Consider the following 72,089-nt stretch of genomic DNA (forward strand, 5'->3'; position numbering starts at 1 on the left):
GTTCCCTATAACAATCTCAATTTGAATAATTGTATTTCCTCTCCTTTGCTCAGCTTAGTTACATTCCATTATTCTTCCAGGTCATAAATTTGTTTATCTGCTTCATCTGGCTGGTATTTATTCCTTCAAGTGTATTTTTCATTTTATTTATTGTGTTCTTGATCTCTGATTGGTTTTTCATCTATGTTAAGAGTCTCACTGATGTCCTCTACTCTTTTCTCAGGTCTACTGAATATCTTTATGATCATTACTTTAAATTACCTTTCAGGCATATTAATTATATTCATTTCACTTTGGTATCCTGTTATGATTTGGTCCTGTTATTTCACTTGGGAGATATTTCTCTGTCTTCTCATTTTATCTGACTTTCTGTGTCTGTTTCTCTGTGTGTTAGGAAAGTCAGCTCCTTCTCTTGCTTTTATAAATAGCTTTTTGAAGAAGTGGTCCAATAGTGCTCTGCAGTGAAGTGTCCCCTGTTCCCCAGGGCCTAGTGCTTTAGGGAGTGTTTCCTGTGTATGTTATGTGTGCTTTGCTGTTGCATATTGGCTTATTTCTCCTTTAGTCCAGTCATCTGCAGAAGCTCTTTTTGCCTAATGTAGGCAGCTTTTGGTCCCCAGCAGGGGTAGGGCTTGTTGTGACAAGGTGTGTAGTTGTCTGCTTAGGAAATGAGAGCTGCCCCACTCTTGCCAGACTAAGGTCCCAAAAAACATGAAGATCAGGAAATGTGGTATAAGCATGGTTTGTGCTGGTATTTTTAGGCAGGCGCCTGCAGTGCAGGGCCTACAAAGGGCATGACTCCCCTGATGCATGGGTGGAGGCTTTTTTTAAGGAAGTTAGATAAGCAGTACTGGTTCCCACAGGTGGCCATTGTTTATGCTGGGGTTGGGAGAGGCGGATGGCACCTACCACCTCCTTTGTTACTGGAGTGTGATCCTTGTCTCTCTGGGCCATGGTATGAGGTGGACAAATCACTCTTCTTTCTGTTTGCCCCCTCCCTGTCATTTTTCAAACTACTTGTTGTATGCTATATCTGTAGTGGCTGTTTGTGGTGCTTTTTCTTTAAGCAAGGGAATCCTGCTTCCTAATGCCTTTTGAGATGTCCCAGAACCTAACCCACTGATTTTTTTTTAATGTTTATTTATTTATTTATTTATTTATTTTTTCAATATATGAAGTTTATTGTCAAATTAGTTTCCATACAACACCCAGTGCTCATCCCAAAAGGTGCCCTCCTCAATACCCATCAACCACCCTCCCCTCCCTCCCACCCCCCATCAACCCTCAGTTTGTTCTCAGTTTTTAATAGTCTCTTAGGCTTTGGCTCTCTCCCACTCTAACCTCTTTTTTTTCTTTTCCTTCCCCTCCCACATGGGTTTCTGTTACGTTTCTCAGGATCCACATAAGAGTGAAACCGTATGGTATCTGTCTTTCTCTGTATGGCTTATTTCACTTAGCATCACACTCTCCAGTTCCATCCACGTTGCTACAAAAGGCCATATTTCATTTTTTCTCATTGCCACATAGTATTCCATTGTGTACATAAACCACAATTTCTTTATCCACTCATCAGTTGATGGACATTTAGGCTCTTTCCATAATTTGACTATTGTTGAGAGTGCTGCTGTAAACATTGGGGAACAAGTGCCCCTATGCATCAGTACTCCTGTATCCCTTGGATATATTCCTAGCAGTGCTATTGCTGGGTCATAGGGTAGGTCAATTTTTAATTTTCTGAGGAAACTCCACACTGCTTTCCAGAGCGGCTGCACCAATTTGCATTCCCACTAACAGTGCAAGAGGGTTCCCGTTTCACCACATCCTCTCCAGCATCTACAGTCTCCTGATTTGTTCATTTTGGCCACTCTGACTGGCGTGAGGTGATATCTGAGTGTGGTTTTGATTTGTATTTCCCTGATAAGGAGCGACGTTGAACATCTTTTCATGTGCCTGTTGGCCATCCGGATGTCTTTTTTAGAGAAGTGTCTATTCATGTTTTCTGCCCATTTCTTCACTGGGTTATTTGTTGTTTGGGTGTGGAGTTTGGTGAGCTCTTTATAGATTTTGGATACTAGCCCTTTGTCCGATATGTCATTTGCAAATATCTTTTCCCATTCCGTTGGTTGCCTTTTAGTTTTGTTGGTTGTTTCCTTTGCTGTGCAGAAGCTTTTTATCTTCATAAGGTCCCAGTAATTCACTTTTGCTTTTAATTCCCTTGCCTTTGGGGATGTGTCGAGTAAGAGATTGTTACGGCTGAGGTCAGAGAGGTCTTTTCCTGCTTTCTCCTCCAAGGTTTTGATGGTTTCCTGTCTCACATTCAGGTCCTTTATCCATTTTGAGTTTATTTTTGTGAATGGTGTGAGAAAGTGGTCTAGTTTCAACCTTCTGAATGTTGCTGTCCAGTTCTCCCAGCACCATTTGTTAAAGAGACTGTCTTTTTTCCATTGGATGTTCTTTCCTGCTTTGTCAAAGATGAGTGGCCATACGTTTGTGGGTCTAGTTCTGGGGTTTCTATTCTATTCCATTGGTCTATGTGTCTGTTTTTGTGCCAATACCATGCTGTCTTGATGATGACAGCTTTGTAGTAGAGGCTAAAGTCTGGGATTGTGATGCCTCCTGCTTTGGTCTTCTTCTTCAAAATTACTTTGGCTATTCGGGGCCTTTTGTGGTTCCATATGAATTTTAGGATTGCTTGTTCTAGTTTCGAGAAGAATGCTGGTGCAATTTTGATTGGGATTGCATTGAATGTGTAGATAGCTTTGGGTAGTATTGACATTTTGACAATATTTATTCTTCGAATCCATGAGCACGGAATGTCTTTCCATTTCTTTATATCTTCTTCAATTACCTTCATAAGCTTTCTATAGTTTTCAGCATACAGATCTTTTACATGTTTGGTTAGGTTTATTCCTAGGTATTTTATGATTCTTGGTGTCATTGTGAATGGGATCAGCTTTTTATTTGTCCTTCTGTTGCTTCATTATTAGTGTATAAGAATGCAACTGATTTCTGTACATTGATTTTGTATCCTGCAACTTTGCTGAATTCATGTATCAGTTCTAGCAGACTTTTGGTGGAGTGTATCGGATTTTCCATGTATAATATCATGTCATCTGCAAAAAGCGAAAGCTTGACTTTATCTTTGCCAATTTTGATGCCTTTGATTTCCTTTTGTTGTCTGATTGCTGATGCTAGAACTTCCAACACTATGTTAAACAACAGCAGTCAGAGTGGACATCCCTGTCACGTTCCTGATCTCAGGGAAAAAGCTCTCAGTTTTTCCCCGTTGAGGATGATGTTAGCTGTGGGCTTTTCATAAATGGCTTTTATGATCTTTAAGTATGTTCCTTCTATCCTGACTTTCTCAAGGGTATTTATTAAGAAAGGGTGCTAGATTTTGTCAAAGGCCTTTTCTGCATCGATTGACAGGATCATATGGTTCTTCTCTTTTTATTTGTTAATGTGATGTATCACGTTGATTGATTTGCGAATGTTGAACCAGCCCTGCATCCCAGGAATGAATCCCACTTGATCATGGTGAATAATTCTTTTTATATGCCATTGAATTCGATTTGCTAGTATCTTATTGAGAATTTTTGCATCCATATTCATCAGGGATATTGGCCTGTAGTTCTCTTTTTACTGGGTCTCTGTCTGGTTTAGGAATCAAAGTAATACTGGCTTCATAGAATGAGTCTGGAAGTTTTCCTTCCCTTTCTATTTCTTGGAATAGCTTGAGAAGGATAGGTATTATCTCTGCTTTAAATGTCTGGTAGAACTCCCCTGGGAAGCCGTCTGGTCCTGGACTCTTATTTGTTGGGAGATTTGTGATAACCGATTCAATTTCTTCGCTGGTTATGGGTCTGTTCAAGCTTTCTATTTCCTCCTGATTGAGTTTTGGAAGAGTGTGGGTGTTTAGGAATTTGTCCATTTCTTCCAGGTTGTCCAATTTGTTGGCATATAATTTTTCATAGTATTCCCTGATAATTGTTTGTATCTCTGAGGGATTGGTTGTAATAATTCCATTTTCATTCATGATTTTATCTATTTGGGTCATCTCCCTTTTCTTTTTGAGAAGCCTGGCTAGAGGTTTGTCAATTTTGTTTATTTTTTCAAAAAACCAACTCTTGGTTTCATTGATCTGCTCTACAGTTTTTTTTAGATTCTATATTGTTTATTTCTGCTCTGATCTTTATGATTTCTCTTCTTCTGCTGGGTTTAGGCTGCATTTGCTGTTCTGCTTCTATTTCCTTTAGGTGTGCTGTTAGATTTTGTATTTGGGATTTTTCTTGTTTCTTGAGATAGGCCTGGATTGCAATGTATTTTCCTCTCAGGACTGCCTTCGCTGTGTCCCAAAGCATTTGGATTGTTGTATTTTCATTTTCGTTTGTTTCCATATATTTTTAAATTTCTTCTCTAATTGCCTGGTTGACCCACTCATTCGTTAGTAGGGTGTTCTTTAACCTCCATGCTTTTGGAGGTTTTCCAGACTTTTTCCTGTGGTTGATTTCAAGCTTCATAGCATTGTGGTCTGAAAGTATGCATGGTATAATTTCCATTCTTGTAAACTTATGAAGGGCTGTTTTGTGACCCAGTATATGATCTATCTTGGAGAAAGTTCCATGTGCACTCGAGAAGAAAGTATATTCTGTTGCTTTGGGATGCAGAGTTCTAAATATATCTGTCAAGTCCATCTGATCCAATGTATCATTCAGGGCCCTTGTTTCTTTATTGACCATGTGTCTAGATGATCTATCCATTTCTGTAAGTGGGGTGTTAAAGTCCCCTGCAATGACCACATTCTTATCAATAAGGTTGCTTCTGTTTATGAGTAATTGTTTTATATATTTGGGGGCTCCAGCATTCGGCACATAGACATTTATAATTGTTAGCTCTTCCTGATGGATAGACCCTGTAATTATTATATGATGCCCTTCTTCATGTCTTGTTACAGCCTTTAATTTAAAGTCTAGTTTGTCTGATATAAGTATGGCTACTCCAGCTTTCTTTTGGCTTCCAGTAGCATGATAGATAGTTCTCCATCCCCTCACTCTCAATCTAAAGGTGTCCTCAGATCTCAAATGAGTCTCTTGTAGACAGCAAGTAGATGGGTCTTGTTTTTTTTATCCATTCTGATACCCTATGTCTTTTGGTTGGCACATTTAATCCATTTACATTCAGTGTTATTATAGAAAGATACGGGCTTAGAGTCATTTTGATGTCTGTATGTTTTATGTTTGTAGTGATGTCTCTGGTACTTTGTCTCCCAGGGTCCCCCTTAGGATCTCTTGTAGGGCTGGTTTAGTGGTGACAAATTCCTTCAGTTTTTGTTTGTTTGGGAAGACCTTTATCTCTCCTTCTATTCTAAATGACAGACTTGCTGGATAAAGGATTCTCGGCTGCATATTTTTTCTCTTTAGCACACTGAAGATATCGTGCCAAGCCTTTCTGGCCTGCCATGTTTCAAAAGAGAGATCAGTCACGAGTCTTATAGGTCTCCCTTTATATGTGAGGGCACGTTTATCCCTTGCTGCTTTCAGAATTTTCTCTTTATGCTTGTATTTTGCCAGTTTCACTATGATATGTCATGCAGAAGATCGATTCAAGTTATGTCTGAAGGGAGTTCTCTGTGCCTCTTGGATTTCAATGCCTTTTTCCTTCCCCAGTTCAGGGAAGTTCTCAGCTATAATTTGTTCAAGTACCCCTTCAGCACCTTTCCCTCTCTCTTCCTCCTCTGGGATACCAATTATGCGTATATTATTTCTTTTTAGTGTATCACTTAGTTCTCTAATTTTCCCCTCATACTCTTGGATTTTTTTATCTCTCTTTGTCTCAGCTTCCTCTTTTTCCATAACTTTATCTTCTAGTTCACCTATTCTCTCCTCTGCCTCTTCACTCCGAGCCATCGTCGTTTCCATTTTGTTTTGCATTTCGTTTAAAGCGCTTTTCAGCTCCTCGTGACTGTTCCTTAGTCCCTTGATCTCTGTGGCAAGAGATTCTCTGCTGTCCTGTATACTGTTTTCAAGCCCAGCGATTAATTTTATGACTATTATTCTAAATTCACTTTCTGTTATATTTTTTAAATCCTTTTTGATCAGTTCATTAGCTGTTGTTATTTCCTGGAGATTCTTCTGAGGGGAATTCTTCCGTTTGGTCATTTTGGATAGTCCCTGGAGTGGTGAGGACCTGCAGGGCACTTCCCCTGTGCTGTGGTGTATAACTGGAGTTGGGGGGGGGTGCCACAGTCAGACCTGATTTCTGCCCCCAGCCCACTGCTGGGGCCACAGCCAGACTGGTGTGTGCCTTCTCTTCCCCTCTCCTAGGGGCGGGATTCACTGTGGGGTGGCGTGGCCCGTCTGGGCTACTTGCACACTGCCAGGCTTGTGGTGCTGGGGATCTGGTGTATTAGCTGGGGTGGGTAGGCAAGGTGCATGGGAGCAGGAGGGGCAGGCTTAGCTCGCTTCTCCTTAGGTGATCCACTTCAGGAGGGGCCCTGTGGCAGCGGGAGGGAGTCAGATCCACTGCCAGAAGTTTGGCTCCTCAGAAGCACAGAGTTGGGTGTTTGCACGGAGCGAGCAAGTTCCCTGCAGGAACTGGTTCTCTTTGGGATTTTGGCTGGGGGATGGGCGGGAGACTTGGCGCTGGCGAGCGCCTTTGTTCCCCACCAAACTGAGCTCTGTCCTCCGGGGGCTCAGCAGCTCTCCCTCCCTTTGTCCTCCAGCCTTCCCACTTTCTGAGCAGAGCTGTTAACTTATGACCTCCCAGACGCTAAGTCGCGCTTGCTGTTGGAACACAGTCCGTCAGGCCCCTCCGCTTTTGCCTGCCAGACTCGGGGGCTCTGCTTGGCCGGCGAGCGGCCCCTCCGCCCCCGGCTCCCTCCCGCCAGTCCGTGGAGCACGCACCGCCTCGCAGCCCTTCCTATGCTCTTCCGTGGGCCTCTCGTCTGGTGCTTGGCTCCGGAGACTCCGTTCTGCTAATCCTCTGACAGTTTTCTGGGTTATTTAGGCAGGTGTAGGTGGAATCTAAGTGATCAGCAGGACGCACGGTGAGCCCAGTGTCCTCCTACGCAGCCATCTTCCCTCCCTCCCTGTTTTCACCCACTGATTTTTAAAATTCCAAGATTTAACTCCCACTGATTGTAAGAACTCACTGAATTCAGTCCCTCTAGCTTTCAAAGAAAATATAATAGGGATTCATCCTCCCCTTTGTGGGCTTCCCAGTGTGAATGTCTGTTTTCCACCTTTCTTTGTACCACAAACTCCCTCCCCACTGTGAACAGCCACAGTCAATTTTCTTCCAAGAAGTCTCACCCTTCCCACCATCTTTGATTTTTTCTTCCCTACCTTTAGTTATGGAGTTTTTTCTGCCACTCTTCGGCAGATTCTGGGTGATTTATGCTACTGTGAGTGTCAGCTAGTTGTATCTGTGGTACAAACCAACTTTAGGGTCCTCCTACCCTGCCATCTTTCCAGTGAAGCCAAAATTTTGAAATACTTTACTCTAAAATCAAGAACAGAACAAATTAGGGATGCACTTACTATTGTCACTTTTACTCCACATAGTATTGGAAATACTATTCAGAGAATTTAAACAAATAACAGGTATCCAAAGTGGAGAGAAAGATCTATACTCACAGTTAATACAATATTATATATAGAAAACCCCAAATAATATATTAAATAACTACTTGACCTAATCGATTCATACTGTGTATGGTACAGAATGAACACCTAAAAAACAATGAGCTACTATATACAAGAAATGAACAAACTAAATAAAGAATTGTATGGTTAATTTTATATGTCAACTTGGCTGGGCCATGGTTGCCCAGATATATGATATATGGTCAAATATTATTCTAGATGTTTTTGTAAGAGTGTTTTGGATGAGATTAACATTTAAATCAGTGGATTTTGAAAAGAGCAGATTTTCCTTCCATGATGTGGGTGGGCTTTATTCAATCATTTGAAGGCCTAAATAGAGCAAAATATTAAAGTCTCCTGACCAGGAGGGTATTCAGCAGGTAGAAGACCTTTAGATATCAACTATAGCATTAGCTCTTTCTGAGTTTCCAGCATGTTGGCCCATCTGCATGTTTTGGGTTGAACTTTGACTTTCAAGCCTCCATAATCACTTGAGATAATTCCTTAAAATAAGTTATAGATATAGATATAGATATAGATATAGATAAATATATATATACACACATATATAGTTATATATAATATATAATATAATTATAATATAATTATATATAAATTATATATTATATATATAAATAAAATATAGTAATTATACTATAGTATATAAATATATGTGTATATATATGTATGTATATATATGTGTGTATATATATATATACATATATAATTCTTTTTACTATACATATATGTTGTATAGATAATATATACATATATAATACAGACAGTATTAGGACCCTTATTTTCCTCTGAAGTGGTATATTCTTGTTAATTAATATATCGAAATTTCCCCAGATAAGAAGTGACACACTAAGAACATAAAAATGATTTATCACTGTGGAAAATTGTTAAGAAACAGTTTGGCACATGTCATATCCATCCTCAGTAGAGATACCTAAAATGTGCTGCCAATTGGGTGCATATACCTTTTAGAGGGATCACAAGTTAAGTGGATATTGAGGTTTTTTGTTAGATTTTATTTATACTCTGTAACATTTGATAAGAGAAACAACTTCAGCAAGGGGAATATTATTTAAGAGGTTGGATGTCCCAGTATAGGTTGAGTAACAGAGTGCTAGCAATGTCATTTTTTTTGAGAGAGAGGAAAGAAAGAAAGAAAGAAAGAAAGAAAGAAAGAAAGAAAGAAAGTGCAAGCATGCACAAGTGGGAGGCACAGAGGGAGAAGGTGGGAGAGAACATCAAGCAGGCTCCATGCTCAGCAAGGAGCCACACACCAGGCTTGATCTCACAACCATGAGATGACCTGAGCCAAGATCAAGAGTCAGACGCTTAAGTGAGCCACCCAGGTGCCCCAAGCAATGTCATTTTCAAATGAAATGGAAAGAAATTTAGAATGGAATAAGACAAAAAGAGAGGGATATCTTGGTGACTCGGTTAAGCATCTGACTTCGGCTCAGGTCATGATCTCACAGCTAGTGAGTTCAAGCCCCGTGTAGGGCTCTGTGCTGCTCTTTCTCCCTCTCTCTCTGCCCCTCCCCTGCTCACATTCTGTCTCTCTCTGTCTCTCAAAAATAAATAAACATTAAAAAATTTTAAAACAAAGAAAAAAGAGAAAATAAATATAATAAATATATTTTCTGAGTAAACATCATTAATTCCTGATACTGAGAACATTACTTTAAAGACACTAAAATTTGGGGCGCCTGGGTGGCTCAGTCGGTTGAGCGTACGACTTTGGCTCAGGTCACGATCTCACGGTTCGTGAGTTCGAGCCCCGCGTCGGGCTCTGGGCTGATGGCTCAGAGCCTGGAGCCTGCTTCCGATTCTGTGTCTCCCTCTCTCTCTGCCCCTCCCCCGTTCATGCTCTGTCTCTCTCTGTCTCAAAAATAAATAAACATTAAAAAAAAATTTAAAAAAAAAAAAATAAAAAAAAAAAAAATAAATAAAGACACTAAAATTTATGTTGCCTTCAAGTATTCACAATGTATTAAAATTTTACTTGGTTAGATCCTACATCACAGTTAATTATCAAGTCCATATATTTTACGCACACACACACACACACACACACACACTCCTTGCAAGTCTGCCCTCTTTGTAAGCTAAAAAGAAAGAACTTAGTGGGCATATAATTTACTTACCTATGTAACTAGTCATTTCTTCTCAAATAATCAAAGTAATGTGTTTAAATTTCAAAAAAAGATGTCTTCATTGGTGTTTGAGATGGTGTGTTGAGGCAAAACGAAGAAATACCTTTCCCTACCATGATCTCATTAAGATGTGTGGAAAGCCTATGCTAGTTACTTGAGCAAGAAGTATCTCATAATTAATTCTTAGAGAAACTGATTTCCCTCCACATCGTTTTCCCATAATTGCTCTTTCTTGTCCATTTGTATTCTAGCTTATGGTTTCCAGTAACAGACCCATTGTTTGCAAAATTGATTAAATTACCTATGTCAACATATTGTCAAAATTAATCATGTCAAAAGCGAGTTCAAAATTAATTTTTGCTGTGGGAGCAAAATTTGGTTTAACCAAAGATAAGAGTGAGTTAATCAAATATTTACTGGATTAACAGTGATAATAATTTAATAAACTAAATTGATATATTTTGTGTTTTTTATATAATCCACGAGGTGAACAACAGAAATCTCTAGAAAGCAGACAAAATTTATATTCTCAGGAAATTTTCATTGAGAGATAGCTAAATATTCAACATGAAATTCAAACACAGGGGTTTGGGGAGGCTATAAACTTTCCCTGAAAAATACTTTTAATCAAAGTCTTGATCTATGATTATTATTTCACACTTAATTTATATTTTGTTATTTAAAAGTCATTTTACTAACTATGTTGTTAATTTTAAGCAATAACAGAAAAATAACTGGTCTTACTCTATATATGTTGGTTCTAGAGTCACTTGATTACTACCACAGTCTCACATAATATTCTTGCATTGCTGACAGTGAGTCATGAAAGATTCATTGGAACTACTTTTTAGTTAATTTTTTTTAATGTTTATTTACTTTTGAGAGAGACAGAGACAGAATGTGAGTGGGTTAGGGGCAGAGAGAGAGAGGGAGACACAGGATCCAAAGCAGGCTCCAGGCTCTGGGCTGTGAGCACAGAGCCCAAAGCAGGGCTCAAACTCACGAGAGCTGTGAGATCATGACCTGAACCGAAGTCAGTGGCTCGGTAGGTTGGGCGACAGTTCTGGTACCCCAGAACTATTTTCTAGTTAAAAGGAAGGATCATTTTTCAGTGAACTAAGGATAGTTTTGTCATTGATTTCAAGGTATATATTGAGTTAAATTCAGTTTTTATTCAGGTCTTCTCACTCCTTCCCTTTCAAACGATTTCCCCAGTATGTTCTGCTTGCTGGATAAATGGTTATAAGAGCAAGATACAATGTTACTATGTTTTGGTTTTGACGACAACATTTGGGATCACTACAAATATTGTATTATTTTCAAGAAAATTCACTAATATAGAGCCACTGTTAAATGAACTTGGAATAAAGAAAACCATCCACATGCGTAGTTTGTACAATGTTGCCATGGAATCCTAAGTATTGCAAAAAAATATTACAAATCAGACACCTATTGCTTCATTCCACATTAAGATTTGTTTCCTTTTTTTTCCTTATGAATTATACATCGGGATTTAATAAAATTTGATGACAGAGGAACAAATCCTGGTTCTTCCATATATTAGAATTAAATTTCTTTGAAGAAGTCAGAAGGCTGCTACACAGGCATATGTTTTAGCCATCCCCTGGTACACAGGTATGAAATATGTTAATTGGAAACATTAAGTTCTTTGGGCCTCATACTTAGACACATGAATACATCCTCTAGATTATTCCAAGTGTACAAACCTAACCTTGAAAAGAGGAATTTCCACTTTCATGGGAACATCAATTTCCAACAGATATTAGAAAAGATAATCTGAAAAATTTTTTATTTAGTGTAATTACTGTACATTTATTTTCTTTCTAAAATATTGTAGAATCTAGCACAAAGTTTTTCTTTTTTTCAATAGCAGATGGAGAATGATCTTGTCTTGTGTGTTTTAAGCCTCTCCCATAGTTTAGTTGTATTATATGTGTTCATTTTTACACTCCTATACATTGCATTTCCTGATTTTTCAAGTGGGATATTAAAGCACAGGGAAGATTTTGATAAAGGACATGCACCAACTAAGTGATTGAACCTAGGATTAACTCTTAAGTTTGCCTCCAAATCTAGCAGTATTAAACTAATTAGCATATGGCTCCTCAAAATACTATAGTTGCAAATCTATTGTAGCCAATGTGTTTAAATAGCTAAAAAGTTAATAAATTAAATGACGGTTAGTATTTACTCCTGCAAGCTATTTTCCATATGGAGATAACTAAAGTTTAAGTAATTGAGAAGTTTTTTTCTCAGTTTTCAATTTCAAAAAATCATACCCTTTTCCTAAAATTAGAGACCAAAAAGTAAAAGTTTAGATAAATAAAAAGTAAAAGCAGTAAAATGGGGACAGAGTTTTATATTTCTTTAAAAAATTCTCATTAGTAATTTCAGATATATTTTCTTTTTGTAAGAGTTAATGACATGTATTTCAGAATTTAGCCTGCCTTTTTTACCCCTGTAAAGATCTGAGACTTGTATCTTCAGATTTATATCCCTCAAAGGATGGAGCATATGAGTAGAGTAGGATTGGTCACCTTGTCATAATTTTAAACTTTGCAAAATAAATGGAAAATAGAGAATAAAATACTGTAAATTGAGTGGCTACAGAGGATAAGAATGTGTTGACCTGGAATTCATCGTGCAGGTCACAAACTATTTGATTGAGTTGATATAACAATGTTCTAACACTTAAAGAACAACTATACATAAATATTAACTCATGGGAGAAATCTGAACTGGAAACACTTGAGGAGATTTGTAAAAATGTAATGACTACTTTCATCTGGAAGTCTGCCAAATCCAAATTACTTGGGGTGGAGCTTAGTCTCATAGTATTTGGATATGAACACAGGTTAAAAAAATAAGCATTGCCTTAAACGCTTATAAGAACACTTATAAGAATGCTTATAGATTCATAAAGATTCTAGTCTGTGATTTGTTGTTTTGTTTTAATTTTGTATTTGCCCATAACTTTTTTCATACCCTCCTTCATTTCCTTGTTCCTTAGGCTGTAAATGAAAGGATTCAGCATAGGGTTGATGACTGCGTAGAACACAGAAATGAGTTTGTCTCCCTCTGCTGAATAGAGGGACTTGGGTCTTAAGTACCGGATCATTCCTGTTCCATAATACATGATCACAGCAATCAGGTGGGAAGTACATGTGGAAAAGGCTTTTTTTCTGCCCTTAATAGAGTCTATTGTCATCACAGCCACCAGGATGCGAAGGTAAGAGAGTATAATGAAGAGGAAGGGGAATAACACTGTTCCAGCCCCTCCTGTGGCCATTATGGTCTCCAGCAGGGATGTATCAGCACAGAACATATGAAGAAGAATGGGCAATTCACAGAAAATATAGTCAACAACATATGGACCACAGAGTGGAAGAATTGTGAGGTAGAGAGGCACCACTGAGGCAAAAAAGCCAACGGTCCAGGCCCCCAGAGCTAATGCCGCACACACAGACCAGTTCATGATGAGCAGATATCTCAGTGGGTAACAAATGGCCACATAGCGATCCAAAGCCATTACTGCAAGAAGAAAGCACTCAGTTGACTCCAGGAATAAGGTGATGTAGGTCTGAGCAATACAGAAGTTGTAAGATATAACTTTCTTGCTTGCGAGAAAATTAAAAAGCATCTTGGGGACCACAAATGTGCTAAAAAATATGTTGAGAAAGGCCAGATGACAGAGGAAGATGTACATGGGTGTCTGGAGAGAGAAATCTAGAATGACTAAAGTGATGACAGTTGTGTTTCCAAAGAGACTTGCCAAGTAGACCAGAGAGAATAGAAAAAAGAGTGGAATTTCAGTCTGGGGGTAATTGGAAAATCCTACAAGGATCAGCTCACTGATGACACTGAAATTCCCATGACCCATTTTGACTATTGAAAGTTTCCTGCTGAAATGAAAGGAAGGTAAAAACCAAAAATGGTCTTATTTTAAAATTGCGACATTAAATCTATTCCCATATTACATCAACTACAATGCTAGAGATAAATGTATCTTAAGTTGGATAAACAATTATTTGTGAAATTTTGTTGGACAAATATTCTATTCAAAGGAATAATAACATTTCCAAATCACTGTCTGCATCATGCAACTGCTTGTTTTTGATGAATTACAGGGTTTTGGTTTCACACTGAGAATTTCTCCCACCTCTACTCATTGTATCATATGTACTACACAGCACACTTCTACATTTTACTAATCAAATATTAATATCCATTTTCTAAAAAGGAACTAGAGATTCTGCAAAATAAAATGATTTTTACCAAATTCCTAGTATAAAATATAATAGTTAAAAATAATTCCATTCTCTTTCTACTATAAGAAAAAAATCATCAATAATAATAAAGTTTACATTTAGCAAGACAAAGGATTGATTGTTTTGTTTTAATTCTTAGTTCTTACGGAACATAAATTCCAATGTCATAAAAGTACAATAATACACAAAATCTACTTATTTTAACTACTTTCATTACTTCAATATTAGAAGGAATAATATAATTAATCCTCTAAACAATTGAACTTCCAAATTTATAGTAATGACCTTAGAAAAGTAATTGTTTCAAAGCTAAGCTTTTTTTACCATTTTGAAGTCAGTGTGAAATTGCTTATGGGCCTATGTCTCCTTTGTGGATATATATTTTTAGTGATACACTTGTGTTCTTTATCAAAATCTTTGAATTAAATTTGCTAGCCTGTGCTTAAATGGAAGATATAGACTGGTTATATAATGTGTTGACTACCTTCCATACCACACACACACACACCAATGCTAGATGCTATTAACAAAGCACCACAACACTAACCAAATAAAAAGAAAGTAAAATGATTATGAGAATCTTTAATCTTATGAGAATATTTAAACACAAAGGAACATAAATGTAAAAGATATAGCCTGAAGTTTGCATAAAGTCCTTTAAACCCTCTGTACTCTAACACCTCTCTTTTCTCCACTAATTCATATTTCCAGTGTGTCTTTTTGTCCTGCCTTTATTTCTTCTTTTCTGTTATTTCCTTGTAGACTTTTATGTGAAAGACTTTCCTAGTCCTTTTTCTAATTCTCTATTGAATATTTTTTGCTGTTTGCACAACTTAAGTTACTAGGCGATCAGATCACAGGACTCACACAGCAACAAGACAGGGGGAGGGAAGGGTAGAGAGAGAGAAAGGAAAAGAGAGACAGAAACAGAAAGAGAGACAGAGAGAGGGAGAGAAAAACAAAGAGACAGAGAAAGAGAGTCCATAGGCAGAAACCAAGAGAGTGAAACACAGAGAAAAGGACAGAGAAACAAGAGACAGAGAGACAGGGAGAGGGAGAGAGATAGTGAAAGACAGAGACAGAGTGTCTACAGGCAGAATTTCAACTGCATACTTGTGGAAGAGAGTGCACCTAGGAGAAAAAAGCAGTTGACATACCTGCCCTATTTTTGTTGTTGTTGTTGTTGTTATGAAAGCTTTTCTTCTATAGTCTCCTCCGTACTGGAAACTGATAAATGAAGAGAGGGTCTTGGACAGGGTCCAACTATCAAATCTCCACCTGTAAAGGAGACAGCATGAAAACTATAGCCACTTGTCAACCACTAGAATTCATCATATTTAACCCTACCCAGAAATTGTCTTTTGAAAACATGCTCTTCAGTTATGTTGAATAGAAAGAGGCAGCTATGGCTGGTGATATGCAAAAACTGTTCCCCTGATTTTATATTATTAATTTTAGCACACAAATTATTCATATTTCATTCGTTTTCTTAATTATCCCAAATTTATACGAAATATAGTGGAAGAAGAGGGTAGGGTAAATAAAGATTATTTGCCAGGAATTATAAATCCAGAATATATGCTTGAGTGAGTAAGTGAAGTCTATTTATTAACAGAGGAAAAGTTTTAAGTTGGACCCCAAGGGGAGCTAGTTAACTTCATGTAAGAAAGAAAAACAAAATAATTTATACTCCTTTTACTGCTAATGACAGCCAGCTCATTAAATGTAATCCTTAGCTTTCTATTTATAGTGACACCTGTAAATTCCATTATTTCTCCAAGAGAAACATCTCAATTTATCAGGTCTAAAAGTTAATGTTAATGGTGTATTTTTTAAGTAAACATGAATTTTTCTGGGTACCTGGTGACTCAGTGGGTTTAGTGTCTGATTTGATTTCAACTCAGGTTATGACTTCATGGTCATGAGATCGAGCCCTGCATTGGGCTCTGCACTGAGCATGGAGCCTGCCTTGGGTTCTCTCTCCCTCTCTTTTTGCCCCTCCCTAAGTGCATTCATGTTCTCTCTCTCCCCCCAAAATAAATAAACATTAAAAAATAAAATAAACATGAATTTTCTTAAATGAAATTTTGTAAAAACTCTAGAGAATTCAACTTTGTCAAAGTTGTCTGCTTACACTTTACCCATTGGAAAATATCATTTTCATTTTGTTAACATAAAAGCAAGTTATAGCAACATGTCTATGTGTGAATAACATATGAGTAATTTACAAAGAAAATTCAAACTGCTTAAACAAATTTCAGTATATATTTTTTTCATAATTATCATTGTGGGAAGAGTTATAGTGTAATAGAGCATAATAGGTCTACACATCAAGGGTTCAAGGGGTGATGTCCATGAATGTGTGAATCAAATCACAGAGCAGATTCTTGCTTGACTTGGAATTGTTGTGTTTTGTTTTCAAGTTTATATTTCAATTCCAGTTAGTTAACATAGAGTGTAATACTAGTTACAGGTGTAGAATTATGATTCATCACTTACATACAACACCCAGTGTTTATAACAGCAAGTGCCCTCCTTAATCCCCATTACCCATTTTACCCATCTCCCTGCCCACTTCCTCTCCAGTAACCCTCATGTTTTTCTCTACAGTTAAGAGTCTGATTCCTGGTTTGCATCTCTTTTTTCCACTATTTTCATCTGTTTTGTTTCTTAAATTCCAGATATGAGTGACATCATATGGTATTTGTCTTTCTCTGACTAATTTCGCTTAGGATAATATGTTCTACCACCAACCATATCCCACATTTCTTTATCCATTCATTAATCACTTGCCATTTGGTCACCAGTTCTCTCCTGTGTTGTTAAATTTAGACATTCTGACTGTTGTGAGGAGATATCTCATTACAGTTTTGATTTGTATTTACTGGATGATGACCGACGTTGAGCATCTTTTAATGTGTTTATTAGCCATCTGTATGTCTACTTTGGGAAAATGCCTATTAATGTCTTCCTCACATTTTTTTATTAACTTGTTTTATTTTTTATTTTTTTAAAATTTACATACAAATTAGTTACCATATAGTGCAACAATGATTTCAGGAATAGATTCCTTAGTGCCCCTTACCCATTTAGCCCATCCCCTCTTCCACAACCCCTCCAGTAACCCTCAGTTTGTTCTGCATATTTATGAGACTCTTCTGTTTTGTCCCCCTCACTTCTTTTATATTATTTTCATTTCCCTTCCCTTATGTTCATATGCTTTGTCTCTTAAAGTCCTCATATTAGTGAAGTCATATGATTTTTGTCTTTGACTGACTAATTCCACTTATGATGTACAATCTAGTTCTATCCACATTGCTACAAATGACAAGATTTCATTATTTTTTATTACTGAGTAATATTCCATTGTTTATATGTATACCACATCTGCTTTATCCATTTATCAGTCAATGGACATTGGACTGTTTCCATACTTTGGATATTGTTGATAGTGCTGCTATAAACATGGGGGTGCATGTATCCCTTCAAAAGAGCACACCTGTATCCCATGCATAAATGCCCAGTAGTGCAATTGCTGGGTCGTAGGGTAGTTCTATTTTTAGTTTTTTGAGGAACCTCCATACTGTTTCCAGAGTGGCTGCACCAGCTTGCATTGCCACCAACAATGCAAAAGAGATCCTCTTTCTCTTCATCCTCACCAACATCTGTTGTGGACTGAGTTATTAATGTTAGTCATTCTGGCAGGTGTCAGGTGGTATCTCATTGTGGTTTTGATTTGTATTTCCCTGATGATGAGTGATGTTGAGCATTTTTTCATGTGTTGGTTGGCCATCTGGATGTCTTCTTTGGAGAAGTGTCTCTTCATGTCTTTTGCTTATTTCTTCACTGGATTATTTGTTTTTTGGGTGTTGAGTTCGATAAGTTCTTTATAGATTTTGGATACTAACCCTTTATTTGGTATGTCGTTTGCAAATATCTTCTCCCATTCTGTTGGTTGCCTTTTAGTTTTGCTGATTGTTTCCTTCGCTGTGCAGAAGCTTTTTATTTTGATGAGGTCGTGCACCTGTCCTCTGTCTTCAGCTTTCATCCACTTTCCGCTTCCTCACTGTCTGTTACCAAGACCCAGGGAGCACCTCTCTCCCGAGTTTTGTCTCAGATGCGGCAGTTTTCCCCAGCCCCTTACTTCAGAAGGACTGTGGCTTTGACCCATTCCTCCCCTCCGCCGGAGGGTCTCACTGAGCAATGCCAAAATGCTGGCTGCACCCAGGAACGCTTGCTGGACCCTGCTGCTGCCGGTGCCTGAGACTGCAGCCAGGTGCCAGCCTGCCCCAGAAAAAGTTCGTGAGATAGTGTAGCAACAGTGTTTCAGGGATTGTGGAAAATCACAACACACATCTGGCACACACAAGCCTTCACCCTTAAGGACCTTGTTCCAGCACCAGCGAATGTGGCAGTCTTCTGGGACCAGGTGGCTTCAACATTTTCTACCAAATATCCTTCTAGCAGTGAAACCGCTTTTCCCTGTGTGGCCCAAGAACCTCCCAGACCCCACTCTGTTCCTGGGGATTCGCTGTTCCTACCAGAGCACCGCCAGGTATGGAGCTGCAGAGTTGCAGACTTTGTGCTCCCCTTGTTTACAGTCTTAATGGAATTTAAACCGTCTCCTTTCTCCTTTCTCCCTTTTTAGTTTAGTCCCTGTGGCTGTTTCCAATTTTCCACTTTCTCTCCAGCTGCTTTTGGGGAGGGGTGCTTTTCTGTATTCTCTCCCCTCACCCCAGTCTCTGCCCTCTCCCCGCCTGCAAAACTGGCTCCCTCCCTGCTGCCAGCTTCTTTCTCCCCAAGTTCACCTCTCCACACCACTCACCTGCTGAATTCTTTGGTTCATGTTGTGCAGATTGTTGTGTTAATCCTCCAATCAGTTTTGTAGGTGTGTAGGATGGTTTAATGTTGGTCTGGCTGTATTTCAAGGACGTGAGACACACAAAAACTTCCATACTTTTCCCCCATCTTGGCTCCTCTCCTCTTCTTCTCATTTTTAACTAGGTTATTTGTTTCTGTTTGTTTGTTTGTTTGTTTTGAGTGTTTAGTTTTATAAGATTTTTGGTATGTTTCGTATACTATCCCTTTATCAGATATGTCATTTATGAATATCTTCTCCCTTTCTGAATTTTGACTTTTACTTTTTTTGATTGTTTACTTCTCTGTGCAGAAGCTTTTTATATTGATGAGGTCCCAATAGTTTATTTTTGCCTTTACTTCCCTTGTCTCAGGAGGCATATTTAGTAAGAAGTAGCTAAGGTCTATGTCAAAGAAGTTACAGCCTGTGCTCTCTTCTAGGACTTTTATGGTTTCCTGTCTGACCTTTAGGTCTTTCATTCATTTTGAATTTACATTTGTGTATGGTGTAAGAAGGTGGTCCAGTTTCTTTCTTTTTCATGTTGCTGTACAGTTTCCCCAGCACCATTTATTAAAGAGACCATTTTTTTAGTTGTTTCTTTTGTTTTGTTTTTACATTGGATATTCTTTCCTGTTTTGTCAAAGATTAATTGACCATGTAAATGTTGGTTCATTTTGCATTTTTTTATTCTGTTCCATTTTTCTATGTGTCTGTTTCTGTGACTGTACCATACTATCTTGAAGATTATAGCTTTATAATATAAGTTGAAGTCTGAAATAGTGATGCCTTCTTTTCTTTTTCAGGATTGCTTTGGCTATTTGGGGTCTTTTGTTGTTCCATACAAATTTAATGCTTGTTCTAGCTCTGTGAAAAAATGCTGTTGGCATTTTGATAGGGATTGCGCTAACTGTATTGATTGCTTTCAGTAGTATGACATTTTAATAATATTTGTTCTGATCCATGAGCATGGAATGTTTTACCGTTTCTTTGTGTCATCTTCAATTTCTTTTATCAGTATTTTATAGTTTTCAGAATACAGATGTTTCCCTCTTTGGTTAGGTTTATTCCTAGGTATCTCATTGGTTTTGGTGCAGTTGTAAATGACCTTGATTCCTTGATTTATTATTCTTGTTGCTTCATTGTTGGTGTATAGAAATGCAATAAATTTCTACAAATCTGTTCCATAGGTCTAAAAATGGAACATTTTTTTATCCTATGACCTTACTGAATTCACATATCAGTTCTAGCAATTTATGTGTGCATAGTATTTTGGGTTATTTATTTATTTATTTATTTATTTTTAGTTTTGTGTAAGATATAGAGAAACAGAGCGTGACTGGGGGAGGGGCAGAGAAAGAGGGAGACACAGAATCCAAAGCAGACTCCAGGCTCTGAGCTGTCAGCACAGAGCCTGACGTGGGGCTTGAACCCACAGGCTATGAGGTCATGACCTGGGCCAAAGTTGGATGCTTAAGCAAATGAGCCACGAGATGACCCAGGGTTTTCTATGTAGAATATTATGTCATCTGCCAATGACATAAAAACTAAAGAAACAGTAAAATAGATCAATGAAGTGGCATCTGGATGGCTCAGTTGTTTGAGCATCTGACTCTTGATTTCAGCTCAGGTCATGATCTCGCAGTTTTGTGGGTTTTAGCCCCTTATCAGAGCCCCATATTGGGCTCTGTACTCGCAGCGTGGAGCATGCTTGAGATTCTCCCTCTCTCTCTACCCCTCCTCTGTCTCTCAAAACAAACAAATAAACTTAAAAAAAATTAAAGAACAGATTGATGAAGCAGGATCTGGTCCTTTGGAAAGGTCAATAAGATCAATAAACCTCTAGCCAATATTATTAAGAAAAAAAAGAGAGAGAAGATTCAAGTGAATAAAATCATAAATGAAAGAAGAGAAAAACCAACACCACAGGAATTCAAACAATTTTAAGTGAATATTATCAAAAATCATATGCCAAACAAATTGGACAACCTAAAAGAAAGGGATAAATTCCTAGAAGCATATGAACTACCACAACTGAAAGTGGAAGAAATAGAAAATTTGAACAGATTAATAACCAGCAAATAATTTAAAATGATATGAAAAAAAATCCCAACAACAAAATTTAAGGAATTGATTGTTTCACAGGTGAATTCTACCAACCACTTAAAGAAGAGTAAATACCTATTTTTTCTCAGACCAGTCCAAAAAATATAAAAGGAAACAAATATTCCAAATTTATTCTATGAAGCCAATATTGCATTGATGCCAAAACAAGATAAGACACCCCTAAAAAGTAGAACTACACAGACCAATACCCTGACAAACACAGATGCAAAAGTCCTCAAGAAAATACTATCAAACCATCTTCAAAAATGCATTGAGGGGCACCTGGGTGGCTCAGTCAGTTAAGCGCCCAACTTTAGCTCAGGTCATGATCTTTCAGTTCACGAGTTTGAGGCCCACATCAGGCTCTGTGCTGACAGCTCAGAGCCTGAAGCTGCTTTGGATTCTGTGTCCCACCCCCCACCCCGCCTCTCTCTCTCTCTCTCTCTCTCTCTCTCTCTCTCAGAAATAAATATTTAAAAAAAAATAAGTGCATTGAAAAGTCATTACTACAATAAAATTGGATTTATTATGGAGATCCAGACACGTCAATATTCACAAATAAATCATTGTGATACATCCCATGTACAAGAGAATAATAAAAACCATAGGATCATTTCAATAGATGCAGAAAGGCATATGATAAAGTACAACATCCATTTGTGATAAAAAGCCATCAACAAAGGAGGTTTAGAGGGAACATACCTAAACATATTAATGCCATCTATGAAAAACTCTCAGCTAACATTATCCAAAAAGGGGAATAAACATAGCTTTTCCCCTAACATCAGGAGCAAGATAAGGATGTCCACTCTTAACACTTTTATTAAACATAGTACTGGAAGTCCAAACCACAGCAATAAGACAACAAAAAGAAATAAAAGGCATCCAATTTGTAAACAGTAATAATTTCACTATTTGCAGATTACATGATATTATATATTGAAAACCTGAAAGACTCCACCAAAAAAATGTTAGAACTGATAACTGAGTTCAGTAAAGTTGCAGAATACAGAAAATGTACAAAAATCCGTTGTGTTTCTGTTACACCAACAATGAAGCAGCAGAAAGAGAGATTAAGAAAACAATCCATTTTACAATTACACCATAAACAAAATACCTCGGAATAAACCTAAGCAAAGAGGCAAACGATCTGTACTCTGTAAACTATAAAACACTGATTAAAGAACTGAAGAGGACACAAAGAAATGGAAAGACATTCCATGCTCATGGACTGGAAGAACAAATGTTAAATTTTCTCCACTACCTAAAGTAATCTACACATTTAATTCATTCCTTATCAAAATGTCACCAGAATTCTTCACAGAACTAGAACAAATGATTTTAAAATTTGTATGCATCCTCAAAGACCCTGAATAACCAAAGCAATCTTGACAAAGGAAAGCAGTGCTGGAAGCATCACAATTCTGGACTTCAAGTTACATTACAAAGTTGTAATAATCAAGACAGTATGGTACTGGCATAAAAATGAATACATACGTAGCTGTGCACTGAAGAAAAAGTTTTCAGACACTACTGTGGAAAACAGTATATAGGGTCCTCAAAAAGTTAAAAGATTAAATTACCTTATAATCCAGCAGTCATACTGATAGGTATTTACTTAAAGAATACAAAAACAGTAATCTAAGGGGATACATGAGCCATATGATTATTGCAGCATTATTTAAAATGCCCAAGATATTGAGGCAGGCCACATGTTCATTGGTTGATGAGTGGATAAAGAAGAGAGATATAACACACACACACACACACACACACACACACACACACACGCACACACACACACACACACGAGGTATGTATATGTATATATACATATATAATAGAATATTACTCATCCATAAAAAATAATTGAATCTTGCGATTTGCAATGACATGGATGGAGCTAGAGAGTATAATGCTAAGTGAAATAAGTCTGCCAAAGAGAAATACCCTATGATTTCATTCACGTGTGGAATTTAAGAAAGAATACAAATGAGCAAAGCAAAAAAAAAGTGAGAGACACAAATCATGAAACAGGTTCTTGGGGCACCTGCGTGGCTCAGGTGTTGAAGGATTTAACCCTTGATTTAGATTCAGGTCATGATCTCACAGTTAATGGGATTGAGCCCAATGCTGACAGTACAGAGCCTGCTTGGGATTTTTTTTCTCTCTCTCTGCCCTTCCTCTGCTTGCACTCTCTCTCTCTCTCTCTCCCAAAATCAATAAATAAACTTGAGTACAAAGAAACAGATTCTTAACTATAGAGAACAAACTGATGGCTACCAGGGGGGGAGATAGGTGGAAGGAGGGGTTAAATAGGTGATGGGGACAAAGGAGTACACTTGTGATGATACAGGGTGTTGTACATAAGTGTTGAATCACTAAATTGTACACCTAAACCTACGATAGCACTGTATGTTAACCAAAATAATAAAGCAAAGCAAAGAAGACACCTGTACTTCAAAGAAAATTTCTTCCAAAAGGAATACTTGGCACTTCTGTCTATAAGAGGAAATAATTAAAAGTTATGGGGAAAAATAATTATTTTGTGGGCTACCACATGATATACTTATGCACTTGGGAAGAATGTATATTTTGCCATTGCCTTTATACAGGGAAAACCTTTCACCAGCCTGGGTAGAGTTTCTGGGAACTTCTGAAAACTTTTCTGGACAAATCTCCTTTAGTCTTGTGCATGCAATTTCCCAATTAAAGATGTTTGCCAGTGTCTTTTTCAGAAAACATGCTCCCATTGATGTTTGCCCATGGTAATGCAAATTCCCTGGTAGTGTCACAGACCCCTCTCCTCTCTTTGTTTTCAGCAACCCCATGGTGTTCAATATTTGTCAGTTCCCATCATCACTCCACAAGTTTTGAAAGACAAAAACCAGTCCCTCAGGAAAGTCCCTGAAACACTGGAAGTCATTTCCACTCTTCTTCTCCCAAAGGAAAAATTTCAACTTGGATCTTTTGTCCAAATTGTGCCAATATTTGCTGGCTTGGGGAAGAGATTTTGTAGACTAAATACAGCAGCTCTTCTTACACATTTCATTGTGCTGTTCTTAACTTCGCCTTCTTTGGGATATTGCACCTTCTGAATTGATTTCTGGCATTTTCATAAAGATTTTTTTGGATTGTATAATGTTACGTTTGTGTCTCTGTGGGAGAACAAGGTATGATGGGGCTTCTTCTACCTTTTTGTCCCAATTTTGATATATTTTTTAAAATAACATTTTAATTTATTTTTGAGGGACAGAGAGAGACAGAGTGTGAGCAGGGGAGGGTCAGAGAGAGAGGGAGACACAGAATCCAAAGCAAGCTCTAGGCTCTGAGCTGTCAGCACAGAGCCCGAAGTGGGGCATGAACTCACAAATTGTGAGATCATGACCTGAGCCAGAGTTGGGTGCTCAACTGACTCAACCACCCAGGTGCCCCTTGATACTTTTGGTAAGATATTAGTGTTCTATTCTTCATTCCAATATTAATTATCATAGAATGTTTAAATTGCCCAATAGTAAACATTGCCTGCATTTCTGTCAGAAGTTTCTCTGTATTGTCCCAGTATCCTCAGTTCCATATCTCATGGGAAGCTTGCCAGTGTTGTAACAGTGCTCTGATTCCTCATTATAAAGTTCAAATACCTACCCTTTGCCTGCATTAATCATCAAAATTTTCTCAGTGTTCTACTGATCCGATCCTCAGGAGAATTTCTCCCATAATAAACCAGACCCTCATTCTTATTAGAAGTATGATGGTTAATTTCATGTGTCAACTTGATTGGGTAGGATGTACCCAAACATATGGACAAATATTTTTCTTAGTGTGCCTGTGAAGTTGCTTCTTAATGAGATTAATGTTTGAATTGGGAGACTGAATAAAACAAATCGCTCTCTCTTTTGTGAGTGGACCTCAATCAGTTGAATACCTGGATAGAACAAAAAAGTCTAAGAAGGAAACATCTCCTGCTTGAATGCTGAGCAGAAATATTAGTTTTCTCTTGCCCTTATACTGGAATAAGGCCTTTGGACTCAGACTGCAACTATGCCATCAATTCTCCTGATCTCCAGGTTGACAACAGCAGATTGGGGACTTCTCAGCCTACCTTATTGTATAAAAATATTCCTTATACTGCTTCTCTTTCTACCTCTGCCTCTCTGCTTCTATCACTGTGTTTTTGTGTCTGTGTCTGTCTCTGTCCATCTCTGTCTCTCTCTCTCCATCTTTCTCTATCTCTCTCTATATATAGATATGTCTGTCTATCTATCTATCTATCTAATCTGGGAAAATCTAGATTGTGTGTGTGTGTGTGTGTCTGTGTGTGTCTGTGTGTGTGTGTGTGTGTGTGTGTGTGTAGATAGATAGATCGATAGATAGAATCTCAGGAGAATACTGTCTAATTCAGGTCAGAATATAATGTTCTACACGTATATCCATGTAGTTCCTATTAGTGAATTTCATTCTTTTAGTTCTTCTATATTCTTGTTAATTTTCTGTCTAGTAATTCTACTAGTTGCTGAGAAGGAAGACTGAATTATCTAATTACAAGTGTGTATTTGTTTTTTGTTCTTTTAGCTCTACTTGTTTTTTCTTAATGCATTTTGAAACTCTATTGTTTGGTGTATATACATTTAAAATTCTTATATCTTCTTGGTGAATTGATATTTTTATTCATACACCATATCTCATTTTTTCTCTAATGATTTTATTTGTTTTATTTTATTCACTCCTCTTTTTTTTGCTAAAATTAATGTTTCCATGGCATATATTTTTTCATCATTTTAATTTTAATCTACCAATGTTTTTATATTTGAAGTGACTTTCATCTAGAAAATATATGACAGGATCCTTTTTTTAGGGTCTTTTTAAAAATGCATTCTGTTGATGTTCACCATTAAATTGACTTAGGAGGTCAATGAAATGCCTTCTGTGAGCACTATTAGATTATCAGCTGTGGGAATGAATTACTGTATGCTTAAAAGTCTCTTAACTGGGGGGAAATGCACCCTTACACTTCTAATATTGTGATCTTTCTCCTTCAGTAAGTTGCTATAACATTCAAAATAAAAATCTAAAAGCTGAATCACTATGTTGTACATCTGAAAGTAATGTGATGTTATGTGTCCACTATAAACAAATTTTTAAAAAACAAGCATCAACAAAAGCAAATGTAACTTGAATGAATGCAAAAATAATATGTGGAAATACAAATATCATTAATCTTCTTCCCGTAAAATGAAGAGAGTGAATGAAGGAAGGCAAGAAGTCTCAAATAAATGTATTAAAATGATTTATAAGTTATGGCTTTCCATGGAAGATATCATACTTTCATGAAGATCTATATTAACTGATGATGATTTAATAAATATAGAAACTAAGTTTGGACAACCAATATATTCAGAAGATGTAAAAACAACATGGAAAATCTTCCCTATTTGCCAGACTCTGACCAAGGCCAAAACATTGCCCAGGGACTGATTCTCGATCCAATGGGCCAGGACACTCCTTCCACTAGATCGTATTGGAACTCTCATCCCATCCCAAAAATCCCACTGGGTTCTGACCGCAATTGAAATTTCTTATTGGTTTGTCATAGACACTTCATGTGTTCCACTTCGGTCATGTTAGCCAAGCCCTACAAGAACACATTTATTTCTTGTTCGGATGTCCTGAGCACATTGCATATGACAACAGCCCAATATTTGAGGCTGAAACTACACATCAGTGGCCCCAATCAAGGGTATTCAATGAAATATTTATGTTCCATATTTCCACCAAGCCTCAGAGAAGATGAAATGTTAATAAAAATTGAAGGGCATGCTTAAGTGGTGGATTAGAAGAGAAGAGAAAATAGCCCCAGTCCAAACTACACATCTCAAGTGAGAAACCTGTCATCATAATACAGCATTTTTTGAAGGGGCATTTATTATTTGTGCTGTCTGTTTAATAAGGTTATCCACCTACTTCCTCCAATTCTTCTTTTATGGTTACTGATACATCAATTTCTGTGGTGGACACAAAAAGGGCCATATAAAAAATGTTTATTTATTTCTTTTGAGAGACAGGGAGAGAAAGAGAGAGGAGGAGAGAGTGAATGCACAGTGGGAGAGGGGCAGAGAGTGAGAAGGAGACAGAGAATCCCAAGCAGGCTCCAGGCTATCAGTAGAGTCCAATTCTGGACTGAAACCCATGAATTATAAGATCATGACCTGCGCTGAAATCAAGAGTCAATGCTTAACCAACTGAGCCACTCAGACACCCCAATAAAGAGACCTTTTGATAATGTGATTAATAATAAAAATTATATCTTTGGTCTTTGTCCCAATTTCTGGCACAGGGCTCCTAATACCCTTGTAATTTCTTAAGTGATAAGAGTGAAGGAATGTCTTGCTATTTATAACAAGTTCCTTTCAACCACACTTGAGTTTATATTTTGGAAAACAACTATGGATGGAACTTGTTGCCAGGGGAATGAATGATGTGATTACAGTATTGGAGCATTCATTTCCACCCCTGACCACTGGGAAGGGGAGAAAAGTAGGAGGTTGATTTAGTCATTAGTGGTCAATGATTGAATCAATCATGCCCACCTATGTATTAAAGTTTCTATAAAAAATCCCTAATGTATGGAGTTCAGAGAGCTTCTAGGAAAATTTGGAGGTGCTATGAGTGTAATGCTCTTGAAGAGGGCTTGGAAGCTCCATGTCCCTTTCTATATAACTTTCCCTATGCACCTCTTGCATCTTATTATTCCTGAGTTATGTCCTTTTATAATAAGCCAATGATCTAGAAGGTAAAATGATTTTCTGAGTTCTGTGAGCCACTGTAGCAAATTATCAAACTCAAGAAGAGAATCATGGGAATCTCTGTATAGAGACAGCATTCGGAAGTACAGATGACTATGGATCTGTAACTGAAGTGTTCATGTGTGAGAGGTGGAGTAGTCTTGAAGTATGGAGACTTTAATCTGTGGGATCTATCTTTAGGTAGTGTGAGAAAGAAATTGAATTCTAGGACACCCAATTGGTGTCCACAGAAATTTGGAGAATTGTTTGATGTGAGAAAGGCCCATACATTTTTTGGCCAAAAGTACTGAGAGTAGTAATAGTGTAAACTAAAACAAAGTTGTTTTTCCCTCTTATAATCTCCCATGTTCTTAGCCCACTTACTGAAAATTTAAATAGATAAGGAGACTAGAATCATTATGAAGTTTTGCCTACAAAGACTTTGAAATTGATGACCATTAATTTAAGGCTTCTAGTTTCCTAAGGTGGTCCTCCTGCTTTTTTTTGGATAGCCCCTTGTGATGGGTACCAATGTCTAGAATAGAAAATGCTATTGAGCCACAAGAGGAGATCCATATGTGAATATTTGTGTTTTCCCCACTAGGGGATTCATGAAAGATACTATGTTTACTCATCGTACAGAAAAGACTGCCCCTGTCTCAGTTAATGGGGAAAAGTCCCCCAAATGATAGAACATCATCATTTTCAGATCAGTGAGCCTGGATAAGCTTGAGGGAGGCATGCGGATCTAATATCTCTTCTCTCTCTCCTAAAGAGTAGACTGTGTGACTCCCATCTCACCAAATTTATTGATATATATGTCCCAGGTTGTTGCCACTGCGCTGAACTTGACTAACGAATATGTCACTCATTGTCCAATCCCACCGATAAACATGGCTGCTGTGCCACTTTGTATTATGAATGGATATTTAAAAAAAAAAATGGAACATTTCTGCTACCTAATATACCCCAACTTTATTAATCTAGACCCAGAGTTCCACAGCTGAACTCTTATGCTGTAGGAATAAAACACCTCCCAAGATGTTAGCTCATCCCTGTCAAAGATGGGGACAATCAGAATGTATGAGAAAAGGATGAAAAACTTTAGGGTTGTTTTGGCCTTGATAGTGGCAGCCTTCTCCTATCCCATTCTTGCTCCTGCCTTATATAGACTGTTCAGTTCCACTTAACTGATCTTCACTTTGGCAGGGATTTGTGATGAATTGATCTCCATGGTCGTATTATTACACTCTTAGCACTGTGAGGGCCACCTTGGGATATTTTTTTTCTAATTTTTTAATGTTTATTTATTTTTGAGAAAGAGGGAGGGAGAGAGAGAGAGAGAGAGAGAGAGAGAGAGAGCAAGAGTAAGGGAGGGGTAGAGAGAGAGAGAGAGAGAGAGAGGGAGACACAGAGTTGTCAGCTGTCAGCTGTCAGCTGTCAGCTCTGAGCTATCAGCACAGAGTCTGACATGGGGCTCAAACTCACAAGGTATGAGATATGACCTGAGCCAAAGTCAGATGCCTAACTGACTGAGCCATCCAGGGGCCCCTATTTATTTTTTTAAAGCCCAGACTTTTACTTGTCTTTTCCCTAGCAATGTAACATGCTCATATGGGTCAGCAATAAGAAACTTCTAAATAATCAAAATAGTCCCTCTAATTAACAATATCACACAAAGACAAGTAAGGCAGTAACTCCAAAACTAGGCAGATGCTGATTAGCGAGGGAAATGCCAGGTGATATTACTAACTCTGCTAAAATAAATGAACCAGGGAATTATTCCCACTATCAGGGTCCTTCAGTTAGAAAAGGTTGTATAGAGCCAAACCATAAAAGACTTTTAAAAACTGAGAATAAACTGAGGGTTGATTGGGGTGGGAGGGAAGCAAAAGTGGGTGATGGGCACTGAGGAAGGCACCTGTTGGGATGAGCACTGGGTGTTGTATGGAAACCAATTTGACAATAAATTTCATATTAAAAAAAAGAAAAGCTTGTATAAAACTTGTCCTTGATCTTTTCTGAGGTGATTAATAATACCTTAAACTTTGGAGACACAGTGAATGAGACCCAATTCTTTGGCCCCAGGATTTTTGAATGACCACAGTCCTCAACTTCCTGATGGCCAGCCAAGACAAGTCTGTGCAATTGCTAACACTTTGTGTTGCACCTGGATCAATGGAATGGCAAAATACAGTCCATTGTACAGCTTATAAAAGAAGACTTCAGGTTCTCTGAAGAAAGATTTATTTTGGGATATCTTTTCCTGGCTAGGCAATGATTGGAGCTTATGGCTAAGTTCTATACTCCAGGTAGCCCTGGTAATACTTCTTGGAATGATCTTGATTGTGACTTTCCTCTCCCTATGGCCTCAGGCTAATTACTCAGTTTTTTGGCACAGCTATTCAAAGCCAAACCTATCTGGTTCAATGATGAGTTAGTCTATTTCACATTTGAGCCCAAGAAACTAAGGAAATAAAGTTGAAGAGTTTGGCTCCCAGCCAAAACACCATGCATGATCTTATAGGTCCAACCATAGGCTATTACAAGTGCTTTACCTGACAGGTCCCAGAAGGAAAAGCTGCCCTCACTACTCCAGACTTGATGCACAGCTGGCACACTGCAGACTTAGTGGGAAGTTACAGTTAAGGACTCTGGCCCTCCAGCCAGCATGCTCTTATAAATATGTTCCTAGCACAGGTATCTTTATTCAGAGGTATCATAATCAGAGATACTTGGCCAAACACTTCAGGTACCTTTGAGACACCTACTCATCAGGAACTCTCAAAGATTCCTTTCTCCACTGTGATTCATTATTCATTCCTTTACAGCTACTAACCCTTTAAACTCCCCTCCCCTTGCCCATAGAATCATTTTAAGAAGAGCCTTTTGTTGAAGGGGTGGGGTTTTGAGTAGGTTCACAACCGTCTTGGAATCTTCCCTGGTGTAATCAAAGGAAGAGGTAGGCCACTACAGCTTGGTAGGTGGCAGTTTCAATAAGAGCAGAGGGAACTTACATATGACGCTTGTCTTGGATGTCAGCAAGATGAATGGATCCTTGTGCCCACTCTCCAAATTTTAAAAGCTTATAAAGAAGCCCTAACTAGATGCAGTCACATATATATCATGTAGGTGTTTTCAATATCGTATTACATCTCAAGGCTATGTCCTTGGAACAGCTTCTGGGAACCAGAAAATTAAGCAGAACCCACATTCCAGGGGCAGGACAGAGATCAGAGAGCCTCCAAGTGCTTGGGTCTAACTTACAGGTCAATTGGCAGTCATGTCTTTTTGATCATGATCCCCAACTTGGGGGCATCTCAGCAGTGACAGGATTCTTCCTTGTACTCTGATCCATATGACATTAACCCAGTGTCATTCCATGGGGAAAAAGGGAACACTGGGACAGCTGGTACCTTCTTTCTTGGCTCTTGCCTAATTAAGTGAATAAAGCTTTTGCTTATTACTTTCACTTTGGTTCACGGCCTTAATTGACCAACTTTATATCTATTGACTCTTAGATCAACTCAGAACTCTGATGCTATTAAGAGATTATCAAGGTTGTGTTGTACAAGAGCAGTACACAAGCTTCATTTGCTGTCCTATACGCCAGCTATGGACAGCTAGAATTTAAAAATATATAGGTATATATACAATGGTACCAAATGAAATGAAATATTTCTACACAAATTCAACAATATATTTACAGGTTCTATATGTGAAAAACTACAAAAATACTGATGGAAGAAATAAAAAAAAATCTAAATACACATGGATATTTTCTATGTTTACATGTTGGTAAATTCAATATTGTCAAGATGTCAGTTATTCCCAACTTGATCTACATATTCAACACAATCCAAGTGAAAATCCCAAAGTATAATTTCATAGGTATTAACAGATGTATCCTAAAATTTATATAAGACACAAAGTGCATAGAATAGCCAAGATAATGCTAGAAAATGAAAACAAACTAGGAAGATTTAAACAAACTGATTTCAAGACTTATTATAAATCTACAGTAATCATGACTGTATGGTATCGGTAAAAGAAAAATCAAACAGATCAATAAAACAGGATAGGAAGCCCGGAAATACACACCTATATATTACAGTTAGCTAATTGTCAACAATGGCTTAAAGGGAACACAATGGAGGAAAGGCAGTGTCTTCAACAAATTGTGCTGTAACAATTCAATATCCATATACAAAAAAATTCTAGACACTCACCTTACATCTTTTACAAAGAGCAAACTAGATAGATGATAGATAAAATTCAACATTATAAAACTTTAGAGATAAAACATAGATTATCTATAATGACATTTGTTGGAACGATGACTTTTTAGGTACAACATTCAAAGCATGATACAAGAAAGAAAAAATTGAAAGTTGAACTTTATTAAAATTAAAACTTTGCCCTGCTAAAGGTATTATTAAGTGAGTGAAAATCCAACGCAATGACTGGGAGAAAATATTTACAAATCATGTATCAGATAAGGAGCTTATATACAAATGTACAAAGGAAGCTTAAAATTCACCAATAAACAAACAACTCAGTTTTGAAAATGTGGAAAATATTTGAATGTACCTCTTGGAAAAGAATATGTCGAGGTGGAAAATAAACCTAAGAAAAGATGCTTCACAGCTATGGTCATTCTGGAAATGGACATTAAAACCAATTTCCCTATAGCCCTTTTAGAATAAGTAAGATAATAAATGAAAAATAAATAAATAAATACTAACCCTAGAAATACCTATTGCTGGTAAGAATGTTGAGCAACATACACCATTCTCATTCATTGCTGGTGGGAATGCAAAGTAGTATAGTCTCTTTTTTTAAAAAAAATGTTTTTAATGTTTATTTCTGAGAAAGAGAGAGTGTGAGTGGGGGAGGAACAGAGAGAGAGGGAGGCACAGAATTCGAAGCAGTCTCCGGGCTCTGAGCTATCAGCACAGAACTCAAGGCAGGGCTCAAACCCACAAACCCTGAGATCATGACCTGAGCTGAAGCCCAACACTTAACCAACTGAGCCACCCAGTCACCCCTGTAAACCCTCTTTTGAAGATGGGTTATCTGACAGTTTCTAACAAAGCTAAACTTAAACATATATTATCTGACAATAATGTCCCTTGTTATTTATTCAACTGATTAGAAAACTTTTGTTTATAAAAAAAAGTTGCATGTGAATTTTGTATATAGATGTAGAGACTGGAGTGATAATCTATAAACTACGGAATGCCTAGTATTACTAATATCAACCAGAAGATAGGAGAGAGGCATGGAACAGATTCTCCCCAGAGCCTCCATAATGAGTTAAACCTGCTGACACCTTGATTTCAGACTTCTGATCTCCAGCTTGTGAAGAATAATTTTCTGTTGTTTTAAGCCACCACGTGTTTAGTAAATTCTTAAAGCAACCTGTAAGGATTCTGATTTGGTTAGTTGGCTGAAACAAAGGCCCAAGGATGTGCTACATTACATGATGTTGAAATGCCAGAACTGTATTAAATAAATAAATAAATACCAACCCTATAAATACCTATTGCTGGTAAGAATGTTGAACAACAGACACCATTCTCATTCATTGCTGGTGGGAATGTAAAATTGTTAGAGTAACAATCCAAAGGATTAAGGAGATAAATATATTAGAATGGACTTTGTCATGTGAGACCAACTCATCTGATGCAGGAAGGTCTAGTAGATACACTTTTCACCATGACTGTGAGTAATTACTTTGCGAGGAGAGCCCCAGTATCTTTGGAAAATTCTGGAGTCCTTTTTTCTGCAGGTCAGAAATTACAGTGGAAACTGCTACCACTGTACTGGTATCCCTAAATACAAAGCGGGCAATGGGATCAGGTGCTGGGAGGTATGTAATAATCAATTACAGTCAATATGTGTGTGATTATCATAATGCATAATGGAGTCAAAACAACAATCACAATAGTCTGATTCACTGAGATGTAGGGCATTAACTAGCTGATCATGGTGTACTCATGAAAAGTGTTAGATGGGCAGTAACGAAATCCTTATTTGGTTTGAGTAAGTCAAAGCAATGTGGGTCAAGTGAACAGAAGTCTAACTTGAAATCCCAAAACAGAAAATCATAATCCTCAGTCAAATCCCAGACTTAACCCAGATTTGAAATCCAGGACACTTTGAATGAAGGGGAATCATGTCCCCTTGAGGCAAGATCCCACTACAGTAAAAACATACTATAATGTTAAATGTCCCTCTCAACTGTCTCCAAAAGAACCCATGCCACTTATCAGTGTAAATGTGCATTGAGGAAAGGGGAACAATCAGATTTTGTAGGAATTAATGGATATTGACATTAATTCCAAGAAAATTAACATATCACTGTGGTTCATCAGTCAGAGTAGGGGTTTATGGAAGTCAGATATTCAATTGAGTTTTAGCTTATGGCTATCTCACAGTGAGTTCATTGGGTCTCTGAAACCATCCTGGGGCTATTTCCCAAGTTCTGAAAGTACAACTTGAATAGGCAACTAGGTGATCTTTGGTTGATTGACCTTTAACAAAAGTCTGAGCTGCTTACTTACAGAGATAATGATGCTCCAATAAAATGAATTTTGAAGTATTCCTTACTTTTCAATACCTTGGATGAGTTGGAGAAGGATTGATGTTAATTATTCTTGACTTGTTTGGTAGAATTCACTAGTGAATCTATCTGTTCTTGGGCTTTCGTTGTTAGGAGATTTTTGATTACTGTTTCAATCTCTTTTACTAGTCATTTGTTCAGCTTTCCGAGTTCTCATGATTCAATCTTGGTGGGTTATATTCCTACGAATTTATCTTACTCTTATAGGTTATCAAATTTCTTGGCATATAACTATCCATACTTTGTATATCTGCAGTATTGGTTTTAATGTCTCCTCTTTCATTTCTGATGTTGTTTGTTTGCATATTCTCACTTTCTTTAGTGTACCTAAACTTTTGTCAATTTAGTTTTTCTAGTGTTTTTCTAGTCTCCATTTACTTGATGTCTTTACTGCTCTCAGTTATTTCCTTCCTTGTAGTAACTTGGGTTTAATGTGCTCATTTTCTATTTTCTTGAGTCATAAATTAGGTGGTTTATTTGAGACCTCTCTCAGTGGTGGTTGCACTAGTGTCTGATGCGTGGCTGCCAGTGGAGCAGCCACAGAGCTGGGACTGGTGCATAGGTGCTCACAGTGTGACAACAGCTCTGGAGTCTGGGGCACTGGCTAGCTTGCAATGGCATTGGTCCTACTGCCTGGAACATGGGCACATAAGGAATAGCTGTGGAGCTGGAGTCTGGAGGATGGGTACATGGGGAGGTGTACAGAGCTATAGTTTGGCGCGCAAGCATACATGGATGAGTTATGACTCTAGGGTTCAGGGGATCCACAGGGCAGGTAGGGATATTCACAACCTTAGTCCTGTGGTAAAACAACAGGTTCCTTCTGGGATGATGGAGCAGAGCTGCGTCTCCCAGCAATGGCCGCTGTTTACCTCAGTGGTGAAAGCTTTCAGTGTCTTCTGCAACAGCAGTCAACTCGGGTCTGTGATGATGAACACTGCAGGGTCCCCATGCTGTGACAGTTGTGGGGAGTCTGTAGCTGTTGTGAGGCTGGTGGAGTCCACAACAGCCCAGACTGTTAGGGTCTTCAGCAGAGGAAGCCACTCAACATGGCAATGGCACCTGCTGCATGACAGATACTAGTAGCCTCCCCCTGTGTCTGTGTAGCCTCTCCACACATTGCCAGATGTCTTCACTCTGTTAGTCTCCTGAGTGGTCCTCTCTGTGTGGTGATTCTCCATATTGTGCTCCACTCTGTTACTGTAGACTCTTAATTTTACTTTCAAGCCCTGCAAGGGCTACTTTAGTTTGTTTCTTTTATTTTTATTTATTATTATAATCTAATTTTGTTTTTGTGTGTTGGGAGGGTGATAAAAGCTGATATTTTCTATTCTGCTCTCTTGCTCTTGAATTTTTCATGTTGCTGAACATCAGCAAAAGAAGGGAAGGCAGAAGCAAATGAGTTTAAGAAATTAATTACCAAATGTGTTGTCCTATTGGTAGAATAACCATATACTTTATTGTCTAAAGTGGGACACAGTGATGGTGATGTCAAACAATATTAATAATTTGCTGGGACAACAGGCAGAACCCAAGAATTTCTGAGTCTGACAAATGAAGTTACAATATCTTATATATAAGTGCAATGTACTTTATAATAAGATGATGATACACAAATATATTTTATGACTATTTCTGATTTTGGTCACATACAAAATAATTGAACAGAATTTATTCATATAAAATTGTGTTTCCATTAATTTTTTTTTTATTTTGTTACATAATAATAAATAAATGTTAGTTGAGCTTCTATATATATATATTTTTACATCAAGCCAAATTACATTATAAGCTGTCTGGTGTTCTCAATATATTTTCACCACCTGTGCCTTATTATTATCTTTTCTTCTTCCTGAACTTATTCTTTTAATATCTTCACATGTTAAATGCTCATACTTGTCATCATGTTCTTAAAATGCTGTGACATTGTTCTAACATAACATTTTTATCTCAAAAATCATTTTATTCCCTTTTGTATCTACTGTCCCATTGTTCTTTCAAAGAGCCTCCTCTATGTTTATATTATTTTTTCCTTACATGTAAAACATATTGGCAACTGTGATGGATAATACCATCTGTGTAAGTTACCTATAGACAAATAAATAAATTTAAAATATGGAATAGACATATAGAGTATAGTTTATAAAGTAGTGTCATGGAGAAAAGCAGATAATAAAAGTGTATATGATTATTATTGCTAAAATTATGTTACATATATAAAATGTTGATTAAAATTATCATAATACGTATTTGTATTTTCAAGTTATGGATAAATTATCTTTCTCCAAATTTATATTTCATAACTCTTTTTTTAAATTAACTATTTGAGAGATTCATTACTTTCTGATCTTATGAGGTCTATGGAAATAGTGTGAGAATTCATAATAGAAATCATTATAGTAATTATTTATCACCATGCTAGACATTGAACATAACAGTAGTGAATTCTGGGTATGGTTCCTTTCCTTAAATGCATAATACTCTAGACAGATAAAAGTAGCACACAAAAAACCTAAAACCTGTATGACAGCCCAGCTTAATGGTCACATGGTGGGTTTCTGAAATCACAGCTGTGGAGGTGAAATGGGTTGGTGGGCAGTGGAGTAGCACCAAAATCCCTTTCAAGGAGATCATATTAAGTTACACCTTGAAGAAGAGGAAGATATGGAAAAAAGTCAGGAAGATCTGTTTGGTCCTATGGAGCCCTAAACTAGGAGAAACGTCATAATTCACAACTTTGAAATATAACTTCTAAAAATGAAAAATATTTTGGTTTTCACAGAGGAAAGGAATTGAAATAGAGAAAGGCACAACTATTCTCTTCTGCCTCAAAAGAAGCTATAAAATACAACGTTTTCTCATAGTAGTTTTGCTTATGTATAATTCAAGGCTTCCTGTATATTATGTGGTTTATTCTGTCAGATATTGTTCATTGGGAATAAATTGTAAGGCCATAATATCTGTTCATGGTATAATTTTAGGATAAATTATATGAAGCCACTTTCTTATTTACCTTTAATAAGTTCCTAGCCTCCAAATTCTCTATTCTTTTTGGATAAGACCTTCATTAGACTTCAGTCCATAGTGTGAAGGTTGCATTTACAATCCTTTTTTTGAAGCGTAATGAAATCTTACAGATTTTACCACTCTTCATAAATAACAGACAACACTGTCAATTTCCCATAGTCATTCATTCATTCATTCAAACACTCATAAAATACTTTCAACCACTTCCTATATGCCACTATATTAAGTATTAAAATATCCAAGGTGAATGAAATATTTATTCTGAATAATTTCACTAAAGCTTTGAGAAAAGCATAAATATACTTAGAATGTAGTATATTTCTACACCATGTAGTTACTACACAGTGTGTTTATATTAATATATATAATATTCAGAGGACCCTAGGAGGAAAGAAAAGTAATTATAATGCTTTCAGAGGGAACACAGCTAGCTGGACATCCATATTAGGCATTAAAACATCAATTTCATTATATCTCATTATATCTAAATGAGAAAGGTGCAGACACTCATTTATGGGAGAAGAAATTACATTTGTGAATCCAATAGTGTAGAAGAGAATATTATTTTTAGCTCACATAAAATAATTCCTGCCAGGACAGGAAAACAATATATATTCAGCAATAATTATAAATAATTTTTTTTAAAATATACACACATGTAGTACTACCACAAGTACATACAGGAACATAAACAAATGAAAAATGTTTGTTCTCTGGGGAAAAATGATAATAAAATGATCAGAAAAATTGAGACCCTTATCATCATCCACACAAACTTACTTTGCATGTCCAATAGATCTTGCCCCTACCCAGGGATCCTTTTTTAGTGAACAACATGTTCATCAATATTTACCATCCCGCTTGTAGGCTTCAGGTCAAGTAATTAGATTATGTTTGGTGAATAAATCTTTCATATTTATTAGACAGGCACATTATGGTGAAATCATGTTTGCACTTTAATCAGAGTCATAAACTGAAAAGTAATAAAAACAAATAATGGAGTACATATGCTCCTGATATCATAGGACAGAATACTTATAGATTAAAAAAAGAATTACCTAAAACATTTTAGCCAAGTTTTCACAGAAAATAATTAATTTTACTTGAAGTACATCATCCTTTTAGTCTTAAAACTTCTCCTGGGAACACAAAGTTCTCTTTGTACATGGGAGTCTCAGAAGAATAGACTCATTAAAAAGTTTCACAAACACAGAGAGAATGAAAACATGACTCCTCCCCACCCAGTCAAGCTCTCTGTGGGCACATAGGCTGAAGAGCTGCTTTTAAAACTATGTTAGCCTCCAAAACTATGCATCTGGAATGCATGGTGCTGTGGAATTGTCCTGTGCTATTTTGTCATCACAAGGAGTTGGGACTGAACAGTTTTTATGGGAATCAGTGTTTCCTGGGCCCAAGAATTCAGTTTCAAAAGGAAAGCCAGTGGTAAAAAAGATGGGAATTTCTTCTGCTTTTTCTTCATCAAAGTCATTTTTATTGGGCAGGGGGCACTTCTTGTGAGACAAGACTATGGGGTAATAGAGGAAGAGGTTTACTGTGTTTGGAAAGAAGATGAGGGACTTAACAAAGGTATTCCCTGTGTAAAAACATTTCTAGTAAGAAGATCAAATGCAACTGCATCGAATGTTTTGCATTTGTGTGAAAGTGAGATGCTAGGGAAGTTAGAATATTATATGATTAGAACTAAGCCTGACATTTGCTTTCAGAAAGTCAGAATTGCTTCATTTTAATGAGAAATAAACTTCCACGCTCTCACACATCTTTCTTTGGGATGTCAAAAATTTCTCCATTTCTGTAATATCTACTTTTCCCCTTTTCTTTTCTTAACTTCAACCCAAACATTCAATGTCCAGGTTTGCTTCAAGGCACATCTCATCAAATAGTTCTTCAAACTATTTTGGGGAACTAAACTATGTAACTATGTTTAACGCTAGTTCTTCAAATTATATTTGGGATATTTGCCTTAAATTGTTTAGCCTTGTCTAAATAATGGTATAGTACCTAATACTGTGAAATCATTTATTGAATTGCTTAAAAATAGAGTCTATAAAAATTAGAGATTATATTTTAAATATATTAGCCATTTTTTAAATGTTTTAATTATTTTTGAGACAGAGAGAGACAGAGCATGAGCAGGGGAGGGGCAGAGAGAGAGGGAGACACAGAATGGGAAGCAGGCTCCAGGCTCTGAGCTGGTAGCACAGAGCCTGACATGGGACTCGGACTCACAAACCGCCAGATCAGGATCTGAGCCGAAGACGGAGGCTTAACCGACTGAGCCACCCAGGCGCTCTCTGGCCATTTTTGAAATAAACCCAATCCTGTATTTTGGTTATAACTGAATATTACTTATAAATAATTTGGAATATTAATTCCAATTAGTGGATTTGACTTGTCATTCCACTCATAATATTATGGATATTTCTTATCATTTATTTCTAAATACCTTATTTTAATAATCCCCATATACCATTTATTATTTAATTTTTCTGAAACATAAAAACATTATGTCAATTTTTCTTACTACCATGTTATTTTTATTTTTGCTTGTGTTTCTAAAAGTTGCCTACCATAAATTTGATGTAATCTCTCATGTCATATAGTTTCATGACATTTTGATCTGATTTTCGTCTAATTTTGCATTCCTTGCATTGATAACAGTTTTTATACCATGAATATTACAACTCACATTTCAATTTTTCACATGTGTTTTCTAAAATATTTATACCAATGCTTATATTTTTTACGTATTGAGTCATTTTATGCTGTGTGTATTTCTGGAAAATTGCATTAGTTTTTCATTCCAGTCCTAGATGTATAACTGTACCATTTAATATATTGTTTATTGGTACAATTCTTATTGCTGCAGATTTATGATTATTATTTTCAAAATGGATTTTAGTGTTTTTTGTTTGTTATTGCAAAAGTAGATTATGTTTATCTCTATCCCCATTTTTTTTTGTGGAGAAAATCACTATTGATGCCTCTGATTTCTGCCAAAGTTATATAATCTCCCTATAGTTATATTATCGTGGTTATTTTGTATATGATTATTTGTCAAACTAGAGGATTCTTTTGTACTTCTTCTGTCAAGTCATTGTAACCCTCTTTTCTGTAAAATTATTCAGAAACAAACTTTTAATCATCACCCTGTCCCATCAAATATGACATTCCAAAAACATAATAAAAAAATTATCAACACTTTTGCAAATATTAACACATTACTTGTGTAATATTTTACACTGCAAAAATTTCAAGAAAAGGTTAACTTCAATGGCATAACAATACAATGCAATGAAAAATAAATGTTAGAAAAGAAGGACAAGTTGAAATCTATAAAGATAAGTGGGATTTAAATAAAACCTTTAAAAAGTAATTTTAAATATACAAAGGAGGATAAGCTAATTAATTTTTATTTTTCTGCCTTTACTGGCCATTAGAGCACTAGAATCTCAGGTGAGAAAATGTACCTGCAAGATGTGCCCACTATCCACGTGGCTCTTGAAACCTAGATGCACCATTGGCTTGAAGCTGCAGTCTGTACTCTCTATGTGCCCTTGTAACATCGGGACAGCCCAATCCTCATGAGACAAACACTGGAAGTAAATTGCTTCTATATTTACAGGTACCAACTAATCTTTTATTTGTGTATTTTATCAGAACACTTACTGGACAAAGTTCTTATTGATAAAATATATAGTTGTAATTATATATTTAGCACACCCCACCAAAGTGTTACAGATATAGAAAGGAAAGATGGAGTTATCAAAATTGATTTTCATAGCTCTTCAGCTGTATTTTTGTAGGATATGGTGTACCCAATCATAATATCAATTGTCTTGCTCAATTTTGCTATAAAAAGTAGCTAAAATTTTATTTTAAATTTCTCCTTGATTTCTTAATTTGATGAATGATTCACCATTCTTTTTCCTATGCTATAACTCTCTTTACAGTAAAAAAGAGACATAAATATGGAAAGAAGGAATTGGACATTGGTGACTGAGATTATTCTTGTGGGGATACCAACCACCAGAGCTCTTGGGGGTCTCCTGTTCTTTATTTTTTCACTGGCTTACTTGGTGACAGTCCTTGGAAACAGCCTAATCATTATGCTGATTCTCATGGATTATAGGCTTCACTCACCCATGTATTTCTTCCTCAGCAATCTCTCTTTCAGTGAAGTATTAACCACAACCTGTGCTGTTCCCAAGATGCTGGCAAGCTTCCTGTCAGACAGAAAGAGCATATCCTTTGGTGGATGCTTCACCCAGTCTTATTTCTACTTCCTCTCTGGATGTACTGAGTTTATACTTTTTGCAGTCATGTCCTATGATCGTTATGTGGCTATTTGCAGCCCCCTTCAGTACCCAGCAATTATGACCAGCTCACTGTGTGTGCGTCTTGTTATCCTCTCCTGGGTGGGTGGTTTTCTCCTCATTCTCCCGTCCACTGTCCTTAAGGTGGGGCTGCCATACTGTGGCCCCAATGTGATTGATCACTTTTTCTGTGACAGTGCTCCCCTCCTCCACTTGGCCTGTGCTGACATCCACATCATTGAGCTGTTAGACTTCCTCAGCTCCCTTGTCCTGCTCATCAGCTCCCTCTCACTCACTGTGGTCTCCTATGTTTATGTCATCTCCACCATTCTGAAGATACCCTCAGGTCAAGGTCAACGCAAAGCCTTTGCTACATGTGCCTCTCACTTCACTGTGGTCTCCATGGGCTATGGGATCTCCATTTTTGTGTATGTCCACCTCTCCCAGAAGAGCAGCTTACATCTCAACAAGATCCTCTTTATCCTCTCTAGTGTTCTCACACCCCTCCTGAATCCCTTCATCTTCGGTCTACGGAATGAAACCATGAAAGATGCTCTGAAGGACAGCTTGGCCAAGGGCCGGAACTTCCTCAAGGGGATGAGGTCCAAGTGACATGATCCATGGGAGTCAGTTTAATTCTGGGATCCTCAGCTTCATCCATGATTCCAGCAAAGCCCCATGATGTACGTAAATTAACAAATAATGTCTGCTATGAAAGTATTTTAACTTGATAACCAAATATACAGGTTTCATGTGTATGTTAGATTTTGAAGATTTTGTTACAATAATTAATATTTTTATTTATAAGTGCTAATAGATGATGATGTGTTTAGTAATAGAAGTAATAGTATAGTATTTACTAAAAACTCAGTTTCAGATATCACTTGGTTGGAAATGTGTATATTATTTTAAATCATCATAATAAATTAAACTGTAATTAATATGTGTGTGTGTCTGTGTGTGTGTGTGTGTGTGTGTGTGTGTGTTTGCATTAGGTATAAGACTGCTCTAAAAACTTTGTCTACAATCCAACAAGTTGAACTCAAACACACACACACACACACACACACACACACACAAGAATTACACCTTGGAATAGAATTTGAAATGTTTTTTTTTTTTTTTTTTTTTTTTCAACGTTTTTTATTTATTTTTGGGACAGAGAGAGACATAGCATGAACGGGGGAGGGGCAGAGAGAGAGGGAGACACAGAATCAGAAACAGGCTCCAGGCTCTGAGCCATCAGCCCAGAGCCTGACGCGGGGCTCGAACTCATGGACCGTGAGATCGTGACCTGGCTGAAGTCGGACGCTTAACCGACTGCGCCACCCAGGCGCCCCAATTTGAAATGTTTTAGTAGGGGCATAAACTCTATCATACTTTGGAATAACATATGCATTATTAATTTTCTTTATACTTCATTTCAGTTCAATTTTATTTATGACATTACTATTTATATGAAAACCTTCAAAAGATATATATTTTTTCCCACAGTTTCTTCAAGTACATGTGTTTTGCAATTTAGTACTACTGATACACATGAAAATCTAATACATTTAAAGTGACAGAGGCACTATAACAATATAGGATAATTAAAGAGCAAAAATATAAGAGAAATTTAGCAATATGGATTTGTTAAGGACAATTAAGATACCATTTTTGCACAAGCTAGGAAGTAATAATTTGGTGAATGGTAATATTAGAAATTCTTCTTTAGGACAAATGGTGGTTATACAAGATACAGGAAGTTTTCCATACTTCTAAACTGCTGGCTAGAGATAGCAGAAAAATGGGAAATTGAACATGAAGGCAATTCATATGAATTATCTAAACTGAGGAATAGAGGGAAAACAATGAGAAAAAGATGAGTAGCACCAAAGGGAGCCTCATCACAATATGACATTCTTTAATCTATGTATATTTATATTCCCACAGTGGAAACAGGTGATTTGTGAGGAAAAAAATATGAAAAAAATAGTGATTGATTTAATTCCCAATTCAGATATTTAAACTGACAGATTTCCACGAAAAGAAAAATAAGGGTAGAAAATCTCACCAAAATCATTATCAAGTTAACAACGTCTAGGCACACACTAGTCAAACCGCTGTAAACCTGCACTAAAGATAAAATTTGCAAGTAACCACAGGAAATAAAGTCACATTTAATATGTAGAGAAATGGCTAAAAGTCATCTCTGAGTTTTCATGAAAAATTGGTAGGCAATAGACAACAGAAAGACATGTTGAGGGGCTAAAAAAATAAAAACAAATAATAATAAAAAAAAACCTCTGGAATTCAAACATCCATATCCTTAAAAATGATAATAAATTAAGGACCTTCCTTATTAAAATAAAACAAAGCAGAAATAATGTGTCACCAGCCTGTGTAGATGACAGAAAATGTTAAAAGATATCTTCAGGCTGATGGAAAATTACTCCAAATGGAAACTTGTATTAATTTATTTGAGCAAAAGTCACCACAAATGGTTAACAAGTTAGCAAATATGAGCAATTTTACTTTATTTTTATCATGTCATCTAAAAGACAAGAGAGTGGGGCGTCTGGGTAGCTGTCGGTTAAGCATCCGACTTTAGCTCAGGTCATGGTCTCACAGTTTGTGAGTTCAAGCCTGGTGTCGGGCTCTGTGCTGACAACTCAGAGCCTGGAGCCTGCTTTGGATTCTATGTCTCCCTCTCTATGCCTCTCCCCAGCTGGCGCTCTTTCTCTCTCTCTCTTTCTCTTACTAAACACACACACATATGCACACACACACACACACACACACACACAAAATTAACATGATAGTAAGTATGTATATATATAAACACCATAAAAATATCTAATGTGCAATAACAGAGTTTATATATATATATATATATATATATATATATATATACACACACACATATATATATACACACACACACATACTTATGCATATATATATATATGTAATAAAAGTTGACTAATGATTATTATATTTGAGAAATAGGACATAGGAAGAGGAAGTGTATGCAGGTGCAGGAAATGGACACTAGAAATATCAAGGTGGTTTCAGAGGATGCAGAGAAAGAGGAACCCTTTTACACTAGTGGTGAGAATTAAAAATGGTGCAGCCTCTCTGGAGAACAATATGGGGGCTCCTCAAAAAATTCAAAATAGAACTACCCTATGATCCGGCAATTGCACTACTGGGTATTTATCCAAAGAATACAAAAATTGTGATTTGAAGGTTCACATGCATCCCAGTGTCTCTAGTAGCACTATCAACAATAGCCAAAGTATGGAAAGAGTCCAATGTCCATTGACTGATAAATGGATAAAGCAGATGTGGTATACATATAAACTATGGAATATTACTCAGTGATAAAAAATAATGATATCTTGTCATTTGTAACAGTGTGGATAGAACTAGAGTGTACAATCCTAACTGAAATGAGTCAGAAACATTTGTCAGAAAAAGACAAATATCACATGATTTCACTCATATTTGGAATAAGAAACAAAACGGATGAACATAGGGGAAGGGAAGAAAAAATAAGATTAAAAACAGAGAGGGAGACAAACCATAAGGGTGTCTTAAACACAGAGAATGACCTGAGGGTTGCTAGAGGGTGGTGACAGGGGATGGGCTAAATGGGTGATGGGCATTAAGGAGGACACTTGTTGGGATGATCACTGGGAGTTATATGTAAGTAATGAGTCACAAAATACTACTCCTGAAATCATTATTACACTATATGTTAACTAACTGGGAATTAAATTTAAAACAATAAGGACAAAAAGTAACATAGTAAAAATAGAATAAAAGAATTATTGTTGATTCTGGTCATACAGGAGGAAAAATGCATAGAAAAAATTATAATTTCTATAAATTGTAGAAAAATTTATCAAATTTCTACTTGTGTTGCCACTTTATAAGGGTTATATGTCATTTATACTAATAACGTGTATTCTATCCTTCAAAAAATTCTCATGGTGGATTCAAGGGGAAGAAGAGGCAAGTAGGAAGTATGGATGTATAGTGACAGTATAGTGGAAGAAAGGAAAGGGAACAGTAAAATAATGTGTCATTAACAAAAAGAAAGAAAGAAAGAAAGAAGTGAAAGAGAAGAAAGAAGGAAAGAAAGGAAGGAAGGAAGGAAGGAAGACAGGAAAGGATAAACTGAGGAACAACAGCAGTAGCAATCAGGATGAAGGGACAATAAGTAATCAGATAGAATTAAAATTGGAATCAGAAATTTAATTAAATAGGAATAGACTTAAAACACAAAACACCAAGTAATGACAGAAAGTGTCAGACTGGGTAAAGAAGAACTTGATTTACACTGTCTATAAAAGATGCATTCTAAAGAGAGATATGCATAAAAAGAAAAGGATAGAATACAGAAGATATCCTATGGGCATCTTAAGCAGAGGGAAAATGGTGACCAATGACATTTATCAAATAAATTTCAAGGTGAAGACTATTGAGAGATATAATCAAGAGTATTACATACTGGAAAAATGATATGGTTTAAAGAAAGGCATAATATTTCAAATTATAAAATTATGTAGCAATGCAACAGAACATCCAACCCCATAAAGCCAAATATTTATGGAAGTGCAAGGAAAACTTGCTGAGTCTCTATCATAGTCAGAGATTTTAATATCTTCTCTCCCCATAATTGATAAATACTAAGTAATTATCAGTAAAAATATAAGTGAGTATATAGAATTTCCAAATACTGTCAAACAATTTGATCCAGTTAAACATTAAAACAACACACTATCTTCAGAACACACATTCTATGTGTAGAGAAGGAAAAATTCTCTTCTGCCTTCTTAGAGTCTCTGGCTGGGCCTAAAGATTAAATTGACATAAACCAGATTAACAGGAGAAAAGTGTCCAAGTTTCATTGAGATTTTACACATACATGAGAGCCTTTACAAAGCAATGAAGACCTGCAGTTGTGACCAGAGCAGGAAAATGTTATATCTTTCAAAAGAGGAAACAATGAATTTCTGAAGAATTTGCAAAACAGAGGGGTTTGGGCTACACGTAGAAATAGTGAAGAATTAACAGGGTTTGTTTTTACAGCCTTGTCAATCCTAAATTCCCTGTCTCTGGTGATAAGGATGTCTCCCTCCTTGTACAGGAGGGCACATTTCACAGGGAGTTTTATCTCCTGCTTTCAGAATAAAAAGGAGGGTCCGAGTGTCCTTATTCACCTGCTATTGTTAGAGCCTATAACTAAAAACAATCCACATGCCAAAGTGGCATATTTTGGAGTGACAGTCTCTGAATGCCTTCAAACTCTCAGGAAGTGAATATGGAAAGTTCATCAAGACAGACCATAGGCTGGTGCATAAATCATTCTCAACATAATTCAAAGGAAGGAAATCATATGAAGCATATATTCTAATAATGGAGTTAAATTAGAATTCAATAAAATATAATGTTTATAAAAATTCTCAAAGAATTGAGAATTAAGTAACCATTTCTATGTAAACCTTGGGAATAAGAAAAAATAAAAAAAAAACAAAATAGAAAATACCTTGAAAGTATTTTAATATTGACAATAAAAGCACAACACAAAATTTGTGGTTTCTTCCTAATGCAGGGCTTCATGGTGAAATTGCAACTTTAAACACCTTAATCAGAATAACAGGTTGAAAATATGTTATGCAAATTTCCACATAACACAGCCAGAAAAAGCATACTTTACTGAAAGTAGGTAACAGAAAATAATAATACGAATAAACTCAAGTCAAAATGAAGTAGAAAATATATACAGAATGCAGGAATTCAAGCCAAATAAATATTGGCTCTTAGAAAAAAAATAATAAAATATGTAAGACCCTACTGAGTAAAAAAAGAGAGAACTCACAAAATATCAATATTAAGAAAGAAATTAGGGGTGCCTGTGTGGCTCAGTAGTTTAAATGTATGAATCTTGATTTTGGCTCAGATCATGATCTCATGGTTTTGTGGTTTTGAACCCTGAATAGGGCTCCATGCTGATAGTGCAGAGACTGCTTGGGGTTCTCTCTCTCTCTCTCTCTCTCTCCCTCTCTCTCTGCCTTTTCCCTACTCATGCTGTCTCTGACTCTCTCAAAATAAACAAACTTTAAAAAAAGAACGAAAATTAAAATATCACTGTACATTCTATGGATTATAAGGGAAACTTATTGAATAACTTTAGCCCAATTACAAATGGAATTTCAGTACACTAAAACAATGGCACCTTATCCAGCCTGTAGGATAAGGAGTCCACTGTAGGAGTCCACTGGGTCCAGAGGCACTTCCCCCTGGGGGCACTCATACAGTCAGCTCATGGCTGAGGCTGGGTCCCATGACTGGCAAGGTTAGTATCAAGGCTGAAAAGACTTGTACATGACATGTTTTCATGGACTGAACTTGAGGTAACTGAACATTCTTGTACAGTTTGTGGGGTCAGATGCCTTCTGGAGAATTTGCACATGAATGCCAAGACCATACTCACATTGCAGGTGCTGTTATGGTGTCCTTTGCATAAGATTTTATGCATGTGAAGAAATTGGAAATGGAAACATTAAGTTGTCAGCAGGAAGTAATGACAATAAAGAACAGAAAGTTGTTACCATAGAGATGATTCAGCCAATTCATCTAACTTTTGCACCAAAGTTCCTGAAGTACTTTTATAAAACCACTCCCTTCTCTCCTACAGTCACAGGAACTATGTTGCCAGATGCCACTTATCTTGGAGAATAAAATCGCTGATATGGGACATTTAAAGCACTATTTGTCTCCCAAGATCCAGGATGAAAAAGGATGTTAGGAATTCTTAAAATCCAAGAAAATAAAACTAAGTAAGCCCTTTGAGAACTGTTCCCAGATGCTAGCACGGACCTAAGTCTTTTTCTGTCCACAAATTTGTACCTTTGAGAACAGAAGTAGGTGCCATTTTCTGTGCATAACCTATGTTTCCCCTCCATTGTCCACAATTTGACTAAATAATAAAGTCCAAAGTTAAAACAAATACAAGGTTGTGGTGCTCCTTGATGGAAGCCCACAGACAGGACTGTGGCTTCCCTGAGTCTAATCTTGTGAGTAGGAGATACCCCACCCCCTACCCCACAGCACAACCTTGTTACCCTGTGCACCTGTTCCTTGCCGGGGCTGAGCCAGGTGATGGGGCCCTGGGAACCTGGAGGGAGGCTGGCCTCTGGGTCTGGAAGCCAGGAGTCCCTTGTCTCAGTGAAGGTGCGGTGCCAGGGATGCCCCTCCAGGCTGACCCCACCAGGGCCACCCCTCCTTCCCTGCCAGACTAGGCTCAGGCAGTTCTGCTTCTCGCTCAAGCTCTGGACTCCCAGTCAGAAACCTGAAGTTCTTAGAGGTGCCAGAGCATCTTCTGTGGATGCAGGTGGGAAGAGGAGTGGGCTGTGACCTCTGCCCTGTGCCTGAGGGCTCACCCTGGGCTGAGTGGCAGTACTTGTTCTGGGCTGTCTGGTGGTGCTGTACTTGTCAATAGTTATCCTCAGCACAGGCTCATGGGCTGCCCTCACTGGGACCTGTGCAAAGTTGCCTGTGATGGTAGAAGACCTTCTTGGGTGTAAGTGGGACTGTGCAGGGTGTACCCCAGAAGGTGGACTGTAGCTGTGCTCTGTCCCTTAGCATCCTTCCCCTGTCATGGCCTCCTCCCTTCCCCGCAGGTTGGAGCCTCCCCTTCTCCCTCTGTGTGCCTGTGGCACTGCGGAACCTGGATGGGCTGGGGGTGACCCTGTGGAGGTCAGTAGGCTCACCATTCAGGAGGTACAGGCACGGAGTGTGGTGGGCACTCCCTGTTGGCCCCACTGTATACCATGTGGCCCTGATGGCATGGGAGTTTCATGTCTGACCTTCCTAAAACTGGGCTTGGTGTTGTTGCTGGCCACACCTCTAAACACATTTTCCTGCCTTTCCTGAGCCACCTGTTGCCTCCCTTCTTGTAGTCCTTCTTCCTGGGTCAGGACCTCAGTGCCTACTGCCCTGCTTGCTGGGCCTGGCGCAGTGTGTAGACCATCGGAAATGCCCTCCAGGCCCCATCAATAGGAACTCTGCCCCCCCCCCCCCCACAGCTTCTCAGATGGTTTTCCAGCCAGAACCTTCTCCTGGGCATTGACTCTCCTCTGGTCACTTAGGCTGCTATCTTCCAGGTTCTGTTGCTGCTGTTTCAGTGGCCACCCTTCATACCACAGGTGTCAGAACCTGGCCTGCAGTGGGGAGCTCAGGAGCAGAGGAGAAAGAGGAAGAAACCTGGACACTGCAGTAGCCATGGACCACACACATGGTTGTGAATATCAATATTTGGTTTTTTTATTGCTGAGTGACATTTTGCTATATAGAGTTTCTCTGCTTGCTATATAGAGTTACTCTGTTTCTCCCTTATTTCCTCGTGATTATTTTGATTGGGTCTGATGTGTGATTATTATAGAAAAAAAACTAGTATGAACATGTGCCAACTTTTTATAGGTCCACTTTCTAATAAAAATTACTAATGTTTAAAAGTCTAATGCTGTTTCATAGGATAGGCACATGTTACATCTTATAAGAAACATCAAGGAGTATTTTCAGCTTTTATAACATTAAACTTCCACTAGTGATAAAAATTCTGTTATATCGCATACTTTTCAATGCTTTGTTTTGTGCATATTTTTAAAACAGTCATTAAAAGTCATTTGAGACTATGAAAGCTTTATATCTCTATGGTTTGAATTTGCATTTGATTATTAATGATGCCAAGTATATTTTAAGCTACCAATATACCATTTTTTGAGGAATTCCAGTTTTTGTGTAATGGTTGTTTCACCTCTAATATATCTTTGCCTATGCCTTCTTCTATAATCTTTATAATTTTACTTTTTATATTTAGTCATATGATCCATGTGAACTTAGTTGTTCTATATGTAATGAGGAAGGAATGAAGTGCTCTTCATTTACTTGTTTATACATTTTTGCCCAGGTAATATATTTTTTCCTGTATCTTTCATAAGTTTCCCCAGCTTTACTGAAATATTATTGATATAACGTATGTAACTTTAAGGTGCATAACATGATGATATGATAAACTTATACATTGAGAAGTGATTACCGCAATAATGTTAGCTGACACTTTCATTACCTCAAATAATTGCTGTTTTTTAAGCAATAGCATTTAAAATCAACTTTTTAAATTATTTTCAAGTGTTTCCTGGGTAGATGAGTCAGTTACGTATCTGACTCAAGATTTCTACATCTGACAGATTTCACTTAATTTTTTCCACAATTCTTTCCATTTTTCTTACTTTTTTAAATACATATTTCATAATTAGCTTGTTAATTTCCCCAAAAATTATGCTTGAATTTGGTTGAGATTGAAGTAAATCTTATCCATTGGGTTTTTAATTCAATTGTTTCATTATTGACTTCTGTATTTTACTTTCTTTCCCATTGTATAATTTTCATTTTTTTCAGTATCCCAAATTTGTCCTCTAACTTCTTAAACATTTAATCCATAGTTATTTTAAATCTATGTCAAATAATACTATCTTTTATTTTGAGGTTTATTTTCCCATTAGAATTGAAGATTTCTGTTTGACTTTTATAAATTACTTTTACTTTTTCACTACTTGCCAGTCATCTAGCTGGCATATATTTTATGTTAAAAATTGCTTAAAAAATTAATGGATAATAAGAAAAAAGTTATATTTCTTAAACTGAATGTCATAAATTATTATTTTTCTTTCTTAATGACATTTAAATCACTTTGATAGTTGTCACCACTGACACATTCCCATCTCATTGCTTGAAAATCTAGCCAAACTCTAAAAGCTATTATAATTATTAAATAGATAAATGGTACCCTGAAAACACCAATGAAAATAATTCTGTGCTGTGTCCAAAATGCTTTAAATTACAGAGTTATCTGACTGTCAATGGAAGCAAACAAATCTCACAAACAAATCTGTGTCACATGTATACCATCCTACTCGAGAAGGATGCACACACTAATTCATTAGCTCCAATTCCCAAAACTATGTGCATTCTTGCTTATTCTTTTTCAGAAACTTTATAAATGTCATAGTTTTAAGGCTAGAAACATTTTGCTATTTCATACTTTTCCAAAAGTGAGAAATTGTGAACAAATGAATACTGAAAGTTCTTTTAACCACTGTGACGTTTTTTATTGCCATAACCTGGTGATACCACTGGAATAATGCTCACACTCTTGATATTAGCTTAGGTCAAGATCCCAGGGTTGTGGGATCAAACCCCACATGCCACTCCATGCTGGGTGTGGAGCCTGTTTAAGATTTTCTCTCTCGCTGTCCCTCTGCCCCTTCCCCACTTTCTCTGTCTCTAAAAAAAAATAATAAATAATTTTTGAAAGTTTAATGGACATTACAGTTGTCAAGTTTAAGAATGAGATAAATGTGGTAATGAATAAAAATGGCATGATGAAGGGATAATTTCCATGTAATTATTAAGAATCCAAAGGAGTTTAATGCCTGAGGGTGACAGATGGTGATTACAGTTGTGGTGAGCATTGTATACTGTATAGAATTATCAAATCACTATGTTACACACCTGAATCTCATATAAAATTGTATTCTATGTCTACTCTACTTTAATAATATTACTTTAAAAACAATTAAAAGGAGCATTACATAAAATTGGAAAGTTCTGGCTATTGCTTATGAGATTTTTTTTTTTTTTAATATATGAAATTTACTGTCAAATTGGTTTCCATACAACACCCAGTGCTCATCCCAAAAGGTGCCCTCCTCAATACCCATCATCCACCCTGCCCTCCCTCCCACCCTGCCCTCCCTCCCACCCCCCATCAACCCTCAGTTTGTTCTCAGTTTTTAACAGTCTCTAATGCTTTGGCTCTCTCCCACTCTAACCTCTTTTTTTTTTTTTTTTCCCTTCCCCTCCCCCATAGGTTTCTGTTATGTTTCTCAGGATCCACATAAGAGTGAAACCATATGGTATCTGTCTTTCTCTGTATGGCTTATTTCACTTAGCATCACACTCTCCAGTTCCATCCATGTTGCTACAAAAGGCCATATTTCATTTTTTCTCATTGCCACGTAGTATTCCATTGTGTATATAAACCACAATTTCTTTATCCATTCATCAGTTGATGGACATTTAGGCTCTTTCCATAATTTGGCTATTGTTGAGAGTGCCGCTATAAACATTGGGGTACAGGTGCCCCTATGCATCAGAACTCCTGTATCCCTTGGATAAATTCCTAGCAGTGCTATTGCTGGGTCATAGGGTAGGTCTATTTTTAATTTTCTGAGGAACCTCCACACTGCTTTCCAGAGTGGCTGCACCAATTTGCATTCCCACCAACAGTGCAAGAGGGTTCCTGTTTCTCCACATCCTCTCCAGCATCTATAGTCTCCTGATTTCTTCATTTTGGCCACTCTGACTGGCGTGAGGTGGTATCTGAGTGTGGTTTTGATTTGTATTTCCCTGATAAGGAGCGACGTTGAACATCTTTTCATGTGCCTGTTGGCCATCCGGATGTCTTCTTTAGAGAAGTGTCTATTCATGTTTTCTGCCCATTTCTTCACTGGGTTATTTGTTTTTCGGGTGTGGAGTTTGGTGAGCTCTTTATAGATTTTGGATACTAGCCCTTTGTCCGATGTGTCATTTGCAAATATCTTTTCCCATTCCGTTGGTTGCCTTTTAATTTTGTTGGTTGTTTCCTTTGCTGTGCAGAAGCTTTTTATCTTCATAAGGTCCCAGTAATTCACTTTTGCTTTTAATTCCCTTGCCTTTGGGGATGTGCCGAGTAAGAGATTGCTACGGCTGAGGTCAGAGAGGTCTTTTCCTGCTTTCTCCTCTAAGGTTTTGATGGTTTCCTGTCTCACATTCAGGTCCTTTATCCATTTTGAGTTTATTTTTGTGAATGGTGTGAGCAAGTGGTCTAGTTTCAACCTTCTGCATGTTGCTGTCCAGTTCTCCCAGCACCATTTGTTAAAGAGACTGTCTTTTTTTCCATTGGATGTTCTCACCTGCTTTGTCAAAGATGAGTTGGCCATACGTTTGTGGGTCTAGTTCTGGGGTTTCTATTCTATTCCATTGGTCTATGTGTCTGTTTTTATGCCAATACCATGCTGTCTTGATGATGACAGCTTTGTAGTAGAGGCTAAAGTCTGGGATTGTGATGCCTCCTGCTTTGGTCTTCTTCTTCAAAATTACTTTGGCTATTCGGGGCCTTTTGTGGTTCCATATGAATTTTAGGATTGCTTGTTCTAGTTTCGAGAAGAATGCTGGTGCAATTTTGATTGGGATTGCATTGAATGTGTAGATAGCTTTGGGTAGTATTGACATTTTGACAATATTTATTCTTCCAATCCATGAGCAGGGAATGTCTTTCCATTTCTTTATATCTTCTTCAATTACCTGCATAAGCTTTCTATAGTTTTCAGCATACAGATCTTGTACATCTTTGGTTAGATTTATTCCTAGGTATTTTATGCTTCTTGGTGCAATTGTGAATGGGATCAGTTTCTTCATTTGTCTTTCTGTTGCTTCATTGTTAGTGTATAAGAATGCAACTGATTTCTGCACATTGATTTTGTATCCTGCAACTTTGCTGAATTCATGTATCAGTTCTAGCAGACTTTTGGTGGAGTCTATCGGATTTTCCATGTATAATATCATGTCATCTGCAAAAAGCGAAAGCTTGACTTCATTTTTGCCAATTTTGATGCCTTTGATTTCCTTTTGTTGTCTGATTGCTGATGCTAGAACTTCCAGCACTATATTAAACAACAGCGGTGACAGTGGGCATCCCTGTCGTGTTCCTGATCTCAGGGAAAAAGCTCTCAGTTTTTCCCCGTTGAGGATGATGTTAGCTGTGGGCTTTTCATAAATGGCTTTTATGATCTTTAAGTATGTTCCTTCTATCCCGACTTTCTCAAGGGTTTTTATTAAGAAAGGGTGCTGGATTTTGTCAAAGGCCTTTTCTGCATCGATTGACAGGATCATATGGTTCTTCTCTTTTTTTTTTTTAATGTGATGTATCACGTTGATCGATTTGCGAATGTTGAACCAGCCCTGCATCCCAGGAATGAATCCCACTTGATCATGGTGAATAATTCTTTTTATATGCTGTTGAATTCGATTTGCTAGTATCTTATTAAGAATTTTTGCATCCATATTCATCAGGGATATTGGCCTGTAGTTCTCTTTTTTTACTGGGTCTCTGTCTGGTTTAGGAATCAAAGTAATACTGGCTTCATAGAATGAGTCTGGAAGTTTTCCTTCCCTTTCTATTTCTTGGAATAGCTTGAGAAGGATAGGTATTATCTCTGCTTTAAATGTCTGGTAGAACTCCCCTGGGAAGCCATCTGGTCCTGGACTCTTCTTTGTTGGGAGATTTTTGATAACCGATTCAATTTCTTCGCTGGTTATGGGTCTGTTCAAGCTTTCTATTTCCTCCTGATTGAGTTTTGGAAGAGTGTGGGTGTTTAGAAATTTGTCCATTTCTTCCAGGTTGTCCAATTTGCTGGCATATAATTTTTCATAGTATTCCCTGATAATTGTTTGTATCTCTGAGGGATTGGTTGTAATCATTCCATTTTCATTCATGATTTTATCTATTTGGGTCATCTCCCTTTTCTTTTTGAGAAGCCTGGCTAGAGGTTTGTCAATTTTGTTTATTTTTTCAAAAAACCAACTCTTGGTTTCGTTGATCTGCTCTACAGTTTTTTTAGATTCTATATTGTTTATTTCTGCTCTGATCTTTATTATTTCTCTTCTTCTGCTGGGTTTAGGCTGCCTTTGCTGTTCTGCTTCTATTTCCTTTAGGTGTGCTGTTAGATTTTGTATTTGGGATTTTTCTTGTTTCTTGAGATAGGCCTGGATTGCAATGTATTTTCCTCTCAGGACTGCCTTCGCTGCATCCCAGAGCGTTTGGATTGTTGTATTTTCATTTTCGTTTGTTTCCATATATGTTTTAATTTCTTCTCTAATTGCCTGGTTGACCCACTCATTCGTTAGTAGGGTGTTCTTTAACCTCCATGCTTTTGGAGGTTTTCCAGACTTTTTCCTGTGGTTGATTTCAAGCTTCATAGCATTGTGGTCTGAAAGTATGCATGGTATAATTTCAATTCTTGTAAACTTATGAAGGGCTGTTTTGTGACCCAGTATATGATCTATCTTGGAGAATGTTCCATGTGCACTCGAGAAGAAAGTATATTCTGTTGCTTTGGGATGCAGAGTTCTAAATATATCTGTCAAGTCCATCTGATCCAATGTATCATTCAGGGCCCTTGTTTCTTTATTGACTGTGTGTCTAGATGATCTATCCATTTCTGTAAGTGGGGTGTTAAAGTCCCCTGCAATGACCACATTCTTATCAATAAGGTTGCTTATGTTTATGAGTAATTGTTTTATATATCTGGGGGCTCGGGTATTTGGCGCATAGACATTTATAATTGTTAGCTCTTCCTGGTGGATAGACCCTGTGATTATTATATAATGCCCTTCTTCATCTCTTGTTACAGCCTTTAATTTAAAGTCTAGTTTGTCTGATATAAGTATGGCTACTCCAGCTTTCTTTTGGCTTCCAGGAGCATGATAAATAGTTCTCCATCCCCTCACTCTCAATCTAAAGGTGTCCTCAGATCTGAAATGTGTCTCTTGTAGACAGCAAATAGATGGGTCTTGTTTTTTTATCCATTCTGATACCCTATGTCTTTTGGTTGGCGCATTTAATCCATTTACATTCAGTGTTATTATCGAAAGATATGGGTTTAGAGTCATTGTGATGTCTGTATGTTTTATGCTTGTAGTGATGTCTCTGGTACTTTGTCTCACAGGATCCCCCTTAGGATCTCTTGTAGGGCTGGTTTAGTGGTGACAAATTCCTTCAGTTTTTGTTTGTTTGGGAAGACCTTTATCTCTCCTTCTATTCTAAATGACAGACTTGCTGGATAAAGGATTCTCGGCTGCATATTTTTTCTGTTTAGCACACTGTAGATATCGTGCCAAGCCTTTCTGGCCTGCCAAGTTTCAAAGGAGAGATCAGTCACGAGTCTTATAGGTCTCCCTTTATATGTGAGGGCACGTTTATCCCTTGCTGCTTTCAGAATTTTCTCTTTATCCTTGTATTTTGCCAGTTTCACTATGATATGTCGTGCAGAAGATCGATTCAAGTTACGTCTGAAGGGAGTTCTCTGTGCCTCTTGGATTTCAATGCCTTTTTCCTTCCCCAGTTCAGGGAAGTTCTCAGCTATAATTTCTTCAAGTACCCCTTCAGCACCCTTCCCTCTCTCTTCCTCCTCTGGGATACCAATTATGCGTATATTATTTTTTTTTAGTGTATCACTTAGTTCTCTAATTTTCCCCTCATACTCCTGGATTTTTTTATCTCTCTTTCTTTCAGCTTCCTCTTTCTCCATAACTTTATCTTCTAGTTCACCTATTCTCTCCTCTGCCTCTTCAAGCCGAGCCATCGTGGATTCCATTTTGTTTTGCAATTCGTTTAAAGCGTTTTTCAACTCCTCGTGACTGTTCCTTAGTCCCTCGATCTTTGTGGCAAGAGATTCTCTGCTGTCCTGTATACTGTTTTCAAGCCCAGCGATTAATTTTATGACTATTATTCTAAATTCACTTTCTGTTATATTATTTAAATCCTTTTTGATCAGTTCATTAGCTGTTGTTATTTCCTGGAGATTCTTCTGAGGGGAATTCTTCCGTTTGGTCATTTTGGAGAGTCCCTGGCGTGGTGAGGGCCTGCAGTGCACTTCCCCTGTGCTGTGGTGTATAACTGGAGTTAGTGGGCGGGGCCGCAGTCCGACCCGATGTCTGCCCCCAGCCCACTGCTGGGGCCACAGTCAGACTGGTGTGTGCCTTCTCTTCCCCTCTCCTAGGGGCGGGATTCACCGTGGGGTGGCATGTCCCGTCTGGGCTACTTGCACACTGCCAGGCTTGTGTTGCTGGGGATCTGGCGTATTAGCTGGGGTGGGTAGGCAAGGTGCACGGGGGCTGGAGGGGCAGGCTTAGCTCGCTTCTCCTTAGGTGATCCACTTCAGGAGGAGCCCTGTGGCAGCGGGAGGGAGTCAGATCCGCTGCCGGAGGTTTGGCTCCGCAGAAGCACAGAGTTGGGTGTTTGCGCGGAGCGAGCAAGTTCCCTGGCAGGAACTGGTTCCCTTTGGGATTTTGGCTGGGGGATGGGCGGGGGAGATGGCGCTGGCGCCTTTGTTCCCCGCCAAGCTGAGCTCTGCCCTCTGGGGGGCTCAGCAGCTCTCCCTCCCTTTGTCCTCCAGCCTTCCCACTTTCCGAGCAGAGCTGTTAACTTATGACCTCCCAGACGCTAAGTCGCGCTTGCTGTCGGAACACAGTCTGTCCGGCCCCTCCGCTTTTGCCAGCCAGACTCGGGGGCTCTGCTTGGCCAGCGAGCCGCCCCTCCGCCCCGGCTCCCTCCCGCCAGTCCGTGGAGCGTGCACCACCTCGCGCCCTTCCTACCCTCTTCCGTGGACCTCTAGTCTGCGCTTGACTCCGGAGACTCCCTTCTGCTAATCCTCTGGCGGTTTTCTGGGTTCTTTAGGCAGGTGTAGGTGGAATCTAAGTGATCGGCAGGACGCGCTGTGAGCCCTGCGTCCTCCTACGCCGCCATCTTCCGGAACCCTATGAGATTTTTTTAGAACCAACATGTTCATATAATCATACCACACACCCCTACTAAACGTTTTAGCTGTAACTCAGTTAATTCAACTTGGGAAGAGGTAGGAGAAATTATTTGTAAGTCACACACATGATTTTCTTTTCTTCTCTAAAATGTGTTAGTGGTTGGATTATAGCTGAACTGATAGAATTCTGCTTTTGTCTAAATAATATGTATGTCCAATGAAATTCCACAAAAACTTGTCATTCCAATTCAAGCCATATTTGTAATGAGGTTTGCATTTGATGGTGTGAGACTCACACAGCCATTATCACCTTAGTCATTCTGAACTCCATTGTGCAGATATGCATGGATTTCTGCCTCTCTATCTGGATTTTATCAACATATTTTTAATATACTTGTTGTCCCCAAGGTGTGTGTTACAAGCAGAAAAGTCATATATTATTTCTGCTTTGACCAGAAGGAGGCAACTGAGTGCTTTCTCCTTGTATTGATAGTTTTGGATTGATTGCTACATGGTCATTTGTTACCCACTGAAATATCTGTTCATCTGGTTCAACTGCTCTGTGTTTGTGGCATTGCCTATGGGAGCCTAGACATCAGTATTTTTGCCTCAGTGGTGCCTCTCTACTTCACAATCCTCCTACTTTGTGGTCCATATGTTCTTGACTACCTTGTCTGTGAATTGCCTATTCTTCTTCACATGCTCTGTACTCATATATTTCTGCAGAAGACCGTGATGGTCATAGGTAGGGCTAAGACATTGTTATTCCCCTTCCTCCTCATTATACTCTCCTACCTTCACTTTCTGGTGGCCATGATGAAAATACAATCAAGTAAGCGAAACCAGCAACAACAACAAAGATCTCCACATGTACTTCCCTCCTTATTGTGATGACCATATATTATGGAACAGGATGGATCGGTAACATGAAGCCCAAATCTCTCTATTCAGTAGAGGGAGACAAACTGATCTTGATCTTGTTCTATTTGGTCATCAACCCTATGTTGAATCCTTTTATTTATAGCTTGAGAAATAAGGAAATGAAAGTAGTTTTATGGAGATTCTTGAGCAGAAACAACAATTATATATAATTTTAATAAATGAAACAAAGTAAAATGCATTTTATTTGGATTACCTGACTTTTAGAACCACAAAAATAGAATAATATTTTTTCAAAAAATAATATTATTATTTTTAAAGTTTCATTTAAATTCTAGTCAGTTAACATAACAGTATAATGTTAGTCTTTGGTATGAAATTTAGTTATTGAAACTTACATACAAAACCATGTACTTATCAAAATTACACTCCTTAATCCCCATTAGCGATTTATCCACCCCCACCCACGTCCTCTCTTGTAACCATTAGTTTGTTTTCTATAGTTAAGAGTCTGTTTCTTGGTTTGCTTTTCTATTTTTTCCCCATGATGGTTTCTTTTGTTTCTTAAATTCCAAGTGTGAGTTAAATCACATGGTATGTATCTTTCTCTGACTGACTAATTTTGCTTAGCATGATACGCTCTAGTTCTATCCACATTGTTGCAAATAACAAGATTTCATTCTTTTTTATGCCTGAGTAATATTCCTTGATATATAATGTATATCATACATCTTCTTTAGCCATTCATCAGTGGATGGACATTTGGTTTCTTTCCATAGTTTAGCTATTGCAGATAATACTGTTATAAATATCAGGGTGCAGACATCCCTTCAAATTAGTATTTTTGTATTCTTTAGGTAAATACTTAGTTGTGCTATTTTTGGATCTTAGGATAGTATTGCTTTTCAATTTTTAGGGAACTCCATACAGTTTTCAGAGTGGGTGAACCAGTTTGCATTTGACAGCTGTGTGGTGATATATCACTGTAGTTTTTATGTAAGTTTCCTTATGATGAATGATGTTGAGCTTCTTTTCATGTGTCTGTTAGCCATCCCATGATTTTGCAAAAATGTTATTGATGTCTTCTGTCCATTTTTGATTTGGATTATTTGTTCTTTGTGTGTTGGGTTTAATATGTTCTTTATGTATTTTGAATACTAACCCTTTATCAGATATGTCATTTGCAAATATCTTCTCCCATTATGTAGGTTGCCTTTTGGATTTTATGATAGTTTCTTTCTCTGTTTTTTATTTTGATGAAGTTCCAATATTTTTCTTTTATTTTCCTTATCCATGAGACATAACTAAAAATTAATTGTTATAGGCAATGTCAAAGAGGTTACTGCCTGTGTTATCCTCTTGGATTTTAATGGTTTTCTATCTCAAATGTAGGTCTTTAATTCATTTTGGATAAATTTTTGTGTATGGTGTAAGAAAGTGGTCAAGTTTCATTCTTTTGCATGTTGCTTTCCAGTTTTCCAATACCATTTGTTGAAAAGAGTATTTATCCATTAGTTATTCTTTCCTGTTTTTTCAAAGATCAATTGAACAAAAAGTTGTGATTCCTTTCTGGGTTTCTTATTCTGTTCTATTGATCTACATGTCTATTGTTCCAATAGCATACTGTCTTGATCACAGAAGGTTTATAACATAACTTGAAGTCTGAGATTTTAATGCCTCAAGCATTGCTTTTCTTTTTGAAGATTGCTGTAGCTATTTGGGGTCTTTTGTGGATCCATACAAATTTTAGGATTATTCGTTCTAGTACTGTGCAAAATGCTATTGGCATTATGATAGGGATTGTATTAAATATGATTTGTGTAGTATAGACCCTTTGAAAATATTTCTTCTTCCAATGAAGAATCCATGAACATGGATTGTCTTTCCATTTTTGTGTGTGTGTCATCTTTAATTTTTTCATCAGTGTTTTATGGTTTTCAGAGTACAGGATTTTACATCTTTGGTTAGGTTTATTTCTGGGTATCTTGTTTTTGCTGCAGTTCTCCATTGTATTGTTTCCTTCATTTATTTTTCTGCTGTTCTACATTGGTGTATAAAAATGCCACAGATTATTTATTATATGTTGGTTTCATAACCTGTGAATTTACTGAATTCATGTATAGTTCTAGGACCAATTTTGTGGAGTCTTTTAGGTTTTCTATAGAGAATATCATGTTATCTGCAAATAGTGAAAGGTTTACTTCCTCCTTGCTGATTTGGATGCTTTTTATTTCTTTGTGTTGTATGATTGCTGTGTCTAGGACTTCCAATACTATGTCAATTAACAGTGGTGAGACTAGACATCCCTCTCCTGTTCCTGACCATAGAGGAAAAGGTCACAGTTTTTCCCCATTGACAACGATATTATCTTTGTTTTTGTTTCTGTTTTTGTTTTGTTTTGTTTTGTTTTGTTTTGTTTGTATATGTTCTTTATTATGTTGAGGTATGTTCCCTCTAACTTTTCTTTGTTGAAAAATTTTGTCATGAATGGATGTTGTACTTTGTCAAATTCTTTTTCTGCATCTATTAAAATGGTCATAAGGTTCTTATTCTTTCTTTTAGTAATGTGGTGTATCACATTATTGATTTGCAAATATTGAACCACTATTGCATCCCAGGAATAAATCCCACTTGATGGTGGTGATTCTTTTAATATACTGTTGGATTTGGCTTGCTAGTATTTCATTGAGATATTTTTCATCCATGTTCATCAGGGACATTGACCTGTAGTTTTTTGTTGGAGTGTTTATCTCCTTTTGGTCTCAGGGAAATCTCCTTTTAGTCTCATAGAATGAATTTATAAGTTTTCCTTCCTTTCCCATTTTTTGTAACAGTTTGAGAAAAATAGGTCTTAGCTCTTCCTTACATGTTTGGTAGAATTCCCCTGGGAAGTTCAGTCATCTGACCCAGTTTCTTTGGAGATTTTTGATTAGTAATTAAATTTCTTTCCTTGTTATCAGACTGTTTAAGTTTTCTTTTACTTCCTATTTCATTTTTGATAGTTTATATATTTCTAGTAGTTTATCCATTTTCTCACCCCAGGTTGTCCAGTTTACTGGCATACAGTTGTTCATATAGTTCTTCAATTGTCTTATAATTGTTTGAATCTCTGTGTTGTTGCTTGTTTCTTTTCCTCTCTCATTTGTGATTTTGTTTATTTAGGTATTTTCTCCTTTTTCTATTTTTTTTGGTAAGTCTAGTTAGGGCTTTATCAATTTTATTAATTTACTAATGATCACCATCAAAACTTCCACCAGAATTTTTCAAGCTATCACTTGTGAGTAGACTATCCTTTAGTAGTTTCTTATAGTAGTAGACTATCCTTTAGTAGTTTAGTAGTTTTAGTATGAAGGCTTAACACCTTATAGCATTCCCTATTTTGGTGAATGCCTAAAACTTGTCTTCTAAAATCAAGAAGGACCACGTGGCTAGATATAGCATCCAGGTATGACACATTTGTTTCTATGACTGACTTTCATGAAAATCATGATGCTGCTCAAGTGATTTGTTTTGAAAATTATTTTAAGAAGCTTAATGACATTTTGTTTTCTTTCCTTGTTTACTGTACTTGACTTTATTTTTTAATCTTGAAGCTCTTATATTTTTAGCTTTAAATTGTAAACCTTTTTCCCCAGAACATGGTTTAATATTGACTCACCCGTGCTAGTGTCACAAGTACACACTGGGCCTTTACAATATGTATTCTGAGATCTTGATTAACTTCTGAAAAATTTTCTCAGATTATAATTTTATTATATATTTTGTACAATTATTTCCAATTTTGGAAACCCCAATTATACTTTAATCAAATTTTCCCTGTTCTGACTCAATAACTTGCATGTTAATTATTTTCACATCTTTATTTCTTTATCACCTTAGCTATTTTCTTGCTTTTATTAATTACACATATTGATTTAATTAAATATATTGAAAATTATTTCAGCCAACTCTACTTTGCTGGGAAAATTGTAGTTTGTGCCTTTATGAGATTGGATTTTGTCGTTTCCTGCGTATTATATCCTATGTTTTATCAACTTTCTTCCACATCTTTTTTTTGTTCCTTTTGTTCAAAGCTAATTTTTTTTTTCATTCCAATTTTTTTCATGTTTACAGATGTTTCTTTAATATCAGTCCACTTAGTTTTGGTGAATTTCTTTGTTTTTATTTGTTTGTTTTTTACAGTGTCCCATTTCAAATTTGCCAGGAGGAATTTAATAAGCTTTAACTTTTTTTCCTTTTTAAATAGACTTTAGATTTTACAGCCATTTTACATTCACACCAATATTAAGCAGAAAATACAGTGTTTCCATATACTCCTTACCCTATACCTGCAGTTTTCTCCACTATCAACATGTCCCACTAGAGTGGCACATGTTTTTACAATTTATTTACCTACATTGACTTGTCATTATCACCTGAAGTTCATAGTTTATACTAGGGTTTACTTATGATGTGCATTATATGGTTTGGAGAAATATGTAATATGTATTACTTAGTATTGAATAAAACACAATTAATATTTCTCCATATCTTTTTGATTTGATAGCTCATTTATTTTAACACTTAATAATACTCTATTTTCTGGTGTACTACAGTTTATCAATTTACCTACTGAAGGACATCTTGGTTGCTACCAAATTTTGGTAATAATGAATAAAACTGCTGTAAACATTTCTGTGCAGGTTACGATGTGGTCATAAGTTTACAGCTCATTTGAGTAAATACTGAGGAAGGACAATAACTGGATTATATGGTAAGAGTGGGTTTAGCTTTGTACAAAAGCACCAATATGTCTTCCAAAGTGGCTGTGCCATTTTGCATTCCCACCAACAATGAGTAAGAATTCCTATTGCTCCACAACCTCACCATTTGGAATTGTCAATGTTTTATTTTATTTTAAGTTTATTTATTTATTTTGAGAAAGGTGGGGGTGGGTGGGTAGAGAGAGAACCCCAGGCAGTCTCTGCACTGTCAGCGCAGAACCTGATGAGGGGCTCCAATTCACAAACCTCTAGATCATGACCTGATCTGATGTTAGACACTTAACCAGTTGAGCCACCCATGTGCCCTTGTCAGTGTTTTAGATTTTGGTAATTCTAATATGTGTATAGTGGTATCTTGCTCTTGTTTTAATTTGCATCCCCCCAATGATATGTGATGTTGAGCATCTTTTCATATGCTTATCTGACATCTGTATATCTTTTTTTGGTGAGATATCTGTTCATTTTTTGCCCATTTTTAACAGTGTATATTTTAGTTTACAGTTTTTTATCAGATATGTCTTTTGTAATTATTTTCCACTTGTGTCATATGCAGAAAATGCAAATGGTTCCAAAAGCAAATAAAATTTTATTTCTAGTATTACATATCCAATAAGCATTTATCTATACTCTTAGGAAACCCTTTAGCTTGACAATTGTCTGCCTTAGGGAATGTATGATAACCTTATTTATTGAAGTATAGATAAATGGATTTAACAAAGCCTAATTTGTTGAAATAAGACATTGTTCTTAGAAGGTTGGGCACAGGGGAAAATGGAAACACCATAAAATATTGTGACAACAATCATGTGAGAAGCACAAGTGGAGAAAGCCTTCCACTGCCCCTGGGTAGAGGGCATCTTGACAATGGTAAAAACAATGAAGATATAAGGAGTCGGGATAAAGAAAAGAGAGGTTAGAAGGAGAATTGCAGAACAGATAAAATGAATTATCACACACCAGTTTCAACATAGGACCAGTGTCACAGAAAAAGTGGTCTATAACATTGGGACCATAGAATGGTAATTTTAAGGTTACAATAGAAGGCAGTAGAATATACACTAGCCCTCCCACCCAAGAGGCCATGATCATCTTCAGGCAAACCTGGGTTCTCATGATGGCAGAGTATCTGAGAGGAATACAGATGGCAACATAGCAAATGACATAACTGCAGGGTAAATAACTCAGTTGTCCCAGAGAGAAAATAAAGGAAAATTGGGTGATACAGCTTTCAGAGGATATAGTATTTATTTCAGGAGCTCTTGGGGAGAACTTCTGTAAAATGGAGAGAATTGCCAGGGAATTAACTAGAGTCATTAACATCAAAAACCCTGGCTTATACCTATGTTACCTTAACAGGATTCAATAATTCTTAAATTACATACAACATCCACTTATCATCAAAACAAATGCCCTACTTAGTATCCATCACCCATCTAGTCCATTCCCCACTCTCTTATCTCCATCAAGCCACATTAAAAAAAAAAAAATTAATGTTTATTTTGAGAGAGAGAGAGAGAGAGAGAGAGAGAGAGAGAGAGAGGAGAGTCAGAGAGAGAGGGAGACACAGTTTCTGAAGCAAGTTCCAGGCTCTGAGCTGTCAGCACAGAGTCCCATGCAGGTCTCAAACTCACAAACCATGAGATCATGACCTGAGCCGAAGTCGGACACTTAACTGACTGAGCCACCCAGGCGCCCCATCAAGCCACATTTTGTTCTCTGTTGTTAAGTCTCTTGTGGTTTGTTTCCCTCTCTTTCTTTTACCTCCCTTCCCAAGTGTTCATCTGTTTTCTTTTTCTTAAATTCCACATCATTACAAATGGCAAGATTTCATTCTTTGTGATGGCTGAGTAATATTCCATTGTATATATAAACCACATCTTCTTTATCCATTCATTAGTTGATGAGCATTTTTTCTCTCTCCATTGTTTGGCTATTATTGATAATGCTACTATAAATATTGGGGTGCATGCATACCTTTGATTCTGTATTTAATCCATTGGGTAAATATGTAATAGTGAAATTTTTGAGGAATCTCCATACTGTTCTCCAGAGTGGCTGCACCAGTTTCCAACCCAATAACAAAGTAAGAGGTTTTCCCTTATGCCACATCCTCACCACAGCTGTTATTTATTTATTTCATTAATTTTAGCCATTCTCAGAGGCGTGAGTTGATATCTTATCGTGGTTTTGATTTGTATTTCCCTGATGACAAGTGATGTTAAACATCTTTTCAGATGTCTGTTAGCCATCTAGATGTTTTCTTTGAAATGTGTCTATTCATGTCTTCTGCCAATTTCTTAACTGTGTTGTTTCTTGTATGGGTGTAGAGTTTGAGAAGTTATTCATAGAATTTGGATATTAAATCTTTATCAGATATGTTTGATATCTTCTCCCATTATATAGACTGACTTCTAGTTTTGTTAATTTTTTCCTTTGCTGTACAGAAGCTTTTTATCTTGATGTAGTACCAATAGATCATGTTTGCTTTTGTTTCCCTTGCCTTTGGCAATAAATCTAGTAAGAAGTTGCTATGGCCAAGGTCAAACAGGTTTCTGCCTGTGTTCTCCCCTAGGACTTTGATGGTTTCTTATTTCACATTGAGGTCCTTCATCCATTTTGTATTTATTTTTGTGTATGGAGTAAGAAAGTGATGCAATTTCAGACTTCTGCATGTAGCTGTCCAGTTTTTCCAACACCATTTGTTGAAGAAACTGTCTTTTATCCATTGGCTACTCTTTAATACTTTGTTGAAGAAGAGTTGACCATATAGTTGCAGGTCCATTTCTGGGTTTTCTATTTCCATTGATTTATGTGTCTGTTTTTATGCCAGTATCATACTTTCTTGATGACTACAGCTATGTAATATAGCTTGAAATACAGAATCATGATGCCTCCAGTTTTGTTTTTCTTTTTCAGGAATGCTTTGGTTATTCTGGCCTTTTGTGGTTCCATACAGATGTTATGATTGTTTGTTCTAGATCTGTGAAAAATGCTGGTGGTATTTTGATGGACATTGCATTAAATGTGTAGATTCCATTGGATAGTATTAAATGTGTAGATTCCATTGGATAGTAGATTCCATTGGATAGTAGATTCCATTGGATAGTAGATTCCATTGGATAGTTTATGGTGCAGTTACAAATAGGATTGATTCCTTGATTTGTCTGCTGTTCTGTTATTGGTGTATAGAAATGCAAGAGATTTTGCACATTGATTAATATCTGTTGATTTTGCTGAATTCATTTATTACTTCTACAAATATTTGTGGAATCTTTTGGATTTTCTACATAGAGTACCATGTCATCTGCAAATAGGGAATGTTTGATTTCTTCTTTGCTGATTTAGATGCTTTTTATTTCTTTTTGTTTTATTATTTCTGAGGCTAAGACTTCCAATACTATGTTAAATAGTGGACATACTTGTCTGGTTACTAACCATAGGTGAATGATTCTCAATTTTTCCCCACTGAGGTTGGTTTTAGATTTGGGTCTTTCACATATGGTGTGTATGATGTTGAAGTATGTTCCTCTATGCTGCATTTTGTCAAATGCCTTTTTTTTTGCCTATTGAGAAGATTGTATTGTTGTTATCCTTACTTTATTTAATGTGGTGTATGATGTTGATGTGAGCCCTGTGGCACAGAAATAATTCTCACTTGATCATGGTGAATAATTATTTTAATGTACTTTTGAATTCTATTTGCTAGTGTCTTGTTAAGAATTTTTGCATCCATGATCATTCAGGATATTTTACTGTAATTACCCTCTTCAGTGGGGGTGTTTGGATGGTTTTGAAATAAATGTAATGCTGGCTTCTTAGAGTGAGTTTTCAAGTTTTACTTCTATTTCTATTTTTTGTAACAGTTTGAATAGAATAGGTATTAACTCTTCTTTAAATGTTTGGTAGAATTTCCTTAGAAGCCATCTGGGCCAGGAGTCCTATTTGTTGGGAGATTTCTGATTACTGATTCAATTTCTTGTCTGGTGTTGGGTCTGTCAAGTTTTATATTTCTTCATGTTTCAGTGTTTATAATGTGTGTTTCTAGTAATTCGTCCATTTCTTTCAGACTGCTCAGTTTTTTGGCATATAATTTTTCATAGTATTCTCTTATAATCGATTGTATTTCTGCAGTGTTGGTTGTGATTTCTCCTCTTTCATCATGATTTTATCTCTTTTGGTCTTTTCACCTTTCATTTTGGTAAGTCTGGACTGGGGTTAATCAATTTTGTTTTGTTCTTTTAAACAACCAGCTCTTAGTTCCATTGATCCAATTTACTATTTGTGACCCAGTATGTGATCTATTCTGGAGAATGTTCCATGTGCACTCAAGAAGAAATTGTATTATGTTGCTTTAGGATGAAATGTTTTAGATATATCTGTTAAGTCCGCTGGTCCAATGTGTCATTTGAAGCTATTGTTTTCTTGTTTATTTTCTGCCTAGATGATCTGTCCATTGCTGTAAGTGTGGTATTGTTTCTTACTATTATATTATTATCCATTAATTTGTTTAGGTTTGTTATTAATTGCTTTATATATTTGGGTGCTCCCAAATTGTGGTCATACAAATTTACAATATTTAGATCATCTTGATGGATAGACCCCTAATTATGCTATAATTCCCTTCTTTATCTCTTATTACAGTCTTTGTTTTAAAATTTGGTTTATGTATGGCTACTCCAGCTTTCTTTCTGGAATGATAGATCGTTCTCTATCCCCTCATTTTCAATATGCAGGTGTCTGTAGGTCTAATGTGAGGCTTGTAGACTGCATATAGATGGATCTTGTTTTTTTTATCCATTCTGATACCCTACATCTTTTGATTGGAGAATTTAGTCCATTTAAACTCAGTGTGATTATTGAAAGGTATGAATCCGGTGCCATTGGTTTACCTGTAGAGTTATTGTCGGTGATGTTCTTTGGTCCTTTCCAATCTTTCTTGCTTTTGGTCTTATGTATTTCCTCCTTTTTTCCCCCTCTCCTTTCCTCTCTTATTTATTTCCTTTAACATTTATTGGAATGCTGCTTCAGTGGTCACAAACTCCTTTAGTTTGTGTTTGTCTTAGAACTCTTTACCTTTCTCCTTATTCTGAATGACAGTCTTGACAGATAGAGTATTCTTGGCTGCATTTTTTTCCCATTTAGCACATTGAATATATCTTGCTGTTCTGTTATTGGTGTTTTGTGGCCTGTCAAGTTTCTGTGGACAGATATGCTGCAAACCTGATCTGTCTTCCTTCATAGGTTAAGAAGTCTTTCAACTTGCTGCTTTCAGTATTCTTTCTTTTTCTGTGTATTTTGTGAATTTAACTATAAAATGTACTGGCGATGGCTGGGTTTTGTTGAATTTAATGGGAGTTCTCTGTACCTCCTGGATATTGATAACTGCACCCTTCCCCAGATTAGGGAGGTTTTCAGATTTAATTTGCTCACATAAACCTTCTGCTTTTTCTCTCTCTTCATCTTCTGGGCCTTCTATGATAAATCACTGAGTTCCCTAAATCTGCCTTTGTGATCCCTGACCTTTTCCCCCCCTCTTCTTTTCAGCTTCATTGTTTTCCATAATTTTATCTTCACTGTCACTAATTCACTCCTTTTCCTCATCCATCCTTGTTTTTATGCCTTCTATTTGGATTTGCATCTCAGTTATAGCATTTTTAATTTCAGCCTGACTAGATTTCAGTTCTTACATCTCTGCAGAGAGGGATTTTCTCATGTCTTCTATGCTCTTTTTCAAGCCCAGCTAGTGTCTTCATAATTGTTGCTCTAAATTCTATTTCAGACATCTTACTTATATCTGCATTAACTAAATCCCTGGCTTTCATTTTCTCCTGTTCTTTCTTTTGATGTGAATTCCTCTGTCTTGTCATTTTGGAGGAAGAAAAAACAAAAATAATTGAAATAATTTTTTTTTAATTTTAAACAATCAAATAAAGGAAGCTAGATCCTAGGTGTGTTTTGGTTTGTTTGTTAAGAGAAGCACAATAGAAAAAAAAAAAAAAAACAGAGGGGTGCCTGGGTAGCTCAGTCGGTTTAGTGCCTGACTTTTGATCTCAGCTCAGGTCATGATCTCACAGTTTGTGGGACCACAGTTTGGCATTGTGGAGCCTACTTGGGATTCTCTCTTTCCCTCTCTCTCTGCCCCTCACCCACTTCCACCCTCTCTTTCTCTCAAAATAAACTTTAAAAGAAATAAAATAGAGAATAGAGGAAGAGGGAAAACTTACAACTTAAAAATTATAAAGATAATAATAAAATAAGATAAAAATAAAACACAATTTTTGCTTTTTCTGTATTCAAGAAACAAAAGAAAAACAACAAGAACAACAAAAACAGAAACAGGAGCAATAACCACAACAAAACAAACAAATAAACCCAAATGAAGCTAGATCCAGTTTCCCCTAGAGCTGAAACTGCAGCAATCCGTGGTCAATAGACTATGCTTGTGGATGGGATTTGTGTTGTCTTCTGGGGGCAGAGTCTGCTGCTCTAATTCTCAGGTCAACTTGCCCTAGGGCCTAGAGGGCACAGTGGGGCAGAACTTGGTGCAAGGGCTCCATTCTCCATTTGGTGGTACTGATTAGTTCAGAGGTCCAGCTGTGTTGGGCTACTGGTGAAAATGGCTTTGCTCCATTCTCCAGTGTCAAGAGTGGGAAGTTTATGCTCTCAGAGACACATGATCATTCACCCCTCCTGTGTATCTTGTTTCCAACAGCTCCCTGAATTAGCCTGTCTGTGTCTGAGCTGTTCAACTATCAGGCAGCACCTCTATCTAGAGTTTTATTTCAGGAATGGTTGTGTTTCAAAGCCCCACACTTCAGAGACCCCCTCAGCAAGGACCCACAGTGATCTTATTTGGGAAGGTGTCACTGTGCTGTGGCTAGTGCTGGTTTGTCCCAGGAAGCTGTCACACGATGGGGCAGTTGCAGTGGCTCAGTGTTCATGGTAAATCCCCAAAAATAGCAAGCACCAGGGCTTGCTGTCCTCAGGCCGAGTCTTTGTTGCTATATGGGTAAATGTGTCAAGTTGATGGTGCCTACTGGGTCTTTTGCCCATATTAAGGGTGTATCACCTTTACCAAATGTACTCCAAGAAGGGAAACCACTTATCCCATTGTGATCCAGGGGATCTTCAGACCACATTGCCTGCTCCCAGGGTTCCATCCTGCTGGAGCACAGCCAGGGGCTGACCTCTAAAACTTCAGACCCTGTGGTCTGCTGTTTATAAAGATCTGGCAGTATTGAAACCCTCTCCTTTTTCTCCCATCAATGGTTTTAGGGAAGAGTTTTCCCTTGTGTGTTTCACTCTTTCTCTCTAGCTGCTTTCAGAAAGAGTGTTTTCATGGGAAAACCTGATGTACTGCTCTCTCTCTCGCTCTCTCTCTCTCTCTCTCTCTGTCTTTCTGCTCTTTGTAAAAATGACTGCCACCTCCTGGTGGACTACAGGTCTTCTCTCCCCCAATTCACCCCTTGGCATCTGACACATTCTATCCTTCAAATTTTCATACTGTTCTTTTAATCCTAAGGTTGATTTCCTAGGTGTTAAAAATGGTTTGATGTTTATCTAGCTGTGTTTGAGGGATGACACAAACCCGGGATCCCCTTACTATGCCACAATCTTAACACTTCTTCCAATTTATCTTAGTTGATGGTTTTATTGACTTAAATGTCTTTATGCCTTTCCATATTAACTTTTTAATATCTGTAGAATCTTTAGTAATATCACTTAAAAAAAGACTGATGTTGATATTTTTTTTGTTTTTTTTTTGATGATGATAATTTGTGGTTTACTCCTTTTTTCCTTTATTTATTTATTTATTTATTTATTTATTTATTTTTGAGAGAGAGAGCACAAGCAGGGGAGGGGCAGAGAGAGAGAGAGAGAGAGAGAGGGAGACACAGAATCTGAAGCAGGCTCCAGGCTCCAAGCTGTCAGCACAGAGCCTGACGAGGGCTTAAACCCACAAATGGTGAGATCATGACCTGAGCTG

General features: G+C 37.1%; 2 protein-coding genes and 1 pseudogene across 2 annotated transcripts; 2 read left to right on the forward strand and 1 right to left on the reverse strand.

Moving 5' to 3' along the window:
* Positions 1-12,755: 12,755 nt before the first annotated feature.
* Positions 12,756-13,709, reverse strand: LOC132680503 (olfactory receptor 2A12-like). The gene has a single exon (XM_060634180.3). The coding sequence runs from the start codon at positions 13,707-13,709 to the stop codon at positions 12,756-12,758; it is 954 nt and encodes a 317-aa protein (XP_060490163.3).
* Positions 13,710-41,832: 28,123 nt separating this feature from the next.
* On the forward strand, positions 41,833-42,438 carry LOC144613177 (olfactory receptor 6J1-like). Its single transcript, XM_078434604.2, has one exon. The coding sequence runs from the start codon at positions 41,833-41,835 to the stop codon at positions 42,436-42,438; it is 606 nt and encodes a 201-aa protein (XP_078290730.1).
* Positions 42,439-42,446: 8 nt separating this feature from the next.
* LOC132680505 (olfactory receptor 2A12-like) lies at positions 42,447-59,551 on the forward strand (annotated as a pseudogene).
* The last annotated feature ends 12,538 nt before the right edge of the window (positions 59,552-72,089 follow it).

This window comes from Panthera onca, chromosome A1 (assembly GCF_046562875.1).
Source record: "Panthera onca isolate mPanOnc1 chromosome A1, mPanOnc1 haplotype 2, whole genome shotgun sequence".
In the NCBI taxonomy this organism is placed as follows: Eukaryota; Metazoa; Chordata; class Mammalia; order Carnivora; family Felidae; genus Panthera; species Panthera onca.

Coding starts and splice junctions, on each gene's coding strand:
- LOC132680503 (XM_060634180.3), bottom strand. CDS start 13,709: ATGGGTCATGGGAATTTCAGTGTCATCAGTGAGCTGATCCTTGTAGGA.
- LOC144613177 (XM_078434604.2), top strand. CDS start 41,833: ATGTCCTATGATCGTTATGTGGCTATTTGCAGCCCCCTTCAGTACCCA.